The sequence below is a fragment of the Stegodyphus dumicola genome, chromosome X1 (genome assembly GCF_044657685.1).
Source record: "Stegodyphus dumicola isolate Sdum_Otavi_A_Nest chromosome X1, ASM4465768v1".
Taxonomy (NCBI): Eukaryota; Metazoa; Arthropoda; class Arachnida; order Araneae; family Eresidae; genus Stegodyphus; species Stegodyphus dumicola.
The window spans coordinates 164,470,069-164,542,157 of NC_140780.1; the positions used below are offsets into that span (position 1 = coordinate 164,470,069).

General features: G+C 36.8%; 1 protein-coding gene and 1 non-coding gene across 3 annotated transcripts; both read left to right on the forward strand.

The window, feature by feature from the left end:
* The first annotated feature begins 237 nt into the window (after positions 1-237).
* On the forward strand, positions 238-311 carry TRNAA-GGC (transfer RNA alanine (anticodon GGC)). The gene has a single exon. It is a non-coding gene; the product is annotated as a tRNA-Ala (tRNA).
* Positions 312-11,803: 11,492 nt separating this feature from the next.
* On the forward strand, positions 11,804-52,478 carry LOC118190047 (uncharacterized). 2 transcript variants are annotated; one of them, XM_035360736.2, is made up of 10 exons: positions 11,804-11,956; positions 15,381-15,516; positions 19,543-19,679; positions 24,347-24,528; positions 24,638-24,837; positions 31,360-31,545; positions 36,496-36,671; positions 40,493-40,629; positions 51,987-52,118; positions 52,209-52,478. In XM_035360736.2, the coding sequence occupies exons 2-10, from the start codon at positions 15,399-15,401 to the stop codon at positions 52,285-52,287; spliced, it is 1,347 nt and encodes a 448-aa protein (XP_035216627.1). In that variant the 5' UTR covers positions 11,804-11,956; positions 15,381-15,398; the 3' UTR covers positions 52,288-52,478. The 2 variants fall into 2 exon arrangements, with proteins under 2 accessions (XP_035216627.1, XP_035216628.1); XM_035360737.2 differs by lacking the exon at positions 31,360-31,545.
* The last annotated feature ends 19,611 nt before the right edge of the window (positions 52,479-72,089 follow it).

The following is a 72,089-nucleotide window of genomic DNA, read 5'->3' on the forward strand; positions in this document are numbered from 1 at the left end:
TCCGGAAACTGAAAGGTGGGGCCAAAAGTAGAAGATTAAAATCAACCCCAAAAATCCCAAATCTTAGTTATCGGAAGTTTAAAATTTAAAATAATCTGGACTGTAAAGTGAATCTCTTAAGAAAGCAAATCCTTTTTGTACATTCGGCTAAATACTTAGGAGTTTGGTTCAACGGATCATTTACTTGGTCTACGCACATTAACAGTGTATAAGGTATATCCCCAGCTTTCCTAGCATGCCTTCGTGGTGTAGTGGTTCTGCACGCTGGGCCGGCATTCCAGAGGTCCGTGGTTCGATTCCCGGCGAAGGTGTTACTAATTTTTCATCTCTCCGGCTTTTCCAATTACTTACTCTACAGTGGCGCCCGAACTAAAAGGGTTGTGGATGATGACTCTCTACACCAAGGATTTTGGGATTGGGTCCCCTAAACCTCCAGTCGCCCTTTAAAAAGAGGAGTATATAAGGTATATCTCCCGCTTTCCTAGCGTGCCTTCGTGGTGTATTGGTTCTGCACGCTGGGCGGTATTCCAGAGGTCCGTGGTTCGATTCCCGAAGAAGCGTTGTTAATTTTTTATCTCTCCTGCTTTTCCAATTACCTAATGTGTCTACAAGTGTACGTGGAAAGTCATATGGTATCATTCGCAAAATTTTCCCATTACTCTCAATTGACTCAGGCCTCAATCCCGCCGGTAAGTTACCTCTTTATAAGGCTATCATTCTTCCAATCTTTACGGACGTGTCCCCAGTCTGGGCAAGTGCGAAAGAAAATCAATACAAGAAATTCTAAAAATTGCAAAACAAGTTGTGAATTATAACTGGTGCTCCTTACTTCATAGGAAAAGAAAATCTTCACCATGATTTGAAAATTGACGATTTAAAGGAATACCTAAACAAGCTTAATGTGAAATTCTACAATAAGAGAGCAGCTAGTACCTACTGTAATATTCACTGCACTTCTAGATTATGAAATCTTAGAGGACGATTTTTTTCATTCGGCAATATGCTGCACATCTTCTACGACAAGAAGTATTTGTCACTTGACGTGCGGTTTCACCTCTCATCTACACATAGCTGAACTGCCTAATACGCTTCATGATGTAAATTCTTAAATACTATATATTTTCTTTTCTCGTGTGTTGCCTGGATTAGATACTGTCACTTGGTAGTTGACGCTACTCTCACAGTTGCGAACACTCTTCTTCCCTGCCGCCTGCCTGGATTTTCTCCTAGTGCAATGATTGAGAACACATGATACGCGTACCCATTTTGGTTGACACTCATCACGCCTTTTTAGAGCCGTAGATGAAGGCAAAAATTAACATAATACAAAAATATTTATCTTTGTAACGGCCTCTTCATCGTCATCACGTGCTGCGCTAACCTCGGGTGCGTTGGAGCGCATACTTGGCAGGTGACAGGTGACGGAGGACGGGGACGCCTGAAGTTTAACAGAGGTTAACAGGCATATGTCCAGCGTCCTCTGGCAATTGCAGATGTTTTAATCTTTTGTGCCTGGATATGCGGAAGCCAAGTCAGACCTGGGTCCCATATTACCCCAAGGTATCTTAAAGTTTTTACGACCTTAATATTCCGGCCTTGTAGTTTGATACATGGGCTACGTGTTAGATTTGTACCCTTTCTTGGAAAGATGATAGAAGTGGACTTTGTGGTAGATATTTGGAGTTTTAGCTCTTCGCAGAGGTTGGCAAAGATAGTGCATGACTCACTGCCATGGGCTTCAAGCTCAGCGCGTGTGCGGCCTCTGACCAGTAATGCCGCGTCGTCCGCGTATGCAACTAACACAGTATGTTGTATGGAGTTTATTTAATAATTATAAGTGTGGATACAGGGCCATACAGGGGCAACTGTTCAACATCTGGCATTTGAAGTACATTTGAATTAACATACAGGCACGGTAAAAAAAAAAAAAAAAAAAAAAAAAAAACCCACTTTATAGGTTATAACAAAAGAAGAAAATTAAACACCTAAAAATGGTGTTCAATTTTCTTCTGCTCCCTATGCAGTCAGAGATTAGATGGTAGAGCATTTGAGTGCATATGTCAGTGCAAGTAATGCATATAAGCCCTGTTACTCTGGTTGACAGAGGTCCTGGCCATATGCTGCAATGGTGGTTATTACTTTGCCGATTTTATTTATGGCCGCTCTGTTTTTGGCTAGGAACTTGTGAAATGCTGAGATATTGGCTGGTATCGGGAAGTGGAACTGTTCCGTGAGTGGGCACTGAAAGATATAATGGTCCGGTGACCCCTGACCCCCGCAAACACAGCGATCCGTGGTTGAGATGGTGCGGCGGTAGAAGTAATCCGGGAAGGGACCATGACCAGTAATGAAGTTGGTAAGGGGAGCAATTGCCATAAGGCGCTCCGTGGTTACTTTTGGCAAGAAGCTATGCGCTCTCCTTCCCGTGTCGCCCTGATCCCATTCTCTTTGCCACCACTGGATAGCGGCATTTCGCAGTTGACTTTTGAGGAAAGATGGTGGTGCTGATACTGATATCGGTCTGGCATTTTGGTTCGAAGCAGCCTCCTTAGCGAGTTCATCCGCTGTCTCATTACCCATGTTACCTGCATGGGCTTTAATCCATACTAGGTCAAAATGTGCGTTCCGATTATCTTTTAGAATATGCTGCAGTCGTATGATCAGCGGGGAGGCGTGACTATGTTTGTCAAGAGCAAGCAGTGTCGACATACTGTCTGTATAAAGGTCTCCTCGCCTGGTGTGTCTGTCTGTATAAAGCTGCACATGTGTGATGTTGTTGAGCTCTACGTATTCAATGGCAGCTGTTATGGCAACTACTTCTGCTTGAAAAATGCTATTATTTGGATTGAGGTGCCCTTTCCAATGGTGTGCAGCATGGCCTTGCCTGTAGTATATAAAGGCACTACCTACACCCTCAGCAGTTTTCGAGCCATCTGTGTAGAACGCGTGCATATTAGGGTTTCCTTCTGGTTGACGTCGTGACGGTTTGAGGATAGTGTGAATGCCAAGTCCCTTGTGTGCTGGGTGGGTGTGGAGAGGAGTACATGGATGTTCGTAATTTGCAGGGCTATGTAAGGTGCCTGCAAAGGTTGCGTCTTTCTGTAGATGTATTATTTTAGTATATGTGGCCTCTAGCTCCGCTTGGATATGAAGTGGCATGATGCCTGCCAAGGTGAGTGCTGCATAAGTTGCAGTGGTGCGGTAGGCTCTACATAAACCTAGGGCGAATGGACGCTGTAGTAATAGGAGTTGCTTAACCTTGCGTGCGGTCATGGGTTGTGCCCATATAGCTGCCGCATAGAGTGTCACCTTCTCAGCTACAGTTTTGTAAAGTACCTTTTGAATGTGGGGATTCCGTCCCCAGTTCCGGCCTTGGAATTGTCGTGATCTCCTGGCAATTGCAGATGTTTTAATCTTTTGTGCCTGGATATGCGGAAGCCAAGTCAGACCTGGGTCCCATATTACCCCAAGGTATCTTAAAGTTTTTATGACCTTAATATTCCGGCCTTGTAGTTTGATACATGGGCTACGTGTTAGATTTGTACCCTTTCTTGGAAAGATGATAGCAGTGGACTTTGTGGTGGATATTTGGAGTTTTAGCTCTTCGCAGAGGTTGGCAAAGATAGTGCATGACTCACTGCCATGGGCTTCAAGCTCAGCGCGTGTGCAGCCTCTCTCTCAGTAATGCCGCGTCGTCCGCGTATGCAACTAACACAGTATGTTGTAGCCACCTTGCCTCTAAGACTTTATTAAAGGTGAGGTTCCATAGCAGAGGCTCTGCACAGGACCCCTGTGGACATGCTCTCACTTGTGTTATTGAAACAGTACTACTGTTGTTAGAGATCATCAGTTGCCGGTCTGCCAGATAGTTGTCCATACTTGGCAGACGGAAGCACTCAAATACGTTCGTTAGGAGTCAGAGACAAATGTGACACCTCGAACTCAAAATTTCTAAATTTTGGCAAGGCCGAGCTGAAAAGGTTTGCCATCACTGTCCTGTTGCTATAGATGGCACCAGACGCGTGACGGCTGTAGCTGATAAAGAGAAAAAGATCTTCTTCTCTTACTTTCACCATCCAAGACCTCCAGCGAGGAACACTTTTCATGTACCATTAAATCTAGAACTCCGTAAGGAACTTTGTAATTGCTCTAGGAATAATAGCGTAGGCAGCAGAACCCCAGAATAACACTGCAGTGCAAAGCTAACCACTGGTAACTGGACCTGGTTTTCAAATCCCGGATTACGGGCAGACTGCATGGAATGTTTCGTGATTTTCCGATGTGTAATTTGATTAAGAGCCATATTACCTTTAAAAAAACCTCCATAAAGGCGCTCCTTCCATTTCAGTGCTTTGCCATAATCCTAATAACTTAATCCAATCCACTATTGTAAAAGAGTTCTTTCTTAAGCAATCAGATAATTAATTTCTGGACTCGGGTAATTATCTTTGTCCAGCAGTTTATTTTGAAACCTCAGTTTGAAAATTTAAGTTATAGATTCTGATTTCAATTTCAGGTACAGGTAACTGCTTCAAAATATAACAAAGGTGAAAATTTAGGGCAATTGGTGCTCTAACACGATAAATGGTAGTTAAAATGTAAACATTTTTTCAAGAATTTGCTTCACGCGTATACATAGAAAAATATTGCATCACAAGTTTAATAAAAACATTTTACTCGTTTCAATATGTTTTGCTGTGGGAGACTACATCCATTACAGAATAAATATGGAATAATGAGTCCATGGCAGTTTAGAAATATATTTAAATATGAGTTGGAAGTGTTTGCCCCAAATTTCATGAGCACATATCCTGCATAACACCAATGAATATTTCTCTTTGCATTTAAATTACTCTGACGTCATTCAACGTATACTTTGGTTAAACTCATGGCTTCCATAATTAACTTTGTGAAAATCAAAATAGAAATATAAAGAAAAGTAAGAAGATTAAAGTGGTTCTTCTTCACTGGAAAAATGGAAAAATATTAAAAACAGAGTTTTAAGAAATATGGTCATCAGTGGCAGTAAAATCTAGTAAGTAATCTAGGCAGTAAAACTAGGCAGTAAAATCCCTAAACACTAGTAGTTCATTCGGGGTTCGAAATACCAGGTAACAAGCTGGCTGCATAGGAATTTATGTGGTTTTTTGCATGTATAATCTGAATACGAGATAGGTTCCCTTAGAAACCCCCTCCATGAAGGCATCCATTCCTTTAAGTAGATAGCACTTGAGTGCTTTGTTGTAATCAAAATAATCCTGTACAATAAAACAAAATGCTCTATAAATTTATTTGGATACGCTTTTGAGGACTGTTATTATTAATGAATTCACAAGTTAAATAATATAAATACATCACGCACACTAGATTTCAGCAACTTTCAAAATAACATCTGTCTGCTCGAAATCCCAAATGAACTGTAGGAAATATGGGAATTACCGCATTTACCGAATTGCAAGGGAGCATATTCATTTTTCGTGGTTCAAATAATGTCCTAGAATTTATATCATTAGCACTGTCGGTGGGATTAATAAATAGTACGGTTTTTGTATTTATTTAGTTTAGCTATTTTTAGTAGAATTTGTAATTAAAATTGTTTTATATTCCGGTGCAATGTAGCACGAGACATTATTTGAAGAGAAAGCTACGCCGGAAAAATTAAATATAGGAGCACGCGCATCTAACATTTTAATAATAGATGTCTCGTAATTGTACTCTTTTAATATCCATAAAAATCAAGAAAATACGAGAATTTTCTCGTGCATTTAAAAAGCTTATAAAAAGCTGGAGGAAAACATCTCATTTCAGTTGTTCACTTATCGCTGTTAATGACTGTAGCGAATTCGCGGTGAAATCGGATTAGCTTTCTCTGTTTTGAATTAAGTTCTATTGAACGTTTTAGTACTTTAAAATATAACTACTGTGAGATATTGCAATATTGTACGAATATCTGAGGAAATTTAAGCATTTTGTTTTATTTGTTGTGATAATAATAAATTTTATTCACTTTTCAGCGGACCTGTGCATTCAATTTATTACGAACCCGTACGCACGCAGCAATATTTTATTAATTTTCGTTTTCAGTTTCCTGGACTCGGCTTGCAATTTGTGTCGACTTATAATCGAATAAATACGGTAACAGCTGAGGAGATCAAACGTTATCGTCTTTAAATGTTTTGGATGTTTTTATTGTTCGGCTGCTTTAGACAAGTACTGTTCATTGTTTAGATATTTTAAAAACTCCTTTGCGAAACAGATATTATCTATGTTACGTGTAAACATTCAGTTGACGCAGTTCTCCTGATGTGACTAGATTTGTGCAACTCTTTGTTTACCTGGAAATTAGACTGAACTTTCGAGAAATGAACAAGCTTATGTAGAGGCTGAAAATTCTAAAATCATTTCAAATAAAATAAAATTAAAACAAAATTTTTAATTATTCAGGTTTTGAAATCCGGCTTCTCATTCAGATCTTTTCTAAGTGATTAATTTTAAAATCTTTGGATATTTTCCATTACAAGACAACACATGTTAAACAGTTTTCCACAGTAAGAATGTATTTGTCAACGCTGCTTACTGGCTACAGTTAAATGTGTTGCCCGTTTCTCTTATGTAACAGTACTTTAGTTTTAAAATAAGTATTGTAAATAAACAAATTTAAAGTGAATCATTCTATGTTTTTTTAAATAACGGTACCTTTACATTAAGTGGCACCCCCCGGATACATTGCAAAAACTCCAGTGGCGCCTTTGGAGATGAAATCTATTTTTAACTTCAGTAGATCTATGAAGTAGGTCTTTCTTTTTATTTCCATCGGGGATTACTTGGGAAAGGCATTTAAAATTGCATCAAATTATTATTTTCCGCAGCTTATCTGCTTCCACACGGAATCTGCTAAATAAATATATGCGTGACTTCTTTCGAATCCTTTCCCAGATCTTATTTGATCACTTTCATTATCGTAGTTTATATTCCATGTTCATCTTCTATCATAAATAGTTTTCATTACTTAAGAATTGGAACATTCTCGATCTTTAAGCAAAATATCATATACTGAAAATAGTGGATTGATTCTTCTTCATATTTTGGCAAATTTAGTAAACACGCGATAAAAAGGCATTAAAAGTTGACACAAAAAGACTTATTTGAAGACACGACATTCAAGACACGATTCCAGACAATGTAGCACGAGACTTATTTGAAGAGAAAGCTACGCCGGAAAAATTAAATACAGGGGCACGCGCATCTAACATTTTAATAAAAGATGTCTCGTAATTGTACTCTTTTAATATCCATAAAAATCAAGAAAATACGAGAATTTTCTCGTGCATTTAAAAAGTTTATAAAAAGCTGGAGGAAAACATCTCATTTCATTTGTTCACTTATCGCTGTTAATGACTGTAGCGAATTCGCGGTGAAATCGGATTAGCTCTCTCTGTTTTGAATTAAGTTCTGTTGAACGTTTTAATACTTTAAAATATAACTATTGTGAGATATTGCAATATCGTACGAATATCTAAGGAAATTTAAGCATTTTGTTTTATTTGTTGTGATAATAATAAATTTTATTCACTTTTCATCGGACTTGTGCATTCAGTTTATTACGAACCCGTACGCACGCGGCAATATTTTATTAATTTTCGTTTTCAGTTACCTGGACTCGGCTTGCAATCTGTGTCGACTTATAATCGAATAAATACAATAATTATGCTTTTACAATAATTTCCTGAGGGAAAAGAGCTACCAAAAATAGTTATGCAATGTACATATGCACTTGCTCTAATTGGTCTGCAGTTGATACTGAAATAAAAAAATCTGATGTGTACACCACATGACTTCCTTGTACGGAATATTAAATTATACGCATTTTTTCTTGCATTTTATTTAAACTTATTAGATTGAATTAAACCTATTTCGCCGACAGCGCATAAACCACAATAGAATAAATGTATTCTTTAAAATTCACTTTGTTTACCATAGCGACACTCTGGCGCTAGGTTTACTTAACAGTATTATATTTCATTCATATTATAACTCAGAATGCACAAAATGTATATCATTTAAAGAATTATCTAATCGTTGCCACATGTTATATTCAAATACTATAATAAAGTTAGAACTATGTATAAAAGAAATTAAGCAAACAAAACAAAACAGAAACATAATTAAGACACAATAACACACCGAATAAATACTAATTCAGAAGTCAAACAACAAAAATCAGCGTTTTGCGGTTTTGCAGCTGAGGCTGGTGGTTCGGTAAAACCATCGAAACTAGTCCTGTGAAAATTTTGTAAATATAACGCTGATTTTTGTTGTTTGACTTCTGAATTAGTAAAACAGAAACAGTTTTTCCACAGACGATTGAGTATTTCTCATTTAATTAATTCAGTTCTCACTTCGCGAGAAGGCAAAAATACATAAAACTCAAAATATCTATATTAAAAATTACGAAGTAAATCTCAAACGCTTATTTCCTCGAAAAAATTCCAGAAAGACTTAAGCATGATTTAATTGGCAATAATAAATGAATGCGTTATCTTTGTTGTTGCGAAGCTAAGTTTTTCTAGATTGGCAACAAATCCACTAGTCTCCTGTTTCAAATGTAAACATCAATGGCCGCCATTAAAAACAGGCTTAGCGGCAATTAAGCAACTTTAAAATTGCTGATAATTCTAAAAATATTGCATACAGATTTACTAAAGGCATAAAATCCTTAACCGGAAGATAAAAACAACATAATTCAATCATTTTTAAAGCAAAAAATGTACAATTTACAAACATATAAGAGTAAAGAAACTGAGATCACTGAGCCGGGTAATAGAGTGGATATATATATAAATATATTTATATACGTTTGGTGCGGCCGATTGCAACCAAAATACGAGGTGCACATCTACATGTTATAGCAGTCCTATATACAAAATTTCAACGTTCTGAGGCTACTCGTTTTTGAGTTATGCGAGATACGTACGTACGCAAGTACGTACATACGTTCGTACAGACGCCACGAAAAATTCTTTTCAGAATTAATTTTAAAGCAGTTTTATAATTTTTTTGAAGGAAAAGAGTATTTTATTCTGCCCTTACGTAAAGATATGACGCAAAAACATCGTTAAATTGCATTCGATAGCGGTAAAAATGAATATTTTCGTTGAAATATGCTGCCTGAAACTTTTCGCGATTACAATACTTCCTTTTTACTTCGTACAAGGAAGTAAAAAGCCATTCGTGCCCTGCCTTAGCAAAAATAAATAAATAAAAATAAAAACTAAAAGTATTAGCGTGCGCGCCAACAAAAACACGCAAACAGGGAAGATAAATTTCACATTTCTTGATCTAGAAAAATCCGAAACAGCTTTCACTTTCCGAAAGCTTGTAAGAATCAGTCAGAAGTGATATATCAGTGTTACCTAATCACAAGCACCGAAATAACTAGCCTAGATGCTGTAATTCTTATGCTTAGAAAAATTTTATCACAGTCGAAATGTGCTGATGACGAAAATACGTTTTCTCACCGAACGTATCAAGCTGGCATATATATCTGTCTTCAGAAATCTACAAGTATGTTGTTATTGTTGTGGCTAGCCTGATTTAATCAGAACACAAATTTTATTGTGTCAAGGAGCGCATGACTGCGTCTGGAGTTGGCATGGGCCAAGAGCATCTGTAAGTTACAGTACGACTTTGTCCAACCGTGCCCCAATTTTGAGAAAAAGCACCCCCGGAGACGAGTCCAAAGATCTCCCATCCCTCTTCCTCTACCACCAAACTCTTCGAGATGACTTTAACCACGTATTTTGAGAGCCCCATGCCGCACAAATACTATACATTTACAAATATCCACCAAACCCGAGCTCTTCGCAACGGCAGTCAGCGTCACTAACTGCTAGCTCGTCTGGGTGGTACTGAAAATTGTTTAGCACATGTCATCCTATGACGGAAAAGATTCAGATCTTTGATAAGAGTGCTATAGACTATGAATGTAGATTATTTTACACTACAAAGATATACCTTATTTAATCCCGCTTGGGGAAAAAAGGAGGGCGGTGAAAGATCGCGAGCTGCGAATTAAATGAAAATAAGGAAATAATCATGGCCTGCAAATTTGCAATTTTAACTACAGCTTAGCATTACTTGAGACATTTAACAAAAAGTAAAACAAAAAATTATTATTCCTTAAATAAAATTAAAACTGCTAAATTTGTTTAGCTAACAGAAGTAAAAGCAAAAAGTAGAAAACAAATATATCTTTTTTCCTTCACGAAAATAGATTATTTTATGCATTTCGAAAGTTTTTCTCAAAAATAAATATATATATAAGGGCAAAAGTTTTCAGAATATTCCAAAGTTAAAGAGAGATGTTTCAAAAAAAAAAAAAAAAACTGTCAATTCAATCTTAAAAATCTTCCATAATATATAACAAAAGCGTTTACGAAGAACTGTTGTATGATATGTCATCATGACAGTTTGTGCAAATGATTAATTGCGCATGTCGCTCGGTTAGACGATCTTTGGAAGTGGCTATTGAATGTTTGACACAAAAGAGAAATGGATTTCAGCACGTATTACCACAATCATCTTAGCAGAAGCCACCGAATTTTCAGAATGCTCCAAAGTCTGACAATCATGTACATAATAATTCTTCTGTTTTAACAAGCAACGACGCCTTCCCCGTATACTTTTTTTTTTTTTTTTTTTTTTTTTTTTGTATTCCAATATTTTTAATATAAATCAAAATATTTTTGTTTAAACTCGATTTTAAAACATGCCTTATGAGATTCGCCTACGATGGAAGAAACTGCGGTAAAATGTTTTCAAGAATATCTTATTTTGCCGCAAAATCGCTGAAGGGAAGAATTTCTTTAAATCTCTTTTTAAAGCGATTGCCCCCAAATTTCCACCAGGGAAAAAAAATAATAATAAAAACATACCTGTAAGTAGGTTTATTAATTGGTTTTCATGATAAATGCTTAATTAACACTTAAGGTATGTATGTAATAAGTAATTTTTATAATGATAAGTCATTATTCTTGTTCTGCAAAATTCGGCAGACTGCGCCAAGAGGTTATGCTAATACGTAAGTAAGCGGTGTTCACATATTGCCCTTATGAAAGTAGTAATGCAAGAAAGTTTAAAATTTCCTCAGTGTACAAAATGAGTTAGCTTTTGTGGCTTATCAACGGTGTAATGGTTAGTACCGCTAAACACTAGTATTGCAGCGGCAGAACACTAGAGGCATCAGTAGAACATTAGTAGTTCGACTAGGTTTGAATCCTGACGGAAGCATGTTTTCAGCGTAAATAACGTGAATTTCGTTTAAGAATTCTACCATGAAGGTATCTATCCCCTAAGCAGAACCGCGTCTTTGCCGTAATTAAGCAGACCTTCGCGTGCCTTACCATAAGTAAGCAAACTAGTTATAAGCTTTCCTTTGCACGGATCATTCAGCAACAATTTTCTACGATAATCTTTCCGAGTAATAAGCGAAATAAATTGAGTGTATTCACTATCAGGAAGAGGAGTATGCATGTCCTGAATATATTATTTATTCTATGATTTCAAAATTGCATTTCACCTTTAGTAAAATTCAAAGTTTAATGCGCCGTTATGCTAAATTAGAGTGCCTTGGACTTCAGATAATGCATTTAATCTATTTATGCATTTTTTTACTTTTATTACTGCTTTGATGCGGTTTTTATCTATTATCAATACATCTATGAACATGAAGATTTTTTCCCTTTGTATATAATGATTTTCATTCACCTAGTTTTGAGCAACGATAAGTTAGTTTCTTGATATCCGCTATCCAATGAAAAATGCTACTCGAGGTCACACAGAAATCCCATCTACCTGATAAGAGGATAGAATAAGTGCCTCCGTCACTGCACTTTACTCAAACGCATACGGCAAGCCTCTTCCGCCATTGCAAGGAGATAATTCGAAACCATTATCCGTAAGTTATCTTAAACTTATCTCACTTTTTAAATATTATTTTTGTTTCTGACCTACAGGTAAAATCTACGTCTTGCAATTACAATACAGCTCTAAGCAAACTGTATTGAAAAATACTTATATTTAATATTAAAATATGAAAAAGTGTTTAATTTAAAAAAACTTATTTGAAAATAGTGTTGAATTTTATCAAAGAAATTACAACCTATTAGAGTATAGTTATGCATTACTTTTAGCTTTATTATCCATATTTAAATTAATTATTTAATTTTGCATTTCGTAATTTCATAGGGAAATGAACACTTACCGAAATATCCCTTGTTTTTCTACAAAAGATGTAACTACAAAGATGTTTACGTTTTATTACATTTTGTCCATTCAACATTAAACGTGTAACAATGCAATTTAATATAACTCTGTAAACGTCAAAGCAAGCATCTTATTAAATCCTAGAACAGAATTTTTAAAAAAAATTTAGAGGGCATTATAATCAGCAGATTCACAAGAACTGCCAATCTAATTGCAATATTTGCTTTTAAATAATGCTTTTTTAGTGTCAAATCCAACACAAGGCAGATTTTAAGGAATTTTATATTGCAACCTATGCTCATAATTTGACTTGATTTAAATTTGTTTGAACAATGTTACACTTTTCAAGATAATGTAAGTAATATTTACAAATGTTGTAATAAGCTATAAGGAGGAAGTTTTCGAGGTTATGAGATAGGCCAGTGGTCTTCAAAACTTTATCGATTGAAGGACACACATTACCTAAGTTTAACGGCCGCGAACTGTTTGAAATCTTTTGCATAAAAACATATCTACTCTATTATTTCAGGTATCAAAAGCAAAGAAAACAAAATAGGCTAATTAAATAAGGCAAAGCACTTGAGGGTTATTTGTGTAAGGGAAGAGATGCTTTCGTAAAGGTCATTTTAATTAGAACTAGCTCTACGCATGGGGGATAACGATGAAACCCCATGCAGCCAGCCCGTTCGCCGGGATTTGAACCCAGGTTAAGCTACCAGTGTTTAGCGTTCTTACCAATCAGCAGCTAGTGGACATGGCAGAAATTAAAAGTATGTACATAAATCAATATTACTTATTTTATATGTTTATCCTTGCAAACTACATTTTATTAAAAAAAGGGGTCTCCGAATTTTGGTTCCGACTTGAAGAGCACCAGGACTCCGCGAAACACAGTTTGATGATGTTGAGATAGTCTGTGCTACATCTTTTATAAAATATGCTAATATTCGAACTGCCTTATGAGAATTTAGAGATCTCTTTGAGCACATTCCTTCACATAAGAATTTTTTTAATTAATTTTAATTTCACATTTTAAGAGCTCTTAGTTATCAGAAAGAAATTAGAATTTATTTCTAATTCATTTAGACTCTAAACGAGCTGGTTGCATGGATTTTGTACTGCTTTTCCTATTTGAATGGAAACAATACAAACCACATTTTCTTAGAATGTCTTTCACGAAGGTATCCTTTTGCTTATTTTGCTGTATTCATTCAACCAGTCACAAACTTATATAGACTTAAATATGTAACATGTAAAATGAAGACATCGAAAGATTGAAAGGTTTTAAATCATAAACTATTGATTAATTCTGAAGTCGTATGTTTACTGAATGGCTTTGAAATGTGCATATCGAAAGTTTCGATATCATTGTAAGCATGGAAAGAAAAATTAGAAATCGTATATCATGCTCAATTTAACCGTCGCTTTGTTATTTATTCTCCAATCATTCTTTGTGCAACAGTTGTGAATTTATTAACTTAAACTTTGTTTTTCATGTGTACGACAGAAAATGTCCACAAAGACACCACCTCATAAGATAGACAGCCTTCGCGGATACAAAATATATATAACTTAATCTGTAACTATATTATATAACTTAATCTGTAATTATATTATTATAACTTAATCTGTAATTATATTTATATTATTATAACTTAAATCTCATGTACGCTAAGTACACCGATGCTTTAGATTTTGAACTTTACTTACTTTAAAGAGTAGAATTAGAGACATCTACAATGTTTTATCTAGTACAGAGGCGGCCAGCAGCTGAAGAATATTGGTAGTTTGATCTGGATTTAAGTCCTGGTCAACGGGCTGGCTTCATGGGGTGGGGTTGTAGGTTTCTGCATGTGTAAACACACACCAGCCAGTTTTCTTTTTAAAAGATCTCCACGAAGGCATCACTTCCTTTAGGTAGATAACGCTTAGTGCTTTGTCATAATCTAAATAACGCAGTATAGAAACTACTCTTCTGGGAGATCGCTGAAGCGTTACATTCAAAGGAAAATTTTATAATATTCTTTTCATAATAAAAAATATTAGTTAATTAATATAAACTTGATATTAACTAGGAGGTAGTACTTTATTTTTTAAAAGAATTGCTATTAAGTCTAACCACTTTGTGCATAGCATGAAATCAAATTTCTGGGGGAAAAAATTTAAAATTTTTAACAATTTTTGCATATTTTTATGAATACTTAGAAGAGCGAAAATTCGCAAGTAAATGAAGCGTATAAATTTATAATAATACAGTACACTTTTAAATATACTAAATTTCTAATATTTAAAATACTGTAATAGCTTACACTATTTTAAATATTAGAAAATATCTATTCCGTTTTCTAATATTTTAGTTTCATAAAAAAAAAAAAGCGCGTATTATATCTTTTCTATTATAGGACAATATGGCAATGAATTTCTCAATAAAAGAGATGTAAGATAAAGGAAACAGATGTCTCTTACTTTAAATAATTTCAATACACAAAGAACTAAAATAGAATGCCAAACTTTTTGACAGTTTCTACTTTTAAAAAAGAGCACTACTGTAAGAGATAACACATTTATTGTATTTTGGAGGTAGCCAATGCTCAATAATGTCGGCTAAAACCTGTTCAACTGTGCATTGGGGTCTTTCCTCAGCAGACTGTACATGAATTCACAGAAAGTAAACAGAAAATAAATTATGACTACTACTGTAGTGCATTTTGTGTACAGTCAGGGTATATGTGTATCTCTATAGAAAACTGGTTGGTTTTCTGTAGTGAAAAATAGCTCATATACCTTAAATTGAGTGGACCCGTTTTTGCATATAATGCTAAGCTTCTTTTACTCTGCTAAATTTATTATTGTTTTTTGTTTAAATAGATTTTGGTTTAATTCTAATATACGGTACACACGGGATTTGGCTACATTATGATGAGCAGTAAACGAGTCATTTTGTTGTTGGCGATAATTTTCAAAATCGAGCCAAGGCCGTACAGTATGCTAGGATTTTACCCAGATTTTTATTATACGTTCAAGAATCAATTAGAAGGAATATTCATTATTTTCCTTAGGAGTAAAAGCTATTTTGATTCAAATATTACCTTTGAATGCTATTTTTTTTTCCATAGGTTCCCTTTAAAAATTAAATGATGCGTTTAAAAAGTTTGTGCAGCTTGTACCAATTTGGTGCACGCCAGTCATTCCGAGGACTTGTGAAGCCTACAAATATGAAAATTAAACTCCTACGTGATATCCATAAAACAGGTTTGTAATCTTTTAGAACTTAAGACCTCTTCTTTCCTTAACGATATCTCGCATGGTAATTTGAAGTGTGTTCTACTTTCAGTTATATAAGCTAAAATGCTTCTAATGACTCAAGCACATTGAGATCGAAATTTATTTATGTGCATTACTTCAAATTCAGTGCTATGAACCGTATTTATAGATTAACCCCCCCCCGAAAAAAAATCCAGGATATTCCCGAGCGTCTATAAGCTAATCCAATCCCTCTTTATGTTCGTCATATTTGATAACATTTCCAAACAACAGTTTCAAGAATTTATTAGATCCTAATTTAATTTCAAACCAATCCATATAACATTTTCTGATGAGAAAGGGAGGTAAAATAAAGTGTAAATAAACTCAATCACAAGGCGTTTTATTCTGTTGTATAATGAAATCTGTACTGAGTAAAGCAAAGGATTAAATTTTTTTTCTAATATTTAAGAAAACTGATTTATAAACTGCTAGACTACATAAAATTCGGAGAAAAAGTGAATGTAGTTTTATAAATACGCATGTGTTGTTAGTCTCCAAAGTTTGCAGTTCTAAACCAGTGCGTTTCTTTCTTATTTAAACAATTCCTGAAACTTCCAGTTTCGAGATGATATTTGTAGTTTAAAATACTTAAATCCTGATGGTTAAAAGGCAGAAAATGGGCAAAACGGTTACGAAGAAAAAGTCTAAATTCGCCAAAAAAAAAAAAAAAAAAAAAGAAGAAGAAGAGCGAATATTTGCCAACTTTTCCACCATAACATAAATTAATTGCGAATACAACCATATAACATGGCTAAGTTTAAAAACGCCTATATTCAGCAGTTCTAAGAACGGATTTTTTCCCCCTCGAGCTTATAGTGCGATCATGGCATTATGGGATCTACCACGGAATGAAGATGATGCCTTTTAGTTTCTTACAAGATTATAATGTATTGCGGAGTAACCGTCAATGTTCCAAATATGGAAGAAATGAAGTTTTCTAGTCGATCGAAGAGCTCATGACGATGTTCGAAAGACAAAGAACTGGTTAGAATGCGAGTGAGCGACTGATTTGCAGCAGGCTGACATTAGATTCATCTACTGTTGGTTTAAGAAAATGACATCGATAAGATTTTGCGTGGAAAATCTCAACATGGCTGATAGTACTGTTATAGACTGGAACAATTATTTCAGAGAAGTAAGCCTGTACGACAACAGTATCATGAAAATAAAAATGCAGAACAAGATATATTAGGGGCAAGACACTATCTGAAGTCGTTTTAGTTTAGGGTAAAAAAACTCTACAAAGCTATTTTAGAAACGATTGCCAAACATTTTCCACCCGAAATAAAGAAAACCTAATTCTATCGAATTACCGCCAAAATTAGCTAATCCTTCTCCGTTAAAAAGTAAGTTCCTAAAAATGATCCTTGTCGAAAATGGAGAAATTAATATTTGTTCGATGCTGCTGTCCGAAGTGGCAAAACCCAGAGCTTCTAGAGTTACCAAGAAACCAATTGTTAAACAATACTGAAATTTATGCATTGTTTTCGACTAACCTATGTTGTCGCTCCTTTATTTAATTGAAAAGAAAACTATTTTCCAGTGACTAAATGATTATTGGAAGGACTGAATTATTATTGTCTTTCCAATTAATTCCTTCGTTTGGTTCATTTGATTATGGCAAAGCACTCGAGGGCTATTTGTTTGAGAGGAGGTATGCCTCCGCGGAGAACATCGTAAGGGGAACTGCTCGTATACACACTACACATGGGAAAAACCACGAGAACGCACGCTCAGCCACTCCTTTCGAACCACAGACCGAATTACCAGTATACAGAGACTTTTACCGCTCAGCTGCTAGTGGGGAATTAATTCCGTAATCATCCAGGCAGAGACAATGTAATAAGAATTTTCGTTTTTTAACGAAGAAAACTAAATATCATAAAATGAATGAGAATAAAAATGGTAAATTTTCTCAAGTAGTTTATCATCCCCCCTGGGTGGGGGAAGTTACGTTGTAAAAATCTGAAGATGCTGAGCTGACCCGGAGCTGTCTAATTTTTTCAATGTTTCAAAATATTTTGTGCATCAGCAAAAAAATAGTTCTTTTATCTGTTCTTCCTTTTTAATATATTCTTCCTGGTATTTTGGTACAAAAGCAGTATTTTGAGATATCTACATTAAAAAAAGCATTCAGTAAAATTAAGAATCAAGATTCAAGCATACTGCTCAAATCACATTTCTGTGATCAACAGTTATTTATTTTGCATTCAACATTAAAACTAATACTAAATTTAACTAAATTAATTTTTATGATATTCATTTGTGTCAAAACTGCTTTTTGTATCAATATTTCGAATGAAAATTTTACACTGTGGATATATCAAGATTAGCAGAGAGATAATATTCAGGTATACATTCTTCATATACAATAAGTATCAAGCTTTATTTCCTTACGTCTATTCTGTCATTTTCCCATTAGCAGGACTGCCTTTAGAAGGGCTTTGTTGACAAATTACGAATCATCGACAAATGTTATTCAAAAGGAAAAGACGCCGTAAGCTTTATTGAAAGTACTAGTATGTCCAAAAATTGTTAGAATCTCTCTTTGTGGGCAGTTGATAAAAACTGATAGCATGCTTCAATACATTAAATATAAAAATGATTTAATGCGTATATTTTTATTGATGAAGTACACGTGCTTCGAGCATTCAGCGTAGCATTTATCATATATATATATGTTAGAGAGTTTTGAACATAAGTTACTTTCTACTATGGTATAAGCAGAGAATAAGTCTTAGCAAAGAGATGTATAAAGCAATGATTAACCAGGCATTTATTCGTATTAGAAATGGTAAAGCTTGATTAAATTAAATTCAAATTGAGTGGGAAAGGTCAAAGATTTATCTTTGCCAATAATTTTTTAATTAGATTTTTTTCTTTTGACGTATTTCATTTTATTTTTATGTAATTTTATTTATTGTTACACTACCTTTACTTGCTCAATTTTTCAAGATCCATAGTTAACAATTTATTATTGATTTAATAACGGAAAATTGGTATTTTCCAGTTACCTACTAGTTTGAAAGAAACAAGAGATGTAAGTGAATACCATTTTCTTTGTTAAATTATGTGCTTACATAAAAGTTAATGATTTATGAAAAGTACAAATAATAAAAAATTTCAAGATGAGCATTAATCGATAAAATTGTTCGAATCCTTTCCATTATAGGGCCTAACAACTGACCGGGTCATTAGAGCGCATAATACTGGAAGTGTTCGACCAGAGTTCGATTTCATGCAAACAGGTGGTGCATGGTTAGCTTTCGTAATTTTCCTCATTTATAACATGAATGAGTCGGTTACCCTTAGAAAGTTCTCCACTAAGGCATCCCTTCACTTAGGCAGATAGTCTTCGTGGGCTCTGCCATATTCAAGGAATCTAAATTTTCCATGATAACGAGCCAAACATTTTTTTAGTAAGATTTATGCTCGAACTTGATGCTTTTCAGCGAAAAAGAAGATATTCTTCCTCAATTCATTTCGATGTCTATAAAAGTTTTATAAACATAATATATTTATCTCATAGATTAATTCCATAAGCAAACAAGGAAATAGAAACAAGCACTTTAAAAACCTTTACTGACAATACTTTCTTTGAAACAACAACAATCTTCATAAGAGATAAGGAAAAACACATTTAACCTAACAATTGTCAACAAGCAACATTGCCGATTTCTAAGGAAAATTGTTTGTCGAGTGTTGTCCTGTAATGTTTTGATTTATTTGATTTTGGTGGGCCCGTTATGTAATGGAAAGGCTCCAGATCTACGAAACTTACAATAATAATCAAATTTTCTTTCCTCAGTTTTACTGCTTCTATGCATTGTTGTTCACTTCCACTTTATCATATCGTGCTCGCAAAATATTAAGTACTTCATTTCGAAATATTTCCTGTTTATGTTCCTTTTGCTTATTAAAAGTGCTAGTAAAATGCTTATTAGTTAATTTCAAAATATTTTCCTTGACTAGGATACAGAACAAGAGCAACGGCGGCAATTAATCCAAATTTCCAACCAGTGTGTATCACGAAGACATTTCCTACATCTCATCAATCACTGAAAATTGGTTTCGAAGATAATCTTGCTTCAGATTTCCAGTACATATGGGTAAGAAATGTGCAAATTTTTTCTTTACCAGACAGATGCCAACATCTTCCTCTTCAAAATAGTTTACTAATGTCATTAGATTTAGACAGTAATGATTAGAAGAAACTTTTCAAATAACAAAATAGTCGTTTCGTTCATGAGGAAAGTAAGAAAATGAAATAGTTTAAATGATTTCAGTTACTGATCATGTGAATTTTCATAAATGAGTAACGCAAGATATATAGCTAATTCATTTTCAAATGGTTATACTTATTAAATGTTCCAACAAGATAATGCAAGACTCCATGTTGTACGTCGTGTTCTGACCTTCCTCGATACACAGGGTATTTTCAACTGCTGCGCTAGCCTGCACGGTCTCCAGATCTGTCACCCATTGAAAATATCTGGTTATGGGTTGCTGAGAGACTGACCCGCCACCCCTATCCAGCTAATACGGTTAATGGTTAATGAAGTGTGGTTATAGACTTGAAGCAGTAAGGAATGAGTTGCCCATTTCTGTCATCCAAGTCCAGTTTGACTCTATGCCTAATGGGGTAAAGGCCATTTTAGCTGCCAGGGGCGGAAACTGTTTCTACTAATTTCGCCCCTTGCTTACAAATTTAATTGACCAAATGCTTACAAATTTAATTGACAATTACAATAGACAAAATGGCACTCTAAACTTCACTTCATTATGCTTATTCATATTTAGTCGAAGAAGAATTTGTTGGCATGTTACAAGTGCAGGACTTGAACAGTGGATCTTGTGGTGCCATTTCGTTGTAGTCATACATTGGTAATTGGAAAGAAGTGGGGAATGTGGTGAGAATACATGGTAGAAATAGACTTTTCTGTGATGCACTGCACATTTTCTCCCAGGTGAGAAAAGTGGAATATGAAAAAACTGGAATACGTACACTAAAACGGAGAGAAACGTGACGTGTAGTAGCAATATCGACATTCCGCTCGAAGTGAGTCTACGTTTCACTTAAAGTTCCTTCTCTAATAATTTCCGATATTCTTCCTAATAAAACGAGCATACAATGATTTTTTGAGTGCTTGTACATTAATAATTCTCTTCGAAGGTAATTCGTACAGTGGTGGTCAAAGAAGCGTAGTTGTCGGTCAGTCAGAAGACACGAATCTGCCTTTGAAAAGTAAGGCTATTGATTTTAGAATTTCTGCATACATTAAGTGATTAAAATCGGTAAGAAATTAATACTGAAGTATATAGTTTCCGTATTTTAAATAAAAAATTTTATTATTGAAATAAGCGTATCATTACGAGGAATGAAATTTCTCTCGGTTAAAAAAAATTCAACAATACTTCTTGCTTTGCTAATGAAGAAGGCAGGTAATTTAGCCGTCTTGAAAATATATGTGTTTATGAAATTTTTCACATGATTAATATTTTGAAAAAAATCAAATACTGAGTAAAAGCAATTAAATTTTACTTTCTGTACTTCGATATTAATAGTAAACATGAATTATTTGGTATCAGACTGAATGTATGTTTCTGAATAGAGAAATTTTTAACAGCTAATAATCAAATCCTTAATTTTGTGTTCTGAAACTTAATTTTGTGTTCTGAAACTGATGGTAATCCAAAAAGTTTTTAATTTCGAAGTCCTTCTTAAACATTGGATTAGTAATAGACAAGATGATGAGATAGTGAACTGCTATCTTATTCTTCTTTTGATAAAATCGATAAAAAAATCCGGTTAATCTTTGGATTATGGTAACTTGGAGGTTTTTGGCGAAAATTCGGCGACCAACCCTGCTACAGCAACCTGCTAGTTTTTGTTTGGACGCCATTTTGTTTTCACTAAGTAAAGGCATTTTTTTTTCTTTTTTTACTCAACACTTTTTCCAACAATCTGCTAGCCGAATTACGCTTATGCTAGAACTTTTATGGAACAAAAGTGCTTAATCATGACGAAGATTAGGTGCGAAATTGGGAGAAAGTGCAGAATCGCCCACTGCTTGCCGCGTTTTTAAGAATTGCACATACACGGTATCATCCATGTACACGTCGACCTATTTTCACTTAAAAAACATCCCAGAATTGCACAAAAATGGCATTGTGCACACTCTTGACTTTATCCATGTACACTGCTAAAGTCTTAGCTAGTAACCTTTATCGGCTTACCAAAATGTCGCCAAACTACCTGTTACCATATTCCAAAGATTAGCCAAAATTCCAATATTTCTGCATCTTCCTAAAGAGCATTCTTACTGCAATTGGCAATAAAAGGTTATGCAGGGTGGGTCGATAATCTTTAACACGTTACAAATGTCAGCTCCCTTACATCTACCACTGCTGGCTTGGCTGAATCTGAGATCTTGAATTTTTCTGACTTTTGGGTTTAATTGGGTGCTTCCACTTTGGTCTCTGATCTAATGTCGACACCGGACGCTGTTCCCGAGTTCAAACGCAGGTGGAAGGCTGGCTCAGGGGTGTTTTTACGGTTTTTAACTATGTAGACGTGAATATGAGCCATTTTCTGTTAGAAATCGTTCCTCTTTGACAGATAGCCCTCGCGTGCTTTCTCCCATTCAAGCAACCTAACCTAACCTAACCTTGCGCGTCATGTGCATATGAAAGTACTCGGAAGTTAAATTAAGTCTAATCATATATGTTAGCTGACCTAATTTTCTTAACAGTTTCTTTAATTATTTGTAGCAGTAACCTGGATATTTAGTTTCACTATATAGCTTCCTGTAATCGACAGCGATGTGCCCCGAATTTTCATCTGTGTTTGATAAATTATTCTTTTTTCAGACCCAAAACCACTGGACTAGCTTTTAGGGATTACTTGTGGGAATAAAAATTTTAGTTTTAATCTTTTCCTTGATATGTGTTTCTACGAGTTTTCTTTCATTATGTCATATGCTTTGTTCTGATGTACATAGCGGACTGTCCCAGTATCTCTCTTATGTGTTAACCCTGAAGTCTTGTCGAACAACGCGAAAAAAGTATTTCCTAACATCTCGAGCCTTTCTTTTAACTGTCTGTCTTGCAGGTTCAGGATTTGGTAGGGTAAATTCTTTTTTCTTGCCTAACCTTCATATTCACCTCCACCGTTCCTGCTTAAAAATTTATGCGTGTGCCAACCAACTTCAAAAATCCAAACCCTATATCATATTTGCTTGAAACTTCCTGGCCCCATAAAACAATATTTGATGCCATTTTGTTCTCTACAGCACATTCGACGGCACACTGCCTATGTTCTTATAATACTAACCCTGCGCCTTTAAGACCATCGGCCCCCTAACTTAAAGAGCCCACCAGCAGCTGAACAGGCAAGTCACTGAATTATGGTAGTTCAATTTGGGTTCTTTCTCAGGTGAACCCGCTGAGAAGCATTTTCGTGTTTGGACCTATGTGTAACTTGGATACGAACTAGTTTCCCTTAAAGAGCCCTCCGCAACGTCTTGCCTTCCCTTAGGCATATAGCGCTTGCGTGCTTTCCCATACCCAAATCATTGAAATCAAACATTTTAAAATTTTTGTACCGCCTAAAATATTTCATGAAACATTTCTCTCTGCTAGGAAACTGCTCTTCTGCCCTCGTATCCAACAACGCCCTGAAGACATTCAATTCAAAGTACCTGCATATGTCGCAACTTCACATTTTCCAGCATCACCGTTGCTCAACTGTATTTGGAGTGGTTTTCTGCATACGCTGGGATGACAACCTGTCTGATACTCAGCAACCGTTCCAAATTCAAATGACACGCCTTATTTGTTTTCAACACCAGCTTTTCTCTTTCTATCAGAACCCTTTTTCAAACCATCTTGGCGACAGCCTCTGCGCTCCTTCGACAATTTATTTCGTCAGATTCTATTCTAGTTCTACTCTTGACTACTGTTCATTTCTTCCGAAAATTCTGTTTTCAGCAGTTGCAGATGAATGTATAACTATATTTCCGATATATCAAGTCTTTCCGCGTATACCCGGCTTTCGTACATCACAACTAATTCCAATAATTATCCCAGCGTGCCGAGATATCTCAACTCGAGGGAATCTTGTACTGCAGTAGAGCCCTCGGCATATTCATCTATTTGGCTTCGTTCTTCAGCTTTCGTCCATATAGTAACTTCGCAATTTTTACTCTTTTTAATATAAACGTTATCAATTCCCCCCTACCAGGTAATACTTTCAGAATAACTAAGACTAATTGAGCCAATTGCTGGACATACTTTAATTAATGTGGCCTTAAAAACATCAAACTTGTAAGCTTCCCTGTCAATTAACAAACTTGTTCAAATTCCTTTGAACCAAATAAGGGCCTGCTATTTTAATATGGACGTTTCTATCGCAACCTTCTGTTGCTCGCCAACTAGACACAGTAGGAAGTGTTTTTCCAGCTCTTCAAATAAAACTGAAATACAGAGCTTCTACCATTAAAACTGACGGCTGGGTTCATTGAAGTTCAATTGAAGAATAACGGTATGCCCGAAAATTTTCATTGGGCTTGTCGGCATTCATTCAGAAAATAGCCATTGTATTTGTTTATCTTGTTTCCCCATCAAAACGTATTTATATTCGCTCGTCGACTGGTAACAGGCAAAAAAGACTTTAGGTAAATGATATGTTTTAAAAATAAACTTGTGTATTATAAAACTAAATTTCTGCAGGAAATGATAGTTGAACGTTATTTTTATTATATTATCATTTATTTAGTTGCGGGACAATTGCCAGTGTGAAAAATGTATTCATCCAGTAAGCAGACAGAAGATGTTAGATACAGTAAGTCTTAACATCAATATTAAGCCTAAATCCTATCATTTGACTGAAAACGGGAAGCTGAAGATAGTTTGGCCAGATGGTGACGGAGAACATGTCAGTTTCTATGATCCTCAATGGTGAGAAAGTGATATTTTACAGTAGTAAATTTGAAGCTAAAATATGAAACCTTAATTTATGTACCATGCTTTGTGATTAAATAGAATATTTTAAATTGTGTATTTACAGGTTGCATAAATATGGAAAGGGGTTCGAACTAGATAGCTATGATTATGTTCATGATAGTTTGCCCCCTATGGTGACATGGAATGGAGAAACTATAAAAAAAATAATGCCGGAAATTAGCTACAAAGAAGTCATGGAGACTGAACAAGGACTGAAAACATGGCTGGAAATGATATATAAGTATGGATTAGCTATTTTGAAAGGTAATATTATGCTTGGTACTATTGTATCTAAAATTAGTAAATTAAACTTGATAGTTCCTTTCTTCATGTTCCTTAAAGATGTATTATATGAAATGTTTTAAGAGTACGACAGAATTTAGAAGAAACCAAAATAGCACTTGATAATACTGGTATCCTCTTTTATTGATTGCTTTTTTTCGGGGGGGGATTTCGACTACAGTTCCTGTCCTTTGGCTGGAAAAAACAATCTTTAGGAATTTTGATTTCTACGTTCTTTGCCTTATATGAGAATCTGTTTGATGGGATTCCCTTAGTCGTTCTTCTAGATCTTCTCGCTAATAGAATTTCTTTTGTTTCGATTCCTCCTTCTATTGTAGCATCTGTACATGATTCTTTCCTTGCATTTTCTTTGAAACGCCATTATAGTACTTCATTCTGATCATTTAATTGACAAGGTATTGCTTCCTTTTTATTTTCATCCAATATTATACTTCTTTTGATGACCACGCTGCTGAAAATACTGATGCTGCCTACGTTCAGCTTTTTATTATTCCAGGGCTTGTACGGCGTTTTTTCAGTTGATCTTCACAGCAGTCTGCTTCGTAGATGTCATTAACGGCTTTGCCTCAAAATTTCCCTTCGAGTCCCGAATCGAGTAGTAGGAATCTTGTGTATTTTAATTATACCTTTTCTTCTTTTTTTTTTTTTTTCCTGAACCGTTCCATTGTGGTGAATATGCTACAGAAGTTCGATTCCCCCTTATTTTAGACATTCTTCAGTTTCTTTGTTCTCCTACATTGTCTGCCCTTAAGACTTTTTGCTTCTTTACAAACTTGTTCTTTGCTATGGTTACAAATTGCTTTAACTTGGTTGCTCCACCTTTTGCAGCCGGTACTAATCATCGATGCATTTTTATGAAGTACTTTTTTCTTCTAGTGATATCGTACCAATAAATCTACAAATGGCCGAATGTATCAAGAACAAAATTGATTTTTCTCTGTAACTTATTAGCTTGGGATATGACAATTCCAACATTCGCATTCTTTATCTTTCCCAATTCTTCAGCATCCTGATTGCTTCAGAATTTCTGTTTCCCAGTCTTCTAAAGATGTTTTCGGTCCTTTTTTAGCTTCAAAATTTGGCTTTTTTCTTTTGTAATTCGATTACCTTATATAAATATTCATCTGTCTCAGCAAGTCCTATGGTTTTACTTTGCTTCTGTATTCTACAAGTATCTTCTGCAAATTCAACTGTAAACCCTTTTTTGTGTGATTTTCATACGGATGCTAGTTCTTCGATATTAGGAACATATTAAACGTCTATGAAGTTTATTTCTATTTCGTTATTTTCGTCTATACAATAGAAGTATCTTTCCCCGATGCCTTTGGGCTTTGAGTTCCATTAGCAGTTGCTATTTACTCCGTTTTGCTTCTATCCAATTTCTTGAAAACGTTTATGTTATCGGTCGTATGACATGTGGCTCCTGCATCAACTGACCAATTAGTTTTGGAATTTTCTTTCTTTCGTAACTTCGATTGTTTAATTTTCAGGCTTTTCAAACGTCTTATTTTTATTTTTCCTCATGTGTAGCGTGTATACGAGCCAGTTTCCCTTAGAAAGTCCTCCACGAAGCCATCCCTCCCCTTAGGCAGGTAGCCCTAGTGTGCTTTGCCATAATTAAATAAACGAAACTTACTTTTATTTTCATCTTCATGTGCATCCTCGTTTACAGCAACTTTCGTTTTTTGTTTATTTTTATAGTTTTCTTCATTCATTTGATTTTTATTCTTGAAAACCGGTCTTGAAAAGTAACCCATTTTTACCTTTTCTTTGTTGTTATTTAAGAACCTGCATTCGTTTTCTAAATATCCTATTTTTTTTTTTTTTTTTCAATAATTGCATCTTCGTTGAAGAAATGTTCAAATTTTTTGTCGAAATTAATTTAGAAAGCAGCTGTCTATTCTGTTCGCATGCCTTCCTTTCTTCGAGCATTCGTCCATCAGTATCGTTATTACATATTCCAACTTCAATTGTTCTTCTGAGCATGCTTCTAAATCTGTAATAAGATTTTCATAGCAATCTTAAGCACTATGACTAAGGTAACACTATTACTTGCAGCACTAATTACTAAGGTAAGCTGCTTAGTAATAGTGCTGCAATATGATTTTCCTTTGTCTTCTCCGATCTCGAGCATTTTGTCGATGTGTTTGTTCTTCGAGCTTGTATTCGTTTTCTGCGTTTAATGTATACAGTTTTCTGAGAAGATAAAGTTTGATGGAGAGATTGTTTCTTTCGTGAAGTTTCTTTAATTCATTCCATATTTCTTTAGCTGTTGTTTTATTTTTTATATGTACGATTTGGTTATTTTCAAGAGTAGATTTAGGTAGCTTGTGCTCGTTCATCTCATTTTATGCAATCAGCGGAAATTTCTTTTGGTGTATCGTTAGCGATTAAATTCAATAAATTTCTAGTTTTTGTTTCCATAGTTGATAGTTTTTATTGTCTAATTTCACAATTGAATATTTATTTACGTAGTAGTAGCCATTCCTATTTCTGTTTTTCAAATGCGCTGTACACAATTACATTACTTTTGCTCCGCGACAGGCCTGTTTTTTTTTTATATCATCTGGTGGTAATTTATAACAGTTTCCTTTCTGTTTTTATTTCTAATATCTTATCTCGATATGTTTTATGATTTCGGATGAAGTAAACTTGCACTCAAGCTCATAATCAGATACTGAAGAAACGCGCAATTCATTTGTTTACCATCTAAACGCAGTTAATTGGCGATAAGCAAATATTAAAGTAGAATCAAAGTTTCTTACTTCATTAGGATAATCTAAATTGAGAACGCGAGAAACTCAGTTTGAAAGTAGAAACATATTTATTCTAAGAAATATATAGAGAGAGACATATAATTCTAAGAAAGAAAAGCCCACCAGCGACCGAGGGGTAAAGTCGCTGAACACTGGTAGTTCGGTCCGAGGTTCTGGCTGCATGGGTGTTTTCCCCATGTGTAACTTGTATACGAGCCAGTTTCCCTTAGAAGGTCTTCCACGAAGGCATCCCTCCCCTTAGGCAGATAGCCCTAGTATGCTTTGCCATAATTACTAAATACACCAGCACACCACCTAAGAAAGAAAAAATATCGATGCAAACACTATCCATAGTGAAATGTAAAAAGTTATGTTGGAGATAGTTTCTGTAAGGTTATGTCTACTTTCAGATAAAATGGGGAAAGTAACGTCAAGATGGGCAGCCTTCTTGGTTTCCGTTTCCAATGGCGATTCTATATATTCCGAGGTGTCTTTGGTCTCGACAGTGCACAAAACGGCTCTTAGAAAGTGAAGATATCCGTAGAATGGATTGATCAGCGTCTTCCGCTGATTTAATTCCCATTGAAAATGTGTGCAATACTTGAGACGCCTAACGGCTTGATCTCTCTCTGAAGAACACCAGACTAATGAAACATATGCTGCTTGAAGAATAGGCACACCTACGCCAAGAATTGTAAGGTAATCTGGTGTTGAGTATAGACAAATGGTGCAACGCAGTCATTGCAGTTAGAGGAGGTCATATCCCTTCCTAAGACTTTATGATTTGTCCTCTTTCCTGGACACACTTTTTTTTTTTTTTTTTTTTTTTTTTTTTTTTTTTTTTTTTTTTTTTGTACCAACGTTGATCTGTACCAATTGGGGTAGGAGCTGATCTTGAGTAGTTAAGAAGTAAAGAAAGCCACGTAAATGTGTTACACCTTAATTATTGTAAAAAAATTTTAAAAAGACATGAATCGTAATAATGAATTTAATTTCTTTGTGTCTCAAAATAAAATACTTCAGGATAGGAAAAACCTTATTGACTCACGTAATTTAAAATTATGTTGAATTTCAATGTCTGCACACGTTCAGTTATTACATAACACTTATTCTTTCGGACTCCTCTCAAAATTATATGTTGAATACTATTTTGGAGGTAAGCAACAAAAGATATAAGTAATCTTACAATGACAGTACATGACATTACACTCAAACACACAAAACTATCTTCTCATTGTTCGTTTAAAAGTAACTTTTGATATATAAATTCTTTCACAACATAAAGCAGAGATTTAAATAAAAATCGGATTTAGAGTTTTCGAACCGTGAATCTCTAATCTTAAATATCCATAAGTAAAATTTTCAACTAATTCATTGAAACCCTTGATATCTAAATGAACTCGGATATTAGATGACGCACTAAAAGTGACTGCACGTTTTATAATTTCATAATATAAAATTAGAATACTTTAGGTAATAAAAAACATTTTATTTCGTAATGTCACCTATAGTCGGCATTAAACTTTCATCCTATCCTTCAGATGATATTTACTGAAACAAAGCTTGCTTAAATGTTGCAAGGTCCCCGTCTTCACAGTTGCCCTTTAACGGGTATGAATTTAAGGGGTTTTCCTCCCCCTTACCTCGTGCCTTCGTGGTTTAACTGGTAGCATTTCTGCCTAGTAATCGGAGGGTCCAGAGTTTGAATCCCAGCCAGGCATTGCACATTTTTCATGTTTTCTGCTTCTGAAAACTCTAATGACTCTACAATAGATTTACCAAAATCATTTCAGGTACTTTTTTTTTAAAGTTTCAGCTTTAATGTAGATATCTACAGTTGTAAATCTAATTTTTTAATTTTTAAGAGTTGAATTTTCGAAACTGAATATTTTATTAACTTATAAATTTTATTTATATTTGTTTAGCATTGCAAAATATGGTGCATTTATTTACACGTTACACCGAATGTTAAATAAATGTGTTATTTTTCACTGAATGTTTGGAAAAAATTATTCAATAATTTCTTTTTTCATTATCACAGTTGTAATCCGGTTCAATATTTCATATACAGAAATTTATGCGTTTTTTTCTTTAACTTTTTTTTGTGTATGAGTGTGTGTGTGTGTAGCTTTTAAATCGAATACTCAGTGCAATGAAAGTTTTTCTTATGATATTTAAGGAACTGAAAAACAGTCACATTTAGGCCAACTTTTCCTGCCAGAAGAAAATTTGCAGTGTATCGAATGTAGCATGTAGCAAGCTAGAAAAACCATTCCTGCAAATTTCTCTAGAAAAAGAGAAAAAAACTTTTAACACTAGATTTCTCAAGGAAGTCATTTTGACGGCTGTTTAATTTCAATTAGAAAAACAGTTATGTATATAATGACGCAATTTCTTATACTTTTTGTACAACGTATAAATGCGTTTATTAATAATTGTAGTTTCCTCCCCTTCTTTAATTTCAGGTATATATATATATGCTATACCTATATTGCCCAAAAGCAGTCATTTTGACTGCTTGTGAAATTTTAAAAAATCAAATGACTCTTATTATTGAATTGAGTAAATTTCCTATATGACCAGTTCGGCTTTGCACTGAAATAACAGTTTTCCTTTTTTTTTTCGATTACAGTCACATGATAACATGCCATTACAGTACATGATAAATTGTCGATTTCGGCATATACTTGATAAATTGCAGTTTCTCAATAATTTAAAGTAGTACTTGTTATTCGAATCTTTATGCAGTGATACTTGTTCTAACAAGTTGTTTATTTTATTTTTTTTTTCGTCCTAAATTCTTGAAAGAAATGTCGAATAGAAGTGAGTTATTGGAAAAGCTAACGAACATAAGTGAAGAGAGCTCAGATATAGAATCAGATGCAACAAATTCTGAACTGTCGTCTGAAGATGAAGCGGATTATATTCAAAATCAAACATCTGACATTGAAGATAGTGATGAACAGCCGATCACCAATGATGAGAAAAAAATGTCCTCAATATGCCCAGGAAAAGGTGTTAGGGTGCTAAGTAGTTCAGAGACTCTGATGAAGAAACTGAAAACACCTTTCAGGAGACCGAAACAGCTGCAGATGGTACTGTGTGGTTAAAATTTGACGAATGTGGTATTTCTGGAAGGTTTACCATCTACTTATATTTTCAAGGTTGTGAAAGGGCCAACAGTCTACGCAAATTTGTCAAGTACAACTTTGCCACAACAACAAAACAAATAATATATTTGAAAAATGTCAAAAGCATGTTTGCGGAAGATGTACACATAAAAAAATTTCCACTTTCATTTGCAAAAAATGTATAAATAATAATGCATAAATTACATTTTTCCCCAAGTGAAGTAAATTTTTTATTGTTAATATTTACTAATAACTTTTATATAACTGTAAATAATATAAAAAAATATTAAAAATGAATTTTAAATTTCTTTACGCATTAGTTATTCTTTCACAATGGAGTCATTTTGACTGCTTTTGGGCAATATAGGTATATAGTAAGTTTCAGTCTTTCTAGTGTTAAAAGCTATCTGCCTTTTAATAATAGTGCAGAAACAGTCCGCGCATAATTTCTACAAAAAGACACGTTAAAAAAATATTTTTCTTTCACTTATATTAATCATTATTTTGGAAGGATTTGACGAAATATTTTACTAATTATAATAGCATCATTTTCTGAAACAGAAATAAAATAAAATTATTTAAATATTTCTCTCTAGACGTGCCATGCGAAAAAGGAGAAGTTATTAAAGTTATCGAAAGAGTCGCATACATAAAAAAAACTAAGTGGGGCTCTTCATTTGATGTTCTTTGTGAGCCAGTGCAAAATGATCCCAACCATTTGGCTTATACTGGAATGTACTTGGAACACCATACGGACATGAATTATTTGGAAAAATCGCCTGGTATTTACTTTCTTTCATGTTTTGCCTTTCTTTGATATAATATTTGCTCTTACCATCATATAGTGATTATAAAATTTCAAAATTATTTTTTATCATTTCTATGAATTTAATTTTTTATTGGTTTTAAGAGATCTTGTATAAAGATCGTTTCTTTAGTAAAATAACAATATTTTTTTGAAGCTATGATTATTAAACATCGTGCGACATACTTTTTATGTGATACACTTGAGGTCCAAGACACGTGAGGTCTCTTTATTATTCGGCCATTTTATTAACTTCAATCATTCATTCAAACCTTCACTGTTGCACCAAAAGAAAGGATACATTTAATACTACCAGATTCGAATAAGAAATCTAAAATATGATACACATAAATATACTCTACTGGATATTAAAACTGCTACATTGTAAAGGAACTGCTTAATAAATCTGAAATTTGCACGAAATGTAAAGCACATTGGGATATACAAATGATTAGCATTTTATGGCAAATGGACTTTATAAGCAACACTAGTGACATTTCGAAGCAATATAAAAGTGCAGTCTAAAATGGCGAGGTTGTAAATCGTGTTATGGGCTGTGTAGAAAAGAAGTTATACCAGCAGAAGAATCGTAGCCTACCGGACAGCGGATAAACGTAGTGGGCAATTTCAATGACTGCAATGAGAATTTGCAACGGATGAGTATAGAAGGGTCGCACAGCGATGTGCACGATCCCAACGTCCAACACTCAAGATTTGCTCTAGATGGCAAACATCTTATCCACATCCCTGTAAGGATCGTACAGAAAGTCACGTCATGTAACCTGGATCGTCAAATAAGGTGTATTTCGGCGGCCATTGCTGCGGCATCACTTGGCGTTAAAGCACAGGAATCAGCGCTTAAATGGCGCCTTCGACGACATAAAGTTTACCTTTATTGCCGGATCCCGTTTTTGTTTGCAGCATCATGTTGGCATTATCTATATATGAAGGCACCGAAGGTGCACAGATGGATGGATAGGCGAGTTATTGAACATAGCCCTAAAGGCCATGACACATCAAACATATGGTAAGTAGAGTAAAAAATTTACCAAAATTTGTAATAAAGTAATAAAATAATATTTTCTTGAATATAAAACCAGCAAAATTCTAAATGCATGAAATGAATTAAAATGCATTGTATATTTACTGAACTACTCTAAAACCAAATCAGATTAGATCATAGAATCCAGTTTCTTCTAAATATCTATATACATTGGAGCTGACATATTTTTGACGATTAAATGATCAAGAGTGACACGATAGGCACCGAAACCCTTCAGATGAAGTCTATCAAAAAATAGGCTGTATACTAAAATGTTACACATGGATAAACGTTCGTTACAACGTGAGGAAACGGATTAACGCTCGATCCCTAAAAGATTAAATATGCGGAGAGTGAGAAGGCGAGTCGAAAATACTTTCTAGACACCATAGAGGAATAGATGCTAAAAAAGGGAATTTATAAAGGGGGGGAATAGATGCTGAAAACCTGCATTCAACCTCTTATCTCCTCAGCACCTAGATTGATAGTATGGAGTGCTATTGGATACGCATCCCGTTCATTTTATTACATTCGGTACTTTGATTTTTTTTTAAATGGCCGTGCCTATGCCAAATCTTCGGGACATCTATCGTACCATTTTTCACTCCAACTCAACTTACCTTCCCTAGAGTTTTCACAAGCGAAAGCATCTGATTAATAGCTGTATAGACTGGCATAACAACAAACAGAAAGATGAGCTCTGGCATAGGTATGAAGTGTCATAGACTGCAATACCTGTCTGAATAATATTTTTTTCCGAATAATATCAGAAGTCTTTTCAATTCCATGTAACGGCTACTGTTATTCCTCAAAGGCAGTTGCTCGGAGCTCTGACTTTTGTATGTTCTGTGCCTTAAAATTGTATGAAATTTTAATTTCATCCCTTCATTATGATATATTTGTAAAATAAATATGATTTTGCTTTTCTTTATGGTATAGCAACTTAAATGTATAACAGTGTACTTATTAAAAGCAATTGAATGCAAAAATCCTTAGCAAATGCCTATTAATTTAAAGAGACCAAAATATAATGCAAATTAAGTCATATTTGGGGGTTAATTTTGTATATCGATATACACACACACTGGTCAGTGAATTACAAACCTTTGAGATTTTCATTTGAATGCTTGCTAGGAAAGAAGTATGCAAATTTTTTTGACGTGGTTAGAATACTAGTATAAGTAAAGTGTAAGAGTGCTTTTCACGATGAATAAACTAAAGTGGGAAAAACGACAGATCTTTCACCATTAGAAAAAGGGTTATTGTTGTTGCCCGTTTAGCAGGAGCTTCGATTTCGAAGACAGCAAATATCCCTGTGTTCTCAAAAGTTGGAATCAGAACCCATAGTCCTTCTCTAGAAGACGTAACTACGGTTCGAGCAGAGTTTTTCAAGAGAATGATCATCAGCGTCTCCGGCGAATTGTACGGCAGAACAGAAACTCTACTGTACTTCAACTGACACAGATCGTCAACCAAGGCTCTTCACAAGAGATTTTAGCTCGAACCATGCACAGAGAATTGCAGGGGATAGAAATGCATAGTCGGGTGTCTGTGAGAAAATCACTCATTTCCGCCCGACATGCAACAATTCAATTGGCAGTGGTGTGGGAAAAGAAGACACTGGAAAGTTGAATATTGGAAACTGGTAATGTAATCTGATGAATCGCGCACCTTATTTTGCACTGATAGAAAACGTCAAATTTGGCGAGAACCCCCTGAAGCCATTAACCCTTTGCGACACAGCGTGTCCGGTCACACCTAAAAATTTCCTTCTGTACGCACAGAAAAATTGAATGAAAAAAGATTTATAGGTTACTCTGAACCTTCTTTATTTACAGTAGATGGCAGCTCAACACAAACCAATCCATATATTTTAGCCATGTTTAGTTTTTAAGATCCTCATTTTTCAAAGAAATCTTCCAGATTTTTTTAGGGTATAAAAGGAATTGTTTGAAAAGAAATTTCTGTTATATTTTTGGCTGTATGCTAATCTCCTTATTCTATATTAGTTTTAAATTGTTACATTGAAATATTGCCTAAAATCAAACGGCGAAACCCTAGGTGTGCCCAAACCGGGCTCACCGATAATCTAGGACAACTGAGAGATTGCATCCTTTGTTTCTCCGCATCTCATCGGTCAGTTTATTGACAACAATGCTCGTTTCAGCACTCTTTTCGAAGCTCTATTCAATTAGTGTGCCCAATTTGGGCACACCCACAGAATTAAAAGATAAGTGCTATCTTCACAAAATTTTACTTGTGTACTTCTCTAGGCCTAATTAGACTGCCTACTTTTTTTTTTTATCAAAACTCCGACTTTAAAAGGTAGCGTGCCGGAAAGGGTTAATCTATCTTGCCTTATTCCCACTGTGCAATGGTCTGATGGGAGTATCATGATATGGGGCATATTCTGCTGGTATGGAGGTAATATCCTGGTGTTCCTCGAGGGTAAACAAACAGCCATGAGACACCTAGATATACTGGCAGATCAAGCGCACCTTGCTATATTGCATTTTCCCCTGATGATAACGGATACTTCATGGACCATAATGCTTCCAGAAGTGTTCAAAATTGGTTCGCTGAACATCAGTCTGACTTCCAACACCTTCCCTGACTACCGCATAGCCGGGATCTTAGTCCCATGCAAAATGTGTGAGATGTGGTGGAGAGACACATCCGACAGCACTGTCTTCTTCTAATTTACAAGATCTAAAATGCTGCATAGCCAATGCATGGAATTTTCTGAACGTAAATGCACTCCAGAAGAATGTAGACTGTATGTCCAAACGAATCAGAGCAGTTATCCGTGCAAAAGGTGGTCCATTAAAATATTGATCTTGGGTTTCCACTTCATTAGCCAGTGTGTGTAGTTTTTTTCCTCTCTTTTGATTGTACAGGATGTGCGAGAATTAACTCTTTACCGAGAACTGTTTATATCTTTTTCAATCTTTAACGAATTTTCATGAAATTTTATTACTTACAATATAGAATGTATTGCATGATATCTCATTTATATTATTGAAAGTGTCAGTGGCGAACTACGGTGCAACGCCTAACCTCACTTAAGCGGGATCAGCTGGCATCCCGGTGTGGATTTTGTGTGTCGGGTTAAACTACTTTCGCGAGATGTCTGAGGACTGTCATCATGATGTCTGAGGACTTCCAGTGAACATTTCCTGAACCGCTTGCACATTTTCCTGCGCCCTGGATGTTGACGGGCGACCGCATCTCCTAACATCTGATACAGAACAGCCTTAGCTTGGTAGATGCGGTGGTCGGTAGATGCAATGGCCAGTTCCTTATGGTCTCTGCATCTCCCAAGGCAAGTAGTCCTTTCTCATCTCTGTACTTGTACCACGGATCGCATACTTACCGGGATGCCAGCTGAGCCCGCTCACCCAAGGTTAAACGTTGCACCATGGTCTACGACTGATACCTGCAAAGACATAAATAAGATATCATGTAATAAATTATACCATAGTAAGGAACAAAATGTTTTTGTTTCATGAAAATTCTTTAAGTATTTAAAAAGTAATAAACTCTTTTCTTTAGGGAGTTGAAACCACCCTGCACAACAATTCAAACACTTTAATAGAATATTAATATAAAAATTCTGTTTTAAAATGCTCCAAATTACTACATTCTTCATAAGTGCGGCTTTTATTGTATATTTGGACTATGACACTATTTCGCGATATTTTCAAATCGCCCATTTTTTAACTGGAAATGTTTTCGTAGTAAAAAATAAGTTTTTTTTTATTATTATTTCGAAAATAGTGAGAAAAGGATTTTCATGTTCGAAAGCTTTTTTAAATATGATCTCTTATTAATTATAAATGTATTTTATATTTTGGAATTAATTTTACAGATAATTAATTATTTTAGGTCTTCAAGCACTTCACTGTTTAAAGGCTAATCCTTCTAGTGATAGTGACAGCATCGGCGGCCAATCATTTTTCGTAGATGGCTTTTATATTGCCAAATGGCTGCGGAAAGAACATCCTGCTTCTTTCCATGTTCTTACTTCAACCTTAGTGGAATTCAAAATTTATAGCCATAATGTAAGTATTGAGAATGGGTTTTTCAGTGGGTTGAGAAACGTATTAGCAGTTGTCTGTATTTAAACATATTACTTAGCCGAGGACAGTAAGTGTAATGAAACGGAAAGTTAAATTTAATGAAACTGTCATTTTAATTCGCCTTTCAGAAATGCACTGCTCGACGCTGAAAATGCAACACCAAGAAGGAGTGGTCAGAAAGTGATGAAATTTGGAAAAAAGACAGAGACAGCAAGCAGCAATAAGTGATTTTTATTTCAAAATGATAGTCAGAATACAGAGCGAGAACGGCGTCGGTTCAGTAGGATATAGGATCACCGCGGACAGCGATGCACAAAGAAATACGTCTAGGCATAGAGTCAATAAGAGTGCAGATGGTGTCCTGAGGGATGGTCCTCCATTCTCTTTCAACCATTTGCCACAGTTCGTATTCTGAACGAGGCAGGGGCAGAGTCTGCAAACGGCGTCCAATTACATCCCACACATGTTCAATTGGTGATAGGTCAGGAGAGTGCGGTGGCCAGGGAAGCATCTGTATACCTTGCAGAGCATGTTGGCAGATGCGAGCACTGTGTGGTAGGGCGTTATCCGGCTGAAAAATTGCATTAGGCAGCCCCTGAATGTAGGGGATTGCCACCGGCCGCAGCACATTATCCAAGTATCGTTGGGCCATCATAGTGCCCTGAATACGAACTAAAGGTGGCCTGGAAACGTAGGCAATAGCGCCCCAAACCATTATGCCACGTTGTCGCGCGGTGGGGCGTTCCACAGTTAGTGCGGGGTTAGATCTGTCTCCACGTCAACTCCACACACGTATGCGGTAATTGGCACTGGATAAACAGACGTGTGACTCCTCTGAGAACACTACGTTTCGCCATTCTGTCCTCCACATCGCTCCAGTCCAGCACCATTCTAAACGTTGGCGTCTATGCTGTGGGGTCGATGGCAGTCTTCTTAACGGACGCCGTGAGTGCAGGCCACGTTCAACCAATTGACTGGAAATTGTTTTGATCGACACGGGAATATCTAGGGTATATCTTGCACATGCTGCAGAATCTCGGTACAAGTGACTTGCGGGACCGCCACAGCTTGTCGGCGTATGCGTCGATCCACGCGTGCTAACGTCACTCTGGCTGCACCTTCTCCCCACATTTCCTTGTTCCAAGCATGTTCGCCATAGCCGATGCACAGTGCTCGCATCCATGTGGGTATCAGCTGCGATTTGACGTAAGAAACCAACCTGCCCTTCTCAGTCCGATCACCATACCCCTCGTAAAATAGTTTTTCTTCTGGAAGTGCCTTCGTTTACGGCGGCCTGGTCATTCTCTCCTATTACACGTATCCTCCGGAACAAAAACCAACTTTCTTCGATAATTCGTCTGGCAAAAATAACGACATGAATATTGCCCATTCTGCACGTTCCTTCCCTTATATCTTACATCACGAGGGTCGGAGAGCTGCGCATTTCACATCATTCGCATAACTGAGTGACGTGCGTCTACTCTAAAATTTGCATAAATTTCTGACCACTCCTTCTTAGTGTTGCATTTTTCAATGTCGAGCAGTGTAAAACCAAACCAAAACATAAATATACATGTCAAAAATGTGTTAGCAAATTCCTATAGCAACATGTAGTACAAAAACGGGGAATATTTAATATTTCGCATACGTACTATTTGCATTTATGTCTGCTTGTAGTCTTTTCTTTATTTATGAAACAAAGTCTTGGTCGTATCATTGGATACCTTTTGCCATTCTCGCAGAAGTGTATGTTTAAGTTTCTCCTTAAACAAAATTTTGTGCTTCCTGACAACTAGATCCAGTTAGTGTTTAAAATTTTCAGTTGGGATCCTGCTTTCTGTTGTGTTTTCATCTGGCAAGGTGTATTATACAATAAACTTTTCTGTGTTTTGCACGCTGTCTAAGGGTCATTGGTCTGCTGAAACACAAATGACGTTGCCAAACTAAGGTTTTCAACATTTGCTTTAAATTACAGAGCAATATATTGATGTACATAAGTGCTGTCACTTTATCTTCAATGAAGTACAGGTTACAAACTCTGTTAGCTACCACACAGTCCCAAACTAAGACACTCCCTCCTCATTGTTCCACAGTAAGCGACGCATTTCGTGTTTCAAGCTCAGTGTTTGGCTCTCTCTATAATGCCCTCCGTTACTCCCAAAAATGTTGAATTTCAATCCATCCGGGAATATGACTCGATCATTTCAATTAGTCGCGTATTCTTAGGTAACATGAATTGCACGAGAATTCCTAGACTAAAAGCCAATTATCGCTATGTCTTGTAAGTAGCACGGAGACGAGGAAAGGGTGTAAAGGACCCTTATATTTGATTCAAAAAGTTAACAGACGGCACCACTCGTGCTTACAAAAGCCAATAAGTTTGGCTTAATCCAAAGATAATGGCTGAACTAAAACTAAGAAAAGTAAATTAACCTAACAGCTGCACAATTAGAATAACGCGCTAGTTGGCTGTGTCCTAAGGTACGCGTAACAAGCCTAATGGCGAGAAAAACAAAACACAGCAGAATACTGCTCGCAAGGAAATTCAATTAGCAACGTGACCTTCCGCAGACAGAACACGCTCTGATTCTCCCGGCTAAAACCTCCCGTTAAATATTCTTTTCTTTCTACCTCATTTGAATATCGCACGAACTAGAAATTTACATTCTAGCAGAAAAATGGAAATGAGTAAGATATGAAAGCGGTTTTTAACATAACATAACTGGTTAAAGAACTTAAACGAGACCTTATATGCAAGGTCTTGTCTCTTTCTCCATTTTCTTTCGGAAATGAAAGGCTTCCTACTCTCCGCTGTATACAAAATGTTCTTTGCAATGTATTTGCCCATTTGTTGAGCTGACTAGGGTGCATCTATTTTGGGGTTTTTTTCTAGACTTGAAAAACAATGTCACGTTGTCCCTTGTAGAAATAATCAAGGCCGTCTCTTTCTAACCTCATTCTCTGATAAAGATGTTTCCTGAAACTTTCTCACTACACTTCTAACACTAAGTAAACTAATATGCAATTGCTTTCTGATAGCATGATATATTAAGTCCTCATTTCTAAACTGAATAATAGTATTTTTAATACAAATGTCCAACTTTTACGATTTTGAAGACTGTTTATCTCGGAATTTAAAAAAAAAAAAAAAAAAAAAAAAAAAAAAAAAAAAAAAAAGGTGTAAATGTTTTGAAGTAACATTGCTGACTTATTGTAACAGTTCGTCTTATAAGTCCAAACTCGTGATTGCAGCATAAGGAAATTTGCAATAATTTTTTTATCTCCATTTTATTTATTTTTACCCTTAATGGTAAAAATAAATAATATTCATTTACCCATTTACCCAAAAGAGAAAAAAAATCTAAAATTATTCCATTTTGCTTGTATTTCAATTTTTATTGAAAAATGCATTTTTTAAAATACGCCCTTAAAAGTACAATTTCCAATATTTTTTTTTTAACTTTAAGAAAATTGCTAAAAATAGGTCACTTCAGAAATGCTTTATAAAATGCTTTACGTTAAGAAATACTTTTTTACGAATAATTTACTTAACTTTACTTTGAGATTAGTGAAAAGAATACTTCATAATTTTTCTCTAAGAAATACTTGACATTTTACACACTTAAAATATTTTTTACAATTTAAGAATAATAAGAAAAATATTTTAAGGAAATTATTCATTTTTCATACGTGTCACATAATAAAATATGAATGTTATAACCAGATATTTAACTGCTATTGATTATATACAAACAGCTCTTTTCAGTTTGAACTCAAGTAAAAGATTTATACACTTTTTGCAGATGGAATATTGTAACAATCAGTACGTTTTGTGTGTAAGCAAAACTGGAGAAATGCAAGAAGTACATTATAACACCAGAACTATGGCTCCATTGAAAGGACCTGCGGACGCCGTGCAGCCATTTTACGAAGCATATCAGTAAGTGTTTCTTCAGCTTTTTACTCGATACATCTTTCTGAAGTCTTTAAATATAAATTTAATGCCCTGCTAATAAACATAGTGTTTCAGATTTTTATGAATGCCCATTTTTAGTTTAAAACTTTTTAAGCAATCTTTACTGTAATTAATTCGAACATCAACCTATTTTATCAGAAATACTATAAACTATCATAATTTAACTATTTTAGTACTTTAGCCCATATTGGTCCTATGTATTTGTTTAATTAAATTAATATACACTGGTTATCATAAATTAAGGAAAAATCACAAAAATAGCGATAACTCCCTCAAAAATAAGCCAAACCGTGTAAAATTTGAATATGTTGCCAAGTAAGAGTAGTTGAGTAAAACAGCAATATACAAATTAGTGGCGCTGCTTTCGGAATACATCATCTGCGAGGAGCATAAAAGTCCATGTTTGAGAGCAAGCCCACATATTTCACTGTGACAATGACATCAGAAATCTGAGATAGCCAATTCGTACCAATGACCTCCAGGCATCATTTGCATGCAGAACTACGATGGAAAGCCATTGGGAGACTAGAGGCAGGATAAAGTCAAACAGAGCTGGCCAGATGGCTAAATGCGAGTCCTTCTGTGGTTCATAGACATTGGAGGCGATTTCAAACCACAGATTCGGCATCTAGGAGGTTAAGCCAAGGACGGCCAACTGCTACGACGAGCGCCGATGACCGATTATGTGCACGCATTGTGCACAGGAATAGAACCGCTACTCCGACTCTTCTTAGATCCTCCCTTGCTGCAGCCACCGGAAGGTTGTTGTCAACGTCACCCATGCGTAGAAGGCTTCAGGAAGGTGGTCTGTATGCGAGGCGACCAGCCATTTACGTGCCGCTCACGTCACGCCATAGGAGGGACCGTTTGCAGTAGGTACGACAACATGTTCACTGGACGCTTGATCAGTGGAGGGCTGTTCTCTTTACGGATGAGTCAGGTTTAGTCTAGAAAGCGATAGTAGGGGTTATTTGATATGGAGAGAACCTGGAACCCGTTATCATCTGTCAGACATCTGTTAAAGATATGCATACGGAAGAGGCAGTGTCTGTGTTTGGGGTGGCATCTCTTTGGGTGGACGCACAGACCTCCATGTCTTTCCAACGGAAACCGTGAATGCTCCGGTTTATAGAGATGACATCCTTGATGCTTATGTGCGCCCATGTGCCGGGGCAATAGGTGATGCTTTCCTGTTATAGGACGATAACGCAAGACCACACAGTGCTTGCATCGTATATGATTATCTTCAACAGGAAACAATTATGCGCATGGAGTGGCCAGCTCGATCCCCGGACTTGAATCCTATCGAGCACGTTTGGGATGCTTTAGAGAGATGTCTAGCTGCTCTCAATCCGCCCCCCTCAGACCCTTGCCGCGCTTGCAATTGCTTTGCAAGAGCAAAGCAGTTGTTCCTATGGAACTGATAGACCGCATAATTGAAAGCATCACGCATCGCTGTATGTGCTGTATTGCTTCTAGAGGTGACCATATTCCATATTGAAGGTACTTTTCCTATAGCAAACTGCCACCTTCGATTTGTTCATTTTATACATGTGCTAATTTCTATACTACCATAATTGTCTGGTAATTTATTTTTGTTATTTGATACCTTACTATATGTTGTATATTCTGGGTAAGTTTCATAAAATTCTACATGTAACTTTTTCAATAATCATGATTTTTGTGATTTTTCCTTAATTTATGATAACCAGTGTAATTATAAATAAACTGTTGAAAAACGATGTAGGGTCCGGACAAATTTCCACGCATTTCTGTGCATCACTTTCCATTATTTTTATTCTCAGTGCAAGCAAATGACAATATATTTAATGTAAAAAGTATAGATTTCCTGTTAAGTTGTTAAGAAATATCGAAAAATGAGACGCTAATACAAGTGAGAAAAACTTAAGAAAAGGCTGAAAATAATTAAAATCAAATCAAATTCTATTTAAGCTGCAAAACTTTCCCCAAGAATTATATGCACCAACAAACATAAATTCCATCAGCGTCTGAAAGACTAATTTATTAAAATATAAAATGCATCTTACGTATGTTGGTTTCCTTGACTTCCCTATTCACAAATATTTAACATAAAATTCTCCAAATTTAACGTATTCAAACGTTCTGAGCTTGGGGGAGAGATTTAGCAACATTAAGCAGTATAAACAGCAAAACAGCGCTTTTGTTGTTGAGATAGTGATTTAATATCGTAACGGTGACATCGCTTAACAGCTACAATGTACCAAAAGTTGCTCTCTAGGGACATATTAGCACACATATCTTATAGATTTATACATACACGAATTGTGATCAGAGTAGCAAAATATTGCTACGAGCGTACGGGTTCGTAATAGATTGAATACACAAATCCGATAATAGGTTAATAAAATTCATTCTTATCAAAAGAAATATATCAGAACTCTGGAATTTTCCTCGGAGATATTCTTACAAATGTTCACAACGTCACGCAGGAAAATCAGTAGTTATACTTTGGACTACTATAAACGTTAAAATAGAATACAATGCAAAGATTATCTAAAGAGAAAGCTAATTCAAATGTCTCAGTTCACGTGGAACTAAACAACTCGCCACAACAATAACTAAGCAACCGAGCTAAGATACTCTCTCTCTGGCTTTTTATAGTTTTCAACTGGTCGCGAGATATTTCTAGTAATTTCCGCTTCTCGAAATTACTGGAAAGCAATAAGAGGATGGAATCACGGTTACAGCTAACCTAGTGGTCAATTGCATTTATTCAGTTTCAAATGCACGTGCCACTGTATTCTCACTTTTTCGGCATAGCTTTCTCTTAAATTTGTCTCGTGCTGCATTGCGTGGAAAAATACAACAATTTTAATTATAATTCTATTAAAATTAGCTATCTAAATACACAATTCGTAACACTATTATAATATTTTGTTACTTTCTAACATCGTATTTTCTACTAAATTGGCTTAAAATTTTAAGTACTGAAACAGACTTGCATCTTGTGCTCAACTATTAACCTTAACTTCTCAGATTTGATACTGTGCTTCGATTCATTATATCCTTCAGGGGATTACCTTCTTTCTGAACATGTATCACAATTCCAGAGCCGCAGTGATCTTTCCTCATTTCCTTTTCGTCTTCTCTCAGCTTTCCCTCCCTCTTTCCCTTGTGGCACGCTAGACAATGATCCGAAACAGACTACTCATTTGACTGGGATAGAGTTTACCAGGCGCCCAAGACAACTGAACTTTGCTCACGAGGCGGAGAATGAAGCCCGCTTTGAGGCGCAGTTACTACTCTTTGTTTCTGTCTCATCATAGGGAGAAAAACTGCCTACGCGTTTGTCGTACGAAGAGATTCGTACTGCTGGAAAAGAGAATCCTAGTAGTTAAGAGGCGAGATACTGTCCTTAACATGCTGCTTTGGCCTCTGCTTCAGCAAAAACGGGAGGCACTTAGCTGCCTCCGCTAGTGTCAATCGGCTGATCATTAGTCCGTCGTTTCGGTGACTTGGGGATAAGCTTTCGGAGTTCCAGCTTTAGTCTGCGAGTAGGCCCGAGTAACCCTAACATAGGGATCCGTGTTCCCTCATTGGGCTCCATAGCGGGTGGCGCGGTCGGGCACGAATTTTTTCTATTTACAATATGGCAACTATAATTTCTTCTCCTAATCCCATGGAAACGAAAAATTCTGAAAATGTTAAGCGAGTATGTACTTCTGCCACCGTTAGCGAGAGCATCAAATCTCCTATATTCTTAGTCATCATTCATCAACTGGAAATTCTATCACCGTTCTCTGTCCATAAATATATTGTGGCCTCAGTTGGCAAGCCTAAAAGCATAAAAAAGCTCTTCCAGGTTGTCTGCTCGTCGAGACCATATTTAATGCACAATCTTCTTGCCTCCTAAACATGACAAGTAGGGAAGAGCGTTTTATTAGTGTGTCTCCACGTAATTCTTTGAACACGTCTAGAGCTGCCATTTCAGAAACTGGCCTGATATCAGTCTGAGAAAAACGTGTGTGGGGGCTCGCCGAATTAAAATCAATACTCATGAGCAACTTGTTAACGCAAAGCATATTATCCTGATGTTCTCATCTCCAGAGCAACCAGACTCCATTAAGGCGAGGTACCTGAATTGTCTTCTCAGACCATAACCTGCCGAAACCATCGAGCTGTTTTCTCTGTCAGCGGTCCAGGCAGCATTGCTTGTGCTCCTTGTTCGATGACAGTTCATGAAAATCACGATTTCATTGATGAACCAAAATGTGTAAACTATCATGTTGACCGTCCACCATACGCACGAGCCCGTCTTAAATGGTAAGAAGAGAAAAAAATGCAGCCATTAAAGTTATAAAAATTTTGCTATCCTGAACTAAAAACTGTTTAGAACCTGTCGTCAACCACCACCAAGCATTTCTCATGCTAAAACCACCAAATCATATCCGTCAATAAAGTCCCAAATATTTCATAGCATACAGAATAAAAAACTCCTGAACCAAAAATAACTGGGAGAGAAAAATTTTTAAATCCTCCACCTCCCGAACAGGCAACAGAAAATTGGGAAATAAAAGTACAAAATCGGAAAGTAAAAGATCAGAAAGAAAATTAAAGGTGCCAAAAACAAGAAGCTCTGTCAAAGGTATTTACTGGTATTTTATTGAATCAGAGATGGGAATAGAGGGGAGCCACAGACCTTCCAAAACATGTCTTGCCACACAAAACAAAGAAACAGTACAATATCGTAATCATAAACACTCCGAATGACCACGCTCACATCGTGGAACTATGGTGGCTTCCAAGGTTTTGAAGGTAATAAACAGCTTATTATTAATGATTATCAACCTGTTTATGTTGCAGTAAAGAGACATTCCTTAAAATTAATAGTTGTAAGTTTGCGCCAAAAATTGCAAAACAAACAAATAAACAATCGATTTATTATGTTTTTTTTCGGTAAATTAAATTAATTCTATCTCTAAATCTGTTTTTAACATTTCAATTTCTTTTTCTCTTTATGTTTAAAAGAAGCCATTCATACTGGTGAGTAATCTATTTTCCAGTTAATTGCTTCTCTATTTATTCTTTAACGATTTTCTAACCTCATTTTAAGCATTCTGAAAGGGGTGATTCTGAATTTTCCCACAAAATCGTGTGTGCCCCTTATGCACTTGAGTTTTTTTTAATTTTATTTTCGGCAATGTTTTTTCTTTTTTTAATTCAACCGTTTTTGTTACAGTCTGCATTTGTTCTGGAAAAATTCGTGGTAATTCACGTAATCGAAAACAAAGTCTAAGTCATAAAACTTCTGCTTGTTTCAAAATCGGAAAAAATGGTTTATTCGTACTTTTTTTTTAATGTGGACTCTTATTGTTCTTTTTCGTCTAAGTTTCTACGCTCGTCTTTGCAAATTCGTGTGCCTGGAAAAATGCTCCTAGAACGCATTTTTATGACATTCTAGATTGCCAGTATTAGTTACTCAAAAACGCTTGTAATTCGCCGCGAGTCTTCGCAGATGAATTAGCTAGCAGCATTAATTTTCGCGGTTTCCTGTATATGTAATATTGATGTCATTCAGTTTCCTCTGCAAAGCCTTCTATGAAGACATCTCTCCTCGTAGGTTACCTCGAAAGAACGCTTTATAACTGTCAAATTCATAATGTGAAAAGAAGAGGGTATTTGGGGCTTAAGAAAAACTGCAATATTCTCTTTTGTGCATTACTTGAAATATCATCCCTGTTTCGAAATTAATGGAATGATGAATTCATGGTATACAAGCACGTTCTAAAAAGAAGAGCACTTCTTGAAGCAAGAACTGATTTCACTATGCTTAACACTTTCCAGTCACATGGCGAGCTGTACTTAACATATCATTATCTTACAACTCATATACTGAAAACAGCTATTACTTTGTCACATTTATGACATGCGTTACAGTTCTGAAAAGACCCATCGATTTAAAGATTGACTAGTTCTTGCAACGAAGTGTTAAATTAATTATTGTTTCAAAAGCATTAAACATAGGTTGGAATTAAGCTGCAATAACTAGCACTCGTTATTAGTAAACAGATTGTATAACAGTAGTTGTATAACAAAGGAGATCAAAATTTTATGATTAGTAAAATATAACGATTTTTATGTAAGAAATTTAAAAAACTGTTTGAATAATTTGAATTTCAGTTGCATTGATAAATCTTAGTATGAAATATTATGTATTTCTGAGGTTGATTTGGCTGAGAAGTGTAATTGTAAGACCTCCAGGCTGTTAACTGAAGGGCTTAGTTGATGAGAGACGCCTGCAATAAGATCGTCATTTCACAGGAAGAGGGAATGTATGAAAATCTCCCTCCTAACAGAAACACTAAGAAATTACGTCAATTTCTTAATAGTTAAATTTGATTTTTACACTTTGATAATCATCTTGGCATCCAGCGCGATAATTCGACCAGTTCAGATTTATGCAAATCTTTTTCACAAAGTATTTGCTGCAATTTAAGCACACTTAGGTTTAAGCCAAATGATATTAGTTCTTGAGTCAGGAAATGGTTTTTATTTGAGAAGGTGCATCTTGACCCATTAATTCAGAACGTCTGAATCACTGCAAGATTAATTTCATCTTTCATTAAGTTCTTCCAGGCATCTGGATAGTTAAACACTTAGAATTACTAATTGTTGAAGGTTTTTAAATCAGCTATTAAAATCTGTTCAGTAACTTGCGACTCTTAAAGTTTAGTTTTATTAAGTCTTTTTTCCTTCTGTCGTGATTTTTCATCTTGACACTTGTATAAGCTAGGATGTTCAGTTTGAAAAATCAAAAAATTTTCATTTAAACGCTGCATGGGATGCCTACTCTGATCTATTAAAACTTTTTGTGAACTATTAAAATTTTTTCCTAAATGTATGGATATAAAATTACATGCATAAAATAAAATTTGGATATATTAAAGTCAACGAAGTAATTTCTAATCGTTTTAAGTGAATTATACAAACGAAAGAGCAGCAAATACTCTTTATACATACATTAATTATTATAAAAGAAGGTTTAATAATGCAGTGTTAAATTTTAGTTTTATACTTTATTGGTCATTTTAGTATCCATCATGCAGCAGTTGAGAAGTTTTATATAAACTGTTACGCAAGTTTGTTGCAGCAGTTTAAAAACAATTTAACGTAGATTTAAGCATTGTCAGATAAGTTCTTATGTCTGCAAGATGCCGCTTACATATCAGAGATGTTAACCGTGGTTAGAACTGCTAGCAGTTTGACGATGGTTTGTGACGTCTCAAATTATCACGGATTATATCAACATGTTTTCGATTTGTATTGTAGGTTTTTTGAAGCAGAAGACATGAAAAATGAATAATGCCCTCGCCGGGACTCTAACCTGGGGCTCTCGAATACGCGCCGAGTGTGCTACCGTTACACCACGAAAGCGTGCTGGAAGGAGGGAGAAAATACTCTTTGAAAGCGCGATTGACGATTAGGGGACTCATTCACCAAATCTTGGTGGTGGCGAATTATTATCCCCACACCTTTTAGGTCGCGTGCCATTTGTAAAGTCATTAAATTATTTTGAAGCAGGAGACATGAAAAACGAGCATTGCTCTCGCCACTACTCGAACCTGGACCTCTCGAATACGCGCCGAATGTGCTATCGTTACACCAAGAAGGCATGATGAAAAGAGAGAGAAAATATCTTATAAAATTAAGGAAGCACCGGATTTGACTTATTTCAGGAAGCTGGATTGGCGTGGATTAATGTTTCCTCAAGCATGGATTACTATGCAATGAAAAAATCGGAAGACCTGCAGAAACTAGACTAAAAACGTGAAACAATAAAATACATAGTGAGTTGTTGCAAAACTTGTTGAGTAAATTAAGGTATTTAACTTAGGAGTTTCAAGGAAACGAAAGGTAATCTCCATTAATGCAAGAAACGTCGGGAAAATATATAAATTAATTATCTGAGTTAAGGAAAATCATTTAATAAATCAAATTTACGTTACAGATGGGCAAGTTCTTAGAAAAACTGTCTACCAGATAAAGGATGTCTTCATTCAGAGTTTTCTAAGATAAACCGTTTCGTATTTACGTTGCACGCCATTAGCAGAACCAGACGAGAAAAAGAAGATTTGAAACTGAAAACGGATGATCTTTTCTTGAGAAAGCAGATTTTTCCAAGATCATGAAACAATCTTCTCTCAAGCACGAACTGATAGTACATCTGCACAAATAATTACATATCTTGGAGCTTTTCCTTTCACAAGGGTGGGTGTGGGTGTGTTGAGTTATGGCAAAGCACACGAGGGCTATCTGCCTAAGGGGAGGGATGCCTTCGTGGAGGACTTTCTAAGGGAAACTGGCTCGTATACACGTTACACATGGGGAAAACCACGAAAACGCCCTTGCAGCCAGCCCGTTCGCGGGATCCGAACCTCGGACCGAACTACCAGTGTTCAGCGACTTTATCGCTCGGCCGCTGGTGGGCCCTTTCACAAGGTAACATGCGCCAAACTACTTTTTTAGAAAGATATATTGTCCATACATCATATGGCTTGATACTTCCAACCACAAAACGTAAATTCATAACGACTGTCGTAATATTTTTCTAAATATTCGAAATGCATCTCTTAGTTTAGTTACTTCTACCCCTACCCCCCCCCCAAAAAAAATTACAAAAATTTCAGAACGTTTATTGAAAATATACTTTGGAAACATGAACACTGTAATATGAGAGAACAATCACACATATAATTTAAAAGTGGCTGATTGGCAACATTGGCTCATATGTCTTTCTGTAAAAAATTCTTTGACGTGTAATTATTCTACGGATAAAAATCCCTTAATTATAAATTAACGAGTTTTATTATTATTATAAGAAATTAACAGTGATAAAGAAACGCTGATAATGTTTATGAACAGAATGAAGTCTCTCAAAAAAATTGTAGTTCTTTATATAAAGACTGCTGATGATAGTCTGTGCGAAAGTGGCAGACTAAGTTCCCCCAACTGTAAGATTATTATTAAATTATAAAAAATTAACAGTGTTAAAGAAACGCTGATAATGTTTATGAACAAAATGAAGTCTCTCAAAAAAAATTGCAGTTCTTTACATATAGACTGCTGATGATAGTCTGTGCGAAAGCGGCCGACTACTCAAAGAAAGTTCCCCCAACTGTAAGATCGTAAAATTTTAATGTTTTTAACCAAGATGAAAAAATAATTTACTCTTCGTTTTGCAAACACACCGATATGTGATCGTTGGTTAGTTATGTATAGCAGAATTTCCCTAGCGGGTATTGGTGCGTAGTGGAAGTTCTAACTGTATAATGCATTTTATAATTTTATCGGACGTTCTGCTCAAAATTCCATTGTGTATTTCTTCCACTGTAGTTTTCCATTGTGTGTCGTACAATCATTTGTCTGTCATTTCTCAAGTCATAAAATAGGATTAAATTTTATTTTGAGACCTGGTCTGTATCCAGACTTTACTTTGAAGTGGGTGTTAATACTGTTACGAAATACCTAGCTGCGGTAAGATAGCTTGGGGTTGCCAAATTTGGCACGAAATCGCCCATTTGGTGACAAAATTGGCGATATGCCATGACGGAGCGAGAACATTCTAGAACGAATTCTTACCTGTTTCCCCGAGAATATCATCGAAGGCAGGTCAAAAGCTATATATGCCCTGCCTGTAAGCAGTGTAAGAGAGTATCTTGAGTATGTTAGTTCAGTATAAATGTCTTGAGTTTAGAGATTAGCCTGAAAGCGATCGACCAAGTCGATAGCTGTGTCGAGTCGATCAACCGACTCTCTGTTATAGCCTGAAGGCGGTGTTGCTGATTGTTTCAGCGTATTTGTCGTAATTTTTCGACAACTGTAGCTCATCTTTGAAACTCTTATGTGTAATACTGATGAAAAAATTGTTTTCTGCTTCTTCAATCGTTTTCAACAATCACTCGAAACCCATGAAGCCGTAGAACGTAACAATATAATATTTATGATGGTGTAAATAATACTATATTCTTCGATAGTACAAAGGCATACTGTAAATACTAAAAAGGTTCACGGTTAAACTGCTATCACATCTGCTAGACACCTTCAGCTGCGCATCGAAATAAACATTTCCAGAAGTTCTTGCTTCCAGAATATCTGACTGGAACCTCCCAGAACATTACCATGGTACCCGATAAATATGTGCAACTAATCGCGAGAAAAACTGTTTTGGCCAGAACTTTCCCTTCATACGAGTGCTGAAAGAAACTTATTTCTCCGAAGTATTTCTTATAAATTCGCTATTACTATATGTATGAGAAATATTTCGGAGAAATGCATTTCTTTCAGCACCTCTTACTATCTTGCAATGCTGTGTCATCTTATGTCTACGCTACGCTATGATATGTCACCACGCAATGTCCACCTGTCGTATAGGTCATGCCACACTGCGAATCGTATGTTGTAAATATGTGTAATATGTAACCTGAATGTGTTATGTCGCTCTGCTATGTCCATATGCCATGCCATGCTGTGTTGCAATACTATGCTATGTCTTATCTATGCTTAATTACGTTATGTCGCTATACTATGTCCACCTGTCGTATAAGTTACATTACGTTGTGTATTTAATGATGTAAATATGTTATGTCGCTATGCAGTGACTATATTCTATACTATGGCACGTCGAAATGCTGTGCCATGTCATGTCTATGCTGAGCTATGTTAGTAGCCATGCAATGTCCACCTGTCGTGTAGACATGTTATGCTCTAGATGGAGCGGGTCCCGGACTATACTCGATTAGTCTCTGAAAGCCGTCCGGGTGTCCGGCCCTGCTGTCACCTATTACTATATGTGATAGCTTCATCAAATAAATTAGATTCTTGTATATTATCAAGTTTTCCGAAGTAATTAATTTTTCGGAATACTAACTCATACACGTGCTACTTTTTTAATAAACTGAAGTCGATTAATTAAAAAAATGTATTTGCTAGGTGTATTTGAACAAAGATCATTTTATACTCTTTATTTTATTTGCTTAGAATTAATCTTCGTCCCTCTCCTCCTTCGCTCGTGGTAGTATTGAAATTGAAAGAAATTTATATGAAAAGCGAAGAAGGATATTAACTGAAAATCCGAAGTACTGTGCGGCGTGATCACGAGTGTTTAGTTCATTGTGTCATCAATTAAAACGACTGTGAGTCACAGCCCTACAGTGAATAATTTTGGATTATGTGTGAATTCAAAATTTTAATAAAAAATAACTTATAATTTGAATATGATGCAATCTTTCTATTCTATTGTCTTTTTATGTATCATAATCGTTACCTTTAATTTTTTAAAGGTTAATGGGACAGAAAATGAGAGAAAAAGAGTCTGAATTCGCTTTTAATTTAATACCAGGTGATTTAGTGGCATTTAATAACCGCAGAGTTCTGCATGGGCGTACGAGTTTTGATCCAAGAAGAATGTCTAGGTAAATTCATTTTTATATTTGTAGCATATCTTATTATCATTTCAAAATTTCATCAATTGTGCTGATTCATTTATTTCTTCCTTCATTTAGACATTTAGAAGGATGTTACGGCGATATCGACGAAATCATCACTCGTTACAGATCATTTTTAAAATCTGAAAAACCTTAAGTAATATTTATTGAAAGCTTCTAAGGAATTTTAATGAATTTACGTGATTTTCTTGCATTGTAGATGAGTTATTCCTCTTTATTCCGCATTTTACAGTTGTAAATATTGTAAAAATTGTACTACTCTAATGTATATATTAACATAAAGCTTGCTCTCGTGAATGAAAATAAAAGAAGTCAATTATTGTTTAATATTTACTTCAGTTTTATTCTTCTTAAAGTACATTCTATATAAGAAAGTTTTACTAAAAGTGTATATCGTGACTGAAAAATTCTTCCCTGGACATCGTCGCAGACGGACAATTGTCCACTTACTGAATACCCAGATATCTCCCTCCATTTGAAGAATATTATACAAATTATTATAATCGTGTACATACCAATGCTCCCCAATTATAAAAATTGTAATATTATTTGTCATATATTATATAGCTAAATTACTTCAGTTAACTACCTGACGAGAAGTAATTTTAAAATAAAGCCTGTTAAAATAATCTCTTCACTTGTCCTGCTTTCTAAGAGAAGAGGGTTTGTAGTTTTGAATCTCGGTGTTGTTCATTCGCAAGGGCAGCAAACATTATTGGCCAAGAAACGGCTAGTTCTTCAATACGAGACAAGGTGTCTGCAACAATATTCTGCGAACCCTCAATATAACGGATATCTGTTGAAAATTGCCCTTTGAATTCTAGGTGTCTCATTTGACGAGAAGTTTTATTCTGTTGAAAAGCATAGGTTAAGGGTTTGTGATCTGTGAAGATTATGAAAACGCTTCCCTCTAGCATATGTCGAAAATATTTGACAGCTTCATTAATTGCTAATAATTCGCAATCAAGTGCTGTATCTGGTTTGTGCTGGTGAGAGTTTTTAGAAAAATATGAGTCTCCATAATTCTTCATCTTTCTGTTGTAAAACTGCTCCTATACCTGTTGTTGATGCGTCAAAGTGTAGAGACGTTAGGTTATTTTTTGGAAGCAGAAGAGATGAAAAATATGCAACTCTTTCGCCGGGAATCGAACCGCGGACCTCTGGAGTACCGGCCCAGCGTGCAGAACCACTACCCCACGAAGGCAGGCTAGGAAAGCGGGAGAAATATCTTATATACTTCTCTTTTTAAAGGGCGACTGGTGTTTTTAGGGAACTCAATCGCCAAATCCTGGGTGTGGAGAATCCTCATCCAACACCCCTTTCAGTTCGGGCGCCACTGCAGAGACATTAGGATTTTTGGAAGCAAAAGAGATTGAAAAATTAGCAACCGCTTTCGCTGGGAATCGAATCGCGGACCTCTGGAGTACCGGCCCAGCGTGCAGAACTACTACACCACGAAGGCACGCTAGGAAAGCGGAAGAAATACCTTATAAACGTAGAGTGATAATGGTTTAGATGCGGAAGGATACTGCAGATTTGTTGCCGAAATTAAATCATTTTTGCATTTTTGGAACGCTTCGCGAGATTCTGTGGTCCAGGTTATAACGCGTTTATCGCTTTTCTTGCTTCCAACCAAAAAAGAATTCAGAGGTGATTGTATGGTTGCTGCATGAGATAAGAAACGTCGATAAAATTTGAGCATAGCAAGAAATCTTAAGTCCTTCACTGTAGATGGTTCGGGCATATCGCGGATAGCGGTGACTCTGGAAGGGGTCGAACGCCATCAATGGAAATTTCATAACCAAGAAAGGATACTCTTGGTTGCCCAAAAACGCATTTGGAAGGATTAAGACTGACACCGTACCTTTGAAAACGTTCAAAAACTGTTCTCAAATGTGATAGGTGTTTTTGCTCTGAAGAGGAGGCGATTAACACGTCATCAAAATAAGGTACACGAAAGTCGAGGCCGATTAACACCAGATTCATGACGCGTTGGAACGCTTGAGCAGCACTGCATAAGCCGAAAGTCATGACCGGAAACTGAAATAGTCCAAAAGGCTAAATAACCGCAGTTTCAGCTGGGCTAACGGGTTAACAGCTGGGAATATCAGCTGGGTTAACAGGCACTTGGTGATACGCCCGTTCAAGATCAAGGGTTGTAAAAATAGCTTTTCCCTCTAAAACTTGCATACAGTCTTGAATGTGCGGCACTGGGTAACGATCAGGAATGGTAGCTGCATTTAACAGGCGATAATCGCCCCTTACCATTTCGTTTCCGAACTAGATGAAGCAGACTGCCCCAAGAACTTTTTGAAGGACGGCAAATTCCCTGTTCCATCATGGATTGAAATTCCTTTATGGCGGCTTTAAGCTTGTCCGGAGGTTAGCGTCTTGGTTTAGCGGCAATTGGAGGTTCGGCAGTTTCAATATAATGTAAGTACATCGTGCTTGGGTTCGGAAATACCTATAACTGCGCGCGTGATTGTAGGGAATTCTCTGAGAAGTTGATGCCATGGGGAGTTATCCGAAATCAATTTAATGCTCAAATCTTGACTATTGCGAATTACTCCCGGATAAGTTAAGTTGGTTGTGGAATCTATCAAACGGCGATTCTTAAGATCGACAAAGAAAGAAAATTTTTGTAAAAAGTCAGCGCCAATAATAGGACAGTAGCAATAATGAATGGCTATTTAGAAGTTGCAGCGCAATCCTAAAACAACAGATATCAGGCGTTCACCAAAAGTTTGAATAGGAGTTCCATTTGCTACATAAAGTTGTAACTTGGTAAGCGCTTTTGTTCGTGAAAACGTGGTGGAACGACAGAAACACCAGCCCCGGTGTCCACAAGAATATAATAAGCCCGAAATTCTCTTCGATGACGAAAAGGCGTGCAAGATTCCGGCTGCTGTCATTTATGACTTCGAGCAACGGCCCTTCTCGTTTCCCTGGTCGTTATAACGACACACGGTGGGTGGCATTTGTTTGCCTTGTTTCCAAATTTGTGGTGGTAAAAAACAAATACCCGGAGGAGGGCTTTCATAACGTTTCCTCAGTGGGCTACGACGTGTATTTCGACCACGCGATGTGGAGCGGTTGCGCGAAAAGGTTCAGCTTGAATGGCTACTAACTGAGCAATCTGTTTGGAAAAATCATCAATTTGAGCCTGTAACGCCACAATACCTGACCCAGGAGACTTCAGTGCGTGTATTTGCGCAGGAATGGCCAGCTTGTGAATTTTATCAGCGATTTCGGGAAGATTTTTAAGTGGCTCGCTACTGGCCGCTAAAATGGTTTGCATGAGAGATGGGAGTCTATTCATCCATAATGTTTTAAGAATGTTACCCGTTAGGTTACCGGAGGCTAAGTCTGACATTTTAGACAGCAATTGAGAAGGCCTTATATCATCCAACTGTAAATCGTGCAACAGCTGCTTGATTTTAACTGTCTCGGATTCTTCATAAACAGAAATTAATTTTTTTTTAAAGATATGTATTTGTCCGTCGCCGGTGGATTCAAAATTATTTCACGAGCTTATTGCAGTATCTCTGATGCTAACGCGGTGATCGCTGTATAAAATCGAGTTTCGTCGGCAGTAATGTGACTCAATTTAAACATCGCATCCAATTGAATGAACCATAACGATGGGTCTCGGCGACAAAAAGGTGGTGGCTTAACTGCCACTCACGCTAATTGTGAAGCAGCATCGTTGTCAACCACTTTAGATCAATCAAATATGCACAGTAATAATATGTATAGAAAAATAATCAATATGTATATAGTGACACAGTTTCTTGGTACTTGAAATCGGAGAAATTGGCGGCTCAAATGCAGCAGACGATACATACGAGTATATCCGCTGAAATTATGACAGAAATATGTTGACTCATTGGAATGTGGCACAACGCTTGAAATCACAGGTGAAATGTCTTACTTGCATCTCATCACACTGGATAACTTACTGGTGTTCAGAATTTTGATATATAAACTCCATATTTGTACAACATTGAAGGTTGCTATTCGTAATAAATACAGGCTACCAATTATGGTAGTACAATTTTTTGAGACAGATCTTTAAATAATTATAACAATTGAATAGAATAAATATTATTTTGTTTTTGGTTGCTATGGGTTACCAGACTGGCAGAGTTGAGTTGTAGTAGGCAAGTTGCCACATATCTATTTATTTATCTATAATGTATATTAAACTTTTAATTGTTTAAAAACACTTATATAAATATGTAAAATAAATAACACCTTTTTAACTAATTCTAGATCATCGTATGTCTGATTTTTTCGCCGACACAGATGCATTTCCGAATGCAAGGCTAGTGTAGTTAGGTAGTGACTATTCTTAATATATTTTTGAGTATTTTATAGCAGATTCAGCATTTTATTATTATTTGCATTATTTTCTTATTACGAATATATTCTATACATTATATTACTGAAAGTGTTTCTTTTGGGGGGAGCCAAAAAGGTATTTTGCCCCGGGCGCCAGTTATGCTTGCTACGCCACTGGTGAAGAATGAGAAATGCCCTCGCCGGGACTCGAACCTAGACGTCTCGAATATACGCCGAGCGTGCTAACGGTTACACCATGAAGGCATGCCATAAGGAGGGAGATAACTTCCCCTTTTTAAAGAACTATGTATGTATTATGTAACAGACTCAATATATTATGAACTATGTAATCAACTATGAACTATGTAAGCAACTATGAACTATGTAAGCATGTATATGTATGAACTATGTAAGCAAGTATTATGAAAGATCTAAGTATTCTGAACTACCTTTATATAAGCATGTACTATGAACTATGTAACTATGTAAGCATATATCATGAACTATGTAACTATAAGCATATGTTATGAACTATGTAAGCATGTATACAGGATCAATGTATGCCCTTATAGGGCCCATGAGGTGTTGCCCCGGATAGTTGCGGAACCTGGACTAGACCCGAATAGTCTTAGTAAGCCGCACGGGTGTTCAGATTCTCCTCTCCACTCAACTCAACTCAACTCCCCCTTTTTAAAGGTCGACGGGGATTAGGGGGCCCAATCGCCAAATCCTGGTGGTGAATGTAGGTAGGTAGATGACGGAAGACGGGGACGCCTAGTGGCTACCAGAGACAATCAGGCACGTGTCCCTCGCCTTCCACTATCTAATGGCAACAACTCCCTGTGGCCCCAAGAGACCACGCCTGGAGCTTATTAAGAGCGCAGAGTTTACATGGCCAAACAGGGGCGGCTTATTGACATTGCTTGACTAATTACATAATTACAGGTATGAAATTTGTGAGATGGATTTACAGATGAAGTGCTCAGAGCTAAGTACTAAATATGTGAAAACACAAAAACATAAAAATATACAGAAAACACACACATACACAGAAAAAAAAAGATGCACTTGATTAAGACTTATGACAAATAAAACACACTTAAAAAATAATACACATATACCACATGTCAGATACGTATTTGGCCTCATTGACCACATATATTGTACATTGTGGGGTGTGTTTACAGACGAGGGGCCATGATATGGGATTGACATGTAATTGCTGGGCATTGATATGGGGAACACGGAGAGATCCTGGTGAATATAGTATATTTGTGGAGCGCATAGGTTGCTGAGTGTGTGAACACGCCGAGCGCAGTGACATGTTAACAGCACAGGGGGATGAGCATGTTGACTTCTGTTAGTGGCGGACGTTGTGGGATTACGCAGCGTCGCATGTATCTTGGCCTATAGATGCGACCTTACAGATTTTATTGATTGCAGGTTTGTTTTTAATAATAAACCGTTTAAGGGCGTGTGTAGGAGGAGTGGGATGCTTAAGGTGGTTGTCTGCTGTGAGTGGGCAAGAGTAGATGTAGTGTTCTGGTGATCCAAGTTGGCTGCACACGAAAGCATCTGTAGTGGAGATGTTGTGCCTATAATAATACACTAGATAGGGGCCATGTCCCGTTATGAGCCGGGTGAGTTGAGGTATAGCTATGAGGGGTGATAGTGAGAGACATTTGGTAGGTGACTGAAAGATCCTCCGTCCGGTGTCACACGCTTTCCATTTCTCTTGCCATTTTTTTGAGTAGGTCTTCTTTGAGAAGCTTCTTTAGATGCGATGATGGTGCACGGAAATGGATTTGCTGAACTTCCGAACTGGTGGTTTTCCTAGAGCATAGAAGCAGTTATTCTAACTACAAAGCAATTTTACCGATGGCTCAAAGAATCATGATCATTTCGGGGCAGCTTTTATTTGTGATAAAGAAATAAAGAGTAGTAAACTTCATAAGGCTGCATCTGTCTTTACTGGGGAAACTTTTGCCATTTTGAATTCCTAAATCTTTTTCTCTAGGCAAAATAGCAGAAAGTTCATCATCTACTCTGACTCTCTGAATGCTCTTGAACTAATAAATACAAATAACAGCCACCCTTTGGTCCTAGAAATTTTAAAGGCACACCTCCATTTGAGAAACGCAGGTTATTATATTACGTACTGCTGGGTGCCTGGACATGCTGCCATCAAAGGCAATGAACTCGCCGAAATCGCAGCAAAATCTGCTGATATTACCTCAGAAAATGATGTCCCTTTTACAGACAATTACATCAGAGCAAAGATCTTCTCCAGGTGGCAAGAATTCTGGGAATAACAAACTCTGAACAAATTAAAGCAGGTAAAACCCAATTTGGAGTACTGGGAGTGGAGAGGGAATCAGAAGGAGGATGTACTACTGACTCGCCTACGAATTGGTCATTGCAGACTGACACATCAGTATCTCTTGAAAGGAGATAATGAGCCTATTTGTGGCACTTGCAACGTTCCCGTTTTTGTCAATTACATTTTAACCTGCTGTCCTGCTTTTAGTCAAAAACGTGAATTTTATTTTAACTCTACGAATATTATCTTAACAGATCTCATTGGAAGAAACTCTCACAGCAACCTCATAAGATTTTTAAAAGACATCTCTTTTTACCATATAATTTGAACTACATTTTATCCTACTCTACCTGTTGCTAGAGCATTTCTCAGTCCTTTCTCCATGCCTTCATCTCATTGGAAGAAACCCCCACATCAACCTCATAAGTTTTTTAAAAGACATCCCTTTTTACCATATGATTCGAAGTTATTTCCCTTTTATCCTGATCTACCTGTTGCTAGAGTGCCTGGACATTTTAAAGTCATTTCTCCATGCTTTCATCAGTATCTCAGGTCCATTTCATGAATTCACTTGATACAGTGTGTTTTGCATCTTGAATTTTATTCACCATTTGTCTGGCGCATAATAACCCTCGAGATTTTGTGCCATTAAAAAATCAACCAACCAATCAGAACTGGTGGAGGCTTCTTTGGATAGGGTGTCTGCTGCCTCGTTTCCATCAAGACCAGAATGCTTCTTCACCCACGTGAGGTGAATGAGTTTCTGGTGGTTGACGGAGAGTAGCTTTTGGATTTCGGAGATAATTGGGGAGGTGTGGCTTAAGTTTTGAATTGCCAGAAGTGAAGATTGGCTGTCTGTACAAATGCATGCTTTGTGGAAGCCGTATTTAGTATATTGTTTGTGACGTTGAGGATGGCCAAGGCTTCTGGCTGGAATACAAAATTGAAGTGCCGCAGTGCTGCCTTCCAGCTGGTATGTTCATCATTTTGGTGGTAGCAAATGTAGGCGCTTCCAACTCCGTCTTCAATCTTGGATCCATAGGTGTAGTAGGCATGTGCAGCGTTGGGAATATTAGGACTGCTACTGTATTGTCTATGGCGATGCAAAAGTTTCTACCTTGAATGCCTGGGTTTGGGAGTTGAGTGGGGCGAGGGTTTTCATATGAGGTCGGACTGTGAGTTGTATCGTGGAAGGTGGCGTCTTTGCGTAGTTGCAGGACTCTGATAACTGTAGCTTCTTGCTCGGCTGTAAGGTATAGTGGTGATATGCCTGCAAGGATGATGGCCGCAGAGGTGGCTGTGGTGCGAAAAACCTTTGCACATCATTAGTGCGAAAGGTCTTTGGATGGTCTGTAGTTGTTTAAGTTTCCGGCTTTGCATCGGCGTCGCCCATATTGCGGCAGAGTAGAGGACTAGGGGTTCAATCAATGTCTTGTATAAAATCTTGTTAATATAAGGGTTTCGTCCCCAATTTATACCTTGAAATTGACGGGCCTTGCGTGCAATGGCTTGTGTCTTAATTTTGAGTTGCTGTTGATGTGGGATCCATGTAAGGCCTTTGTCCCATGTTAAGCCTAAATACTTAAGCTCTTTGACGATTTTTAGATTTTTCTGTTGGAGTTTGATACATGGATTTCTTCTTGAGTTGGTGCCTGGCTTGGGAATGATTAGAGCGGTTGATTTGGCAGTGGAGATGGTTAATTTGAATTCTTGGCAGAGGAATCTGAATTTTTGTAATAGTTGAGTGCTTCTGTGTTCCAATTCATTTCTGGTGCGACCCTGGATTAGGAACGCAACGTCGTCTGCATAGGCAACTAGTTGTGTATGCCGTAGCCAGTTGGTGGAGATAATGCTGTTGAAAGTTAGATTCCAGAGCATTCCGGCGCAAGATCCTTGCGGACATCCTCTCTCCTGCTGTTTGATGGTTGTCCCGTTGTTGTGTGGGACCAGGAGGAAACGATTCTGGAGGTAACTGTCAAATATGCCATAGATGTTACGGGGGCATCGAGATGAGTGGAGAGCTTGTTTAATGGCCGGCCACCAGAATGGTGTCAAAGGCACTCTGAAGGTTAATTGAGACAAAGGCCGTGTGAAGCTGTTCTTTGTTGTGGTGGATTATCCGTCGAACTTCCTCCAGTGCATGCAGTGTGGAGAGGCTAGAGCGGAAGCCGAACTTCCTGCTGCTTAGGATGCGGTTGTCTTGCAGATGAAAGTTGAGTCTTTCTACTATTAGTTTTTCGTAGACTTTCTCTAGAGCCGGCAACAGGCAGATTGGTCGGAGAGAGCTTGGGCTTTGGGGATCTTTGTTCTTTTTAGTGAAGAAGACTACATGACCAGTTTAAAAGGCGCTTGGGAAGAGCTCGTGTATCAGGAAGGTGTTGAAGAAGTGTAGAAAGAAGATGGGATGTGATTTGTAGGCGAACTTGAGAATTCTATAGTCTAGGCCGTCAGGGCCTGGTGCTTTCTTCTTGGGCATGGGTCCTCCGACCACCATGAAAGACCTTGGATTTTCTTGGCTGCGCGGATGGGGAGAGTACTGTCACAGCATTTTTGTAGCTCCTGCGTTAGATGGTTTGTGTACTGGTCGAGGTCTGCGGCGTTGTGGCAGCTTTGCAGTGATGGAAGTTCTCTGGTTAATAGGTCGTGAAGTGCCTTTTCAGTGGCTTGCTTTTTGATTTCGGTAGTCTAGCGTTTAAGTATTGGGATGGTGGTGCTGGTGCTGGTGCTGGTACTGAAGTGGATGTATTTGTGATCCGACAGGCTACAATCGTCTGACACCTGCAAGTTTTGCAATAAGTGCCTAGCGTTGTTGCTGGTAAGGGTCAGGTCTGGCCCTCCTTTATTGTAAGAGTTGTCAAACGTAGGGGGGGCATCTGTGGAATTGTGGAGGTCGAGATTTTTGGCAGGTATGTAGTCTTCTAATTCTTGACCTTTCCTATTGATGTCGGCATAGCCCCAGATTGTGTGATGGGCATTAAAGTCGCCGCTGAAGATGGTGGGAGCGGAAGGGCATTTGAGACTAATTCTATCCATTGCGGCAGTTGCTTCTATGATGGTGTCTGAGGGGGAGGAGTAGATGGAGCTGAGGATGAGAGTCATGTCTAAAGTATCGAATAGGATAGCGACACAGTCTCTTTCCGTTGTTACTATTACGGGAGTGCAAATCGGGTTGCATATTATGATGGCTGCTCGTGGGGCTTGGGTGTTTTCTTTCACTTGGATTTTTCTCCAGGAAAGCGGGAAGGAAGCTACTTGGACATTCTTGCAGTAAGGCTCCTGAATGAGAAGGATGTCGGTATCGTTTTGGATGGCATGTGCTGTCGCTTGTATGGTTGCCGCCTTTGCTCGTTGTAAATTTATTTGAATGCATTTGAGGAGGCTGTCTGGAGTCGTGACTGTTAAGTTGCATATAACTGGCGGGGAGTGAGCTGCCGGTAGGTTGTGACAGGCTCTGGAGCTCTGAAGTGGGAGATTGTAAGCTTGTGCAAAATTCAGGTAAGACTGACTTGGTTGGGATATGGTAGGATTAGTAGTTGGTGCTGCGTTGAATCCTCTCGATGTACTTCTTGTAGGTGGTACAGGTGTTGTGGTACGCTGGTATCCACAAGAGATTGTGCCTTTTGTCTTATGATTGAAATCTGCGCAGTTGATGCATTTTGGATGGATCGCAGCGCAGTCTTTGGCGTTATGTGCGCCGGAGCAGAAGGCGCAGTATTCCTTGTTGTGGCAGTCTTGTTGTAGGTGGCTAAACTCTTGGAATCTGTAACAACGTTTTGGTACTGAAATAGTCTGTGATCCTGTGCTCATGCTATCCGATATAGATGCGGCCAGTTTACATAATTTGTGTGAAGACAGGTGGTTGGCATTCGGCGATCCACTTATTATTCTTAGTGTGTAATAGCTTGATCGCTGATTTGTTGAGGCTGAATTCAAATTCGATGATGCTCGCGAGTTTTTCCTTCTACAGGGAGGTTGGTATATTGTGTATGGCTATGCGCTGGGATCTTGTGAAAGGAGACTTTGTTGAGACGAGCTGTTTGCCTTTGTCGCTTTGAAGCGTGGTGGAGAGTTTGGTGAGGTCTGCTTAGGTGGCACACTCAACAGCGATACCTCCGTTCTGTATATGCCGGATCTTGCGGACCTTGATGCCACTCTGCGAAAGGGGAAAATCTTCTACGTGTTTCTCTCGTAGTGTATTGCTCGTGGCTTGTTCTTGTGGGTAGATGAACAGAGTAGGAGGGGGGTTGAAATGCGGGAGTCAGAGCCTGAACGTAGGTTGGGTGACAGGCTGGTTGGTACCTGCTGTTTTGGTTGGTGCTGGCCTATTCAAAGTCCGTAGTATTCCTTGGTGGAGAAGGGATGTGGTCCGTGTTGGTCGCGCAATCTTTTGTTGTCTTCAAATTGGGGTTGCTTAGAGCTAAGGTCTTGAGCGCTTGCAGGAACCGCACTAAAGGTTCTCATAAGTCGGTTGGCAGTAAGTGCCTGCCGCTTCGTTTGAATGTACCGATTTCGAGGCACTCCTCGTGCAGGGCAGAGACTTTATCTTCGTGAGAGAGATAGGTGGAGTCTAGGATTGCGTCTAAATTGAGTTTGCTGACTTAGTATGAGGTATGTGTATTTGGCATTTTGTGAAGGTGCCCCGTTGCGCCGTGCATTGCAAGGACCAAGCTTAGAGTCCCTACATGTGATAAGCACACTAGGAAATTGCTTGAGAGGTCGAGTCACTAGAGTTGCCCTATTACACGCGCTGTTGCTGAGGATTCACAGTTGACGTGCTATATAGTTGGTAGTCACTACTTCGCAAAGTCACAGAGACGCTGAATAACTGAATGGCAGTCACTGAGGAGTTGCTATATAGTTGGAAGTCACTAAGTCACAGAGTCACTAGTTGACAGTCACTAAAGATTTACAGATGATTGATGTGTGTGGTAAGTTGTGTGCTCATCGATTGCGGGTGTTTGAATGTTGTCAAACAGGAATATAGGAAAGAACAATAAATAGAGGGCAATCAATTAAATACAGGTAATCAGTTAAATGCAGGTGTACAGATTAAATCAATCATATAACGAACAATCAATAATAAACTGGATACGATTTAAATCAAATATGAAGGACAGGGAATGGATTAATTCATATATGAGAATCAGATATGGTAAAATTAACTAGAATACAGTCAATTAGGAAGTATAGTTTACTATTTAATTGCTAGTGGTTTCAGTAAATCCTGGCGTTTGATATTGACGACACACATAATCGTACAATTAGTTAGCCAATTAGTAAAATGGTTTAAACATTACATTTGTATGCATAATCCATGAAAATGGCGTTTGCACCAGTAATCCGATCAAAATAAACACTATTTATGCAGAAACAGGTAGGCTATACAAAAGACTAAATTGCAAAACTTATCGCTAATTACACAAGGACCAGTCAGATCATAATTTCAACTATGCAAGAACCAGCTTATGGGAATTCAATTTCCTATATTGAAAAGTTACAAAGCTAATTATTACAAAAAAAAAACTTATGATGATTTAATAAATGTAAGGTAATGAAATGAAGCTAATAATACTGAATAAATGAGTTGTGTCTTAATTAACCAATTAAAGTTGTCAGCAAAAGAACTAATATTGTCAAAATACTTAGGTGTAATATAAACACATAGATTTATTATTTGAATGAAAGTAAGCATAATCACTATTAAAGCAACTTGAGAAGAAATTCCAAGATTATGAGTAAAATTGAGATAATTAAAACTAGCTGACAGCGTAATTAAATATATGTAAATAATGGCATACCTTGGCCACAATACTTCATCTGTTCTTTTGTGCTTGTAAGTATAATGGTAATACAGTTTAGAAACACACAAGTAAGCTGAAGAAACACACTGTGTATTGGAATCCAAATAGCGCTGTTGTTCTTCGCACAGCACAAGCACAAAACACAATACTAAAACACGAAGAAAACTCCAGGCACTAATTACACTAATATAAATGAGGCGCTTAGTTGAAGTTCACAAATTCGTTGGAGATAGTTAAAAAGAAACTGAACTGTTGAAATTTAACTAACTGACCGATTTTCTTGATTTTTTTAAACTTGTATCGCGCAAGCGATGAGATCGACTTTAGACATGGCTCTGTGAAGTTACGATGCTAATTAGTTGCGTAATTGAATTGATTAAAATCTTCAAGTACCTTGTATTGCCGAGGGAGGTAACTTTCTTTGTTTAACGTTCGCTAAGTATACGAAAATTAGGCAAAAAAGTTGTAAAAATTCGACTAATTGTCCGATTAACTTAAAATTTGGAATCTTGTGTCATTCAGGAGATGAAAATAACTTCCGTCCTGGTACTATTAAGATACGATGGTAAATAGCAGAGTTATGAATATAATTAAAAACTCTCAATTCCCTTTGTTGCTCTGGGGGAGGAGAGCTTTCTTTTGTTAACCGTCATCAACTCACGCTTCAGTGTGCTTGCAACGATCGAAAACCATACTTTTGCTCGTAATTAATTAACTAATTGACCGATTCACTTGAAACTTGCACCAAATTATTCCTCAGGATGTCAAGACACTTATACATCGGGAAAGCGAGGGCTTCTTCAGGGGCTCCTAAGCTCTGATGAAAGTCCGCGGTGAATGGAAGTTATTACGAATTTCTGAAAAAATTAAACAGGAACTAATGATCACAACATCAAAATATTTGGTATCGCTGTGTTCCTTACGTAATGCCCTTTCTGTTGATGTTACTTTTGACAGTGGGGACTGAAGTAATCCGCTGAAAAGGACTTGGAAGACGGAGCGGCAGAATGTCGACCTACTCGCATTCCATTAGCAGTTCAGAATCTAATCCTGGGGGTGAAGAATCATCGTTCACCACCTTTTAGTTCGGGCGCCACTCTAGATTTATTAGGTGTTTTTCAAGTAGGAGAAGAGACAAACGTGCAATGCCCTCGCAGGGACTCGAACCTGGACCTCTCGAGTACGCTTCGAGTATGCTACCCGTTACATCACGAAAGCATGCTGGAAGAAGAGAGAAAATACCTTATATACTCCCCCTTCTAAAGGGCGAAGGGGGATTAGGGACCCAATAGCCAAATCCTGATGATAAAGAATCATCATCCACCACCTTTTAGTTCGGGCACCACTGTACAGTCATTAGGTTATTTAGAGCAGGAGACGAGAAAAATGTGCGGTGCCCTTGCCGGGAGTCGAACCTGGACCTCGCAAATACGCACTAAGTGTGCTAACCGTTACACCAGGAAGGCATGTCGGAAAAGAGGGAGAAAATACCTTATAGTCTCACAAAGTCCAAAGAATCACATAAATCTTTTTGAAGTAACTTCACATCCACATCGCAAAAAATGTTAGAAACAAAATGAGTAGCTAAAGGTTTAGGACGGTCAATGGAATTACGAGCCAGGGATAACATGCGGCGACCGCTGCTATCGTTCTACGGGAGAGGGGGAAACGAGCCCGTTCATCTCAAACAGAAATCACAGTACAGGAGCTCGAATAGACACCAACCCTCCTATTCGGCTTCCAGCATACAACTTCAAATATTCTTCAAAAACTAAGTAATTTATTTTGTTTGTTTTTTGTGTTAAATACCATGCTAAATCTATTACTGTAAACTAAATTAGCAATACTAATAAATAAACGAAAATTATTTTGAATATTTTACCTTTAAATACGAAATTTGCCTTTTGATACCCACCAGTGAACTCAGCTCACATTCTAGCTGTGCACCGCAGTGGACGCAAACGAACACAGCTCGCACTACAAATTTATGACTGACAGATATTGAGCGTATTTGGGAAGAAAGAATTGCTTAATCTCGGCAACCGCCAAATACACTGGTGTGCAAAACTTAAGCAACAGGTGTTCTTTTTGGCATAACTCCACGAGAAATCATCTGAGAGACATGAAATTCAGAATTAAGAGACAGCATTTTGTATTTAAACGATGACGAAAGCATAATTGCTTTAAAAATGAATACAATGCATACAGTATGGAATCAAACAAAAACAGGCTTTATTGAACTCATATGGTCGTTACACATGATTGTCTGTACAAGAGGAAGAACAACAAGCAGGTGTTCCTTAGTATGGAATATGGCCCCCTCTTACTGCAATGGTTGCTTCGAACGGTCTCTCCATACTCAGCACCAGATTGTCCAACATATCTTGAGGTAAGAGTGCCCGTTCCTCAATCAGCATCTGTTTCAGTTGCTGGGTGTTCCCCGGAGATGTAATCGTGTCACAAGCGTCTCCCCAAAGCATCCCACGCATGTTCTATGGGGTTTAAATCAAGGGAGCACCCTGGCCAATCCATTCGAGTGATATTTTCACTTTTCAATAGCTTCTGAACAGCAAGAGTCCGGTGTGGCTGTGCATTATAATCCATAAAAACGAAGTCTACTCCAATGGCACCTCGGAGCAAACGCACATGGGGAAGGATCACCTCCTGACGATAGCGATCTCCGGTTACAGAACTTCTGTCGAAAACATGGAGCTCCGTCCGCCCGTTCAGCATAATGCCTCTCCAGACGAGATCTTCAGGACACCGTAACGGTCTCTTTCCGTAATGTTACTGAGATTAAACCGTGTCCCGACCTCTCTCCAAATCAATTTGTGTTAAGAATCGCTTGTGGCAGTAAAACGATTCTCATCCGTATGGAGGATACGATTCCATTGATGAGATGCCCAGTTTTTGCGCTCCTTGCACAATTGTAAATGGTGATGCCGATGGCCAACTTTCAAAGGGATGCAGCGTTCAGGACGGCAGGCGCATAGGCCACCTTTGTCAAGGTGTTTGGACACAGTAAACCATGACAATTGTCGCCCGTTGCTGTTCAGAGTTGTTGAGCTGTGGCGCTTGCTGACTGGTTTCAGACTCTTTTCATCTAACCCTCTAACCCGCGAAACCGCTAAACCCGCGAAATGCCACTTTTGTTAATTCCGAACTCTTCAGCTATACTGGTCACACTTCGCCCCTACTCCAGATTTTCGATCATTCTTCCACGTGGAAAGTCATCCAGATCATTTCTTCTAGCCATATTTCACGAAAGAACGCCTTGTACTTGCTGCGAATGTCTTTAATTGCATCTCCATCCTTCCTTTTATGGTAATCTCGAGTTGAGCGCGCCGACCGTATGCGTTTTGTGTACGCTCACGTAGACTTTTTTCTTGACCTTTCTACTGAATGCGCATGACCTTTCTACTGAATTGCGTGTTCATCGTATTGAACGCAAGAACCCCTTTTCTATAATTTCATGGTTATCTGATTAAAATTTACATTGTTGCTTAAGTTTTGCACACCATTGTAGTTAAAGTAAGAAAAAAGGTTGTGGCATTGTGGTAACAAACATAATAAAAAGCTAATTCTGTCTTTTTGTAAAACGGCTGAAAGAGGAATTTTAAACATGGAAAAGATAACATTTAAGAGTTCAGGAACGACTTTGTTAGCATTTGCAGAAACGTTCTCAGATTTCTTTTGACTTGAGAAAACGTATTTATTGGAATCGTGGAAAAGCTCTGAGAAGAAACTGGTAAATTATTGAATTTAACAGAAATCTGTTGTTTATAATGTAATTTAAAATAATGGAAATTTATTTTGAGTCAAAACAAACCACGAACAGCGTATCCAAGGCACACCATTGAAAGCGAAGAAAAGTGGGATGTTAAAAATAAGTGTAATCCTAAAATCAGCGAATTCAAACTAACTTTAGATGCCCAAAGAATGTTTAGCAAGTTTTATGATGCAGAAATAAGCAGGAATACTATTTTAAGAAACTAAGTTTCACAGCCGCATAGCTAGAATAAGCCCATTTCTCAATTAAGCGAATCAAAGGACGCGATTCCAACTCCCTAAAGTCTACAATGAAAATCCTCAAGATTTTTGGAATTCGGTTTCATTTTTAGATAGAAGTGAAGTCAGTTGTTTTTCGGAAAGATGGAAAATAAAAGAAATAAAGAAATCCAGTACTGAACTCCAGTTAGAAAATAATCTTTCTCCTTCAGTAAAATTTGTTAGAGATGGTCTGGTAGGGTTTAAGGCTGTATGAATACTTGTACTGCTAGAAATCTGTTTTTATGGGTGACAAACGGATAAACTTGCGCATTTAAATATTTTTAAACAATCTTGAAGCAGACAGTTCAAAAAATGGACCTATTGTTACATTACTAACTTCATCATGGAAATGATATCAAGCATAGTGATCTTATTTGCAAACTGTGTCCTCGTGTAATTAAAACCTTTGTGCTGAATCTAGATCTCAATTTTGCTGAATATATTTGGGATCATTTGCACAGAATTTTCAACAGGAATGAACTTGAAAAATTCACAACAGAATGGGAATAAATAGATGCATATCTCTGTCAAAATCGCGTGAAGTCCAGGCGTATAAGACTAGATGAAGTTATTAAAAAAGGGGGAGGCTCAACACATTACTAAAGTAAATTTCTGAGTTATTTTAATACGTTTGTATCCTTCTGCACTTTTCTGACTATTAATTTTTTTATATGCAAGAAGTATGCAATCTGATGTTGATTTAACAATATTTTTCATTAATTCGAGATATTTCTATTTTAGTCCTAATATATAAGTAAAAAGATAACTTTATATGAACTTTTCGTTTAGGTTAAATATTTAAATGCTCTTTAAAAAAATATTTTGAAAGTTTATTGTGCTGCTGTACATTTCTTGAGTCATCGTACATACATAACAATACTCCGAGCAGACACGTAAAACCTTAGAAAGATAACTTAATTGCAGCTCAAGAAATGAAAGGTTAACATATAGCAACACAAAAACTCTTTCCTTCAGGTAAGTGTAGAGAGAGTAATACGAAGCTGCAAATCTAGAGAAAGGGATGGCTAAATTACTTGACCAAAGCGGAAAATCAGATAATTTGAAAATATCTATCGTAGTGTACAGCCTGTGCTTCCAATATAATTTCCTTATGGAAGGTGGCATTCAAGGCAAATTAATCCACCATCTATCTTTCTCACAATTCTGACCAGCTTTATTTTTCTGTTCGCAATGTTCGCATCAATGACAGAACCTATTTGAATAAAAACTTCCACCTTCGCAGTTTTTCTGCATCGGCCAAATGTCTGTGGCATATTTTCTGTCTGATTTCCAACTCTCCAAGAATGTAGATATGCTACACTTGCGCATTTGCATTCTGGCAGAGCTGTCAACTCATGCTGTTGGACCCAATATGCGGCATCCTGTACTTTCTGTGAAAGCGTTAGCAAATGTAAAAAATATTTTTTTTTAATGTTTCTAACTTCGACAATGAGATAATGGATATTATAAACTGAAGTGCAACTAGAAATTTCTAATTAGAAACTAGTTGTTGTTCCTAGTTGAAGTTCATTAACCACTTTTCCGTTGAATAATGTTAAAACGATGTCTTTAGCTGCTGGTAATATAAGGTTTTCTTCAATACTGTGAGCCTGCCCAGTCTCGGCAATTCTTAGGCTTACTAGGTAGTTAGCTTCTAAAGCTTTTTCACTTGAAGTAACAAAACCTTTTATTACCTGTTTACTATTTTTAAACTCCCATAATTTCCTTTTAAAATAGTCTTCAGATTTATCCTTTAAATTGGAATGCTTAGATTCAAGTTACTATCTTTTAAAAAACGAGGCTTTCATACTTTGATTGGGTAACAGTCCACCGCAAACAGCACGTTGAGGTCGAGGGTCCGTTTCACCTCCATTCAAAGTAAACCCAAATGATAAATAACTTTCATTATATTTTCTATCAACAGTTTTTCCTTTTCTTTTCAATATTCTTAGTGCTAATAGATTGTTTTGTATCCATCAGCTGTGAATCATCACTTTTCCGGTTAGCCAATCCTGGCCATTTTCCATTTTGAAAATCGAGGTTTGTTTTATCGTTTTTTCACAAATATCGAAATGCACAATATATTAAGAGTTCTTCAGAAACAAACGATGATATTCTCAAATCGCGTAGAAAAGTAAAGAATACAACGTAACAAGAAGACAAAATACCTGCTGTTAGAGACAGCAAATCGACGAAAAAAATTATTCTAAATGAAAATAGAGCAATATGAGGCCGAAAATGGTGAAAGGCAATAAATCGATCAACCCTAAAAGAATTAATGAGATACTATTATCTTTTTATGGGAACTTACTTTTTTTTCCTATTAAATACAACATCTCTTTTTATTACTCCTTTTACAAACATCATTTATGAAAAAATCTGTTATGTGTATGGTTAAAAGAATTCTTTGCGAAAATAAAAACGGATTATTTTGCTAAAGTCTATGAACGGCTATTGGCATTGAACAAACCCCAGATCGCGTAAATTTACGAGTATTAGAGAAAAACTTATACAGGATGTTCGGGTATTTAATTTTTTAACTTAATAGTTTGTTTCTTTGCGTACCACCAGTGGTACGCCTACCATCACTTGAAAATCGCTGCTCTAGACCAGTGTTTCTTAAACTATGGGTCGCGACAACTATGGGACTATGGGAACGACAAGAACGTGGGATATCACTCAGTTAAAAAGTTTAATCAGGGAGCCAATCCATTTCGGGCTGTTCTTTTAGCCAAAGCCTGTTTTTCATACGCAGCATGAATTTGTATGGAATCCTCTGCTGTAATGGAACCTTCGTTAAACTCATACAGAAGAACAGGTCTGGAGGCTTCTTCTTTTAAAATTCCGCTCCATACTTCAGACTCCAGGAAAAATAAAAAAATACTCCAGAAAGCTATGACATTTTAATAAATATAATGAACTGTGAGAAGTGCATTGCAGTTTACGCTACGTGGATTCCTCTCACCTTTCAGAAGAAATTCATGATTGATTGACTGATTGTAGTTCATGGCACAAAACCCTACGAGGTTATCTGTGCCTAACAAAGGGTAAAATGAATTAATACAAAGTACTTAAAAGTTTCAGATGAACAATTACTATACATTTGAGGTGAGGTAATAATAGATTACAGTTTGTAATAAAAATCAGTGTCCTTTAAAAACTGGAACAACTTGTGATGATGGCTTTTCCCTATTAAGTTGTTTAAATCCAATTTTAAACATTTAAAATGTTTTTAGCGAAGGCAATTAAAACTACGACATTCTAATAAAATATGGCGGACTGTCAGATCTTCATTGCAATTTGTGCAGCGAGGATTCTTCTCGCCTTTCAGCAAATGTTCGTGAGTTAGTCGACAATCACCTATTCTCAACCGGCTCAAAAAAACTTCTTCCCTTCTGTTTCCCGTGGATGGCCAGCATTGAATTG

Coding starts and splice junctions, on each gene's coding strand:
- LOC118190047 (XM_035360736.2), top strand. CDS start 15,399: ATGATGCGTTTAAAAAGTTTGTGCAGCTTGTACCAATTTGGTGCACGC. Junction 19,680..24,346: donor CAGATTTCCAGTACATATGG/GTAAGAAATGTG, acceptor TCATTTATTTAG/TTGCGGGACAATTGCCAGTG. Junction 36,672..40,492: donor TCAAAATTTATAGCCATAAT/GTAAGTATTGAG, acceptor CACTTTTTGCAG/ATGGAATATTGTAACAATCA.